Genomic DNA, 72,089 nt, shown 5'->3' on the forward strand with positions numbered 1-72,089 from the left:
TACCAATATGTCATAGTATGATTGGTTGTTTTTATTTAAAATATATTATCTTATATATAAGACTACATCTATTATGGTTTTATGAGGCATTTGAGTCTGAATGGAAATTGAATCAAGTAAGAATTATTTCTCTTTGTTATTGTTTGTTTCAAACAAATTGCAAGGAAAGGATAGAAGTTGGAGAATCGTAATGATTTTCGTGAAGTTTTAGGTATTCCTTTCTTATCCTTAGCCTTTTCATTACAACTTCTTTTATGATATGAACTCACAATCTCAATTGATGAAGTTTGTCCAGTGAACTATGAAAGCTCGAATTAACAAAAGGAAACGATATAGTGCTTTTTCTGATAAGCAACTAAGGTGATTATTAAAATGCCCAACCACAATTTAATTCAAATTCAAATTTGAATATATATCTGATCTAAGGATATAGCTTGAACTTTGTTAAAATGCCCAACCACCATCATCACCACACCTTTCTTCCACTGCTTCGCTTGCTATGTCATCTCCATGTCATTGAACTTTTATTTTATTTTGTCATTTTTTATAATTTTGAAAAATGACACTTTTACTTCTTTGTAAACGGAAAATTAAGCACTGTTGTAACTTCAACTTCTAATTCTCTATGTGTTCTCATTGTTAGCTGTTTATGATTTTTACGTTCTGTATTATAATAAGAATTTGAAATATGTTTATGAGCTAATAATATCACCTAGACATGTATGTGGTTAATCAAGATGAGACTCTATTGTTGGACAGTTCTTTATGTGTGTTTATTTGCATATATGATATGATATGGGTTGCAACTTACAACACCCATAAGTTTAGTGAAAGAGTATGTGCAAGGATGAAAATTAAAAAAACTTAAGAGAGGGAGGGAGGGATATCACATCAGACTAACTATTCCTATTGTTGGTAGGAGCACACATTGAGATAGATATAAGGTGAACTGGTTGATTTGCTATTCATCCTAGGATAGAGATTGCTTTTCTTGATTTACTATTCATTAATGATGTGAGCTAAGGTATAACTTTTATTTCGACTTTGCTTCACTTATATTTAATTTTTGTTTGATTTTTTTGTGGAATTGTATGAAAAATATGCATGAATATTCTTATAACACAGTTGTTATGATAATAGGTTAGGAACAACCGATGACAACAAAAGAACTATACATAATCTTATTCAATATGCAGAGGTATAAATCTCCTAAATGACTATTAAATCTTTTGTTTTTATTGCTTAAAACAGACAACTAGAACTAATATTTTCTATTTCTTACGATGAAAGGGAAAAACAAATTTATGCTTTTATGTATTGGGAAAAAAAGTTTTTTTTTTAAATGTTAAAAAAAGCATTCAAAGAAAAAGGGTTAAGTGGCTAAACTGGTAATAGAGAACATCTATTGTGCTTTTTCTATATTTTCCCCTTTTTATAACCGAATAACAATAAAATTTGTTTTATTAAACCATTATAAAAGGGTAACATTTTTATATAATATCGACTCTTAATTTTATTTCTATGAACTTTTTTTTTCCTTATTTAAGCATTGTACTCTGAAAGTACAATGCTATAATTATATACGTGTGTGTATGGTTATGTGTTAGTGTGGATGTGTGGGAATGATACAATAAATAGACCAACATATATTGCCTACTTTACTGAGTTATAATCGTGTATGTAGCATAATAGAATTCGAGCAATTTTGTAATTTGAGATATATGAAATAGTGGTACCATTGCAAGAGAGTTGATTGGACAATAGCTCAGGTATAACATTGTAACAAGATCAGGTTCAAATTTGTCAAATATGTGTAACGACCATAAAATTTGAGTCAAATTAAAACATTTTATCTCATTCAAAAACCATTAAGTTCATACATCTTGTTTTCAAAATAGTTTAAACATCAGAGTATCCCCCCCCCCCCCCCCCCCAAAACCGTATCACATAAATAATAAAACATGAGGAGCGGTACGATCATGCCTTCGCCTTGCCACGATCTCCAGAAGTACCTGAAAATAATAAACTGAACTGTAAGCCCGAAAGCTTAGTGAGTTACCCCCAAAATACCAACCACACATAAACATACTCATAACATATCACAAATAGAACATCCATGCACATCGGGTCTACTGTGTGACTGGTCCGCCCGCACCGAGCCTTCATTCCACCTGGTCCACCCTCCGAATCTAGCCATGTACATCGAGTGTACAGTGTGATTTGGTACACCCGCACCGGGCCTTCAATCCACCTGGTCCACTCTCTGAGTCTACAGTATGACTGGTCCGCCCACACCGGACCTTCAGTCGGCCTGTTCCACTCTCCGAGCCTCGGCATGTCTGGTCCGCCCTCTTGGGGCCTTCAGCCTATCCGAACCGCTCGCTGGGCCTTCGGAATATCCGGTCCGCCCTGGGTATGTTGACCTATAGCATAAAGTAGGACCTGCCTCAACCCAAACCTCGTCAAACAACCATGTGCACATAAAAAAATTAATCACATAACAAATCCTTAACTAGAAAAACAGTCTAACAGATCACATAGCATATCAACATCCTAACCAGGATTCCGATCTAACTGGTCACTAGCATCACATCACCTTATATACCGGGTATCGACCTTAACCAGGTCAACAACATAACACCATCCTAAATACCAGGATGCAGATCTAGCAAAGTAATAGCATAACAAACAATACCCGGATTTCCATCCGATAAAAGGCTGGCCTTGGTGTCGTAGACCCTGTCAATATAGTGAGGATAACTCACCTGCAATAGCCGACTGAAGAGATAAGACGAAGCTGCTTCGACCACTGACACGAACTTCACCACAGAACACTACCAAAGAATCAATTCCATGAATACCAGAATTACCAAAATACCCTTGGAAGTCAAACTGGTCAACTCTTGGTCAAAGTCAAAGTCCTCAGTCAAAGTCAACCTTCCTGGTTGACTCTACTCGCCGAGTCAACCCGTCAGGTTCCTATACTCAGAAACTCCCATAACACAACTCAACTCGCTGAGTCTCCCTAAGACTCGTCGAGTCCAAAGATCTCTGAGTCCCATCCTGCCCAACTCACTGAGTCGACAACCGACTCACTTAATCCAAGCCTTTAACCAAAAGAGGTTGGGGTTCTGCGTCCAGACTCACCGAGTCCAAGGTAATCTTCAACAGACTCGCCGAGTTGTTCTTCCAACTCGCCGAGTCCATGTACATGTTCATACAACTCGTCGAGTACACCCATGTGACTCGCCGAGTCTCTTCAGTTCTCAATCCATACAGAGGCTTTTCGAGCCATGCAGGGGCTCCAATCCATAGATCCACTCTTCTACAGCCTAACCCTCACATAAAGTTGCAAACTTTATGTGAAACCAAGGAGATATAAGCCCAAAACACTCTAGGGCTAGGGTTTATCACAAAGGGGCTTCACCAATAACTCTTAGACAGAAGCTTTATGATATTATGGACCATCACAAGCCAAGATCTAAAGTAGCAACCTCAGATCTAAGCCTCTAACTCGAAATAGCTCTTAATCATACCAAAAATGCCCCAAATCTCACATGATAATAGATCTAAATGTAAAAGAGCCCAAGCAACAGATTATTACCTCCAATATAAGCTCCAAATGAAGTAGATCCCAGATCTACACCCCTCCTTTGTAGCAAACCTCTTGATCTTCAAGCCCCTTTCCACCAAAATCACTTATCTAGGCTCCAAATTGCTTCCAAGGGCTCTCACTCATGATTTAGGGTTTCTGGATCTCAAAAGGGTAGCAAAGAGGCTGAGGGTGGGTTATAATGTGCTTTATATAGGGCACAACCCCCAAGATTAGGGTTTTCTTTCTTCAGCACCAACTCGTCGAGTCCAAGCCGCCGACTCGGCGAGTTGGCCACTTAAACAGCGACAGAATCCCGCTCCGACTCGGCGAGTAAGCGGACCTACTCGTCGAGTCCCTTTCCTAAATTTACACTTTTGGCCCTTCATTGAACATTATAAATTTGGGGTGTTACAATATGTCATGGGGCAGTGGCATCATGGACAAATATGTCAAAGTTGAGACCAGATTTGAAGCAATAGTTCCTTGAAAGCAACAAATATTAGTAGACCCTTGGTTTTGACATTTGATGGTCAAATTGATTTATTTTGGTTCCCATCAAATTGTTAGTTTTTGGTTCTATTTATTTATTTTCAGATGTATTTTTTCATTTTTTTTGTCTCATCTGTTGAAGATTTTACCTACGACTATTAGTTGCATTTTTTTTTCGTGAATTGATTATCTTTTGTTTTAGCTATGTTCTCATTTGTAAAATTATTAGTTGCATTCTTTATTATTTATTGTTTTTTTTGTTTTAGCCATGATACTTGTATTTTTTAACTATAATGTTAGTAAACTTGGTGGCAATCTGACTTTTGTCATCATACTTTTCATGTGAGCCATAATTCAAGATCGTTTTACTATAAGTCTGCAGCTCATCCATAAAATAGAAATAAGTTTTAGTTTTAGTTTTAGTTTTAGTTTTAGTTTTTTTTTAATTTTTTTTTTTTTACAATTATCTCTAAATGTATATGTGATCTGACCTTTATATATTTGATTAGAAAGGTTTTTTTTATACAGTTGTGTCATTTGAACCATAATGATACAATATCCTCTGAGGAAATGGAGATCTGACTTTTTTAAGCGTACAAAATCCTATTCAAATGTCATATGTTCTTTTTTTTAAGTGTACAAAATCCTATTCAAATGCCATATGTTTTTTTATGCTGACTTCATTCACACACCAATGTGGGACATGGTGCTATAAACATCACATTGTATTTGACTTGAAAGCCATGCAAATATGTTTATGTGGCTTTATTTTGCTGGAAAATGTCAAACTTTGAAACCTTTAACCAAAACCCAACATAAGAATAACACTAATGTCACATTTCACCAAAATGGTCAATTTTGCCCTTTATGTTGATGTTATAGTCTTTTTTATGGGTTTGTTGAAATATGAGCAATTTTTGCCCTTGCCTTCATATAGGATGTTCATTTTTCTATTGGGTTGCTATTTATTACACTTAAGTGTAGACTGATGATTTTTAATTTTAATTTTTACAGCTTGTGGTGATGATTGTTGTGTTGGGGAAATGAGAGAGCGACGTCTGTCATTTTAACACAAAATACAGGTAATGACTGTTATGCATAAGTTACTGGGTAAGTCTCTAAGGAGGTGGAAACAAGATAATTACTTCATTCCAAAGGTTCAATTTAGCTCTTCTTTTTTCCATTATTTTCCTAAAGTAAATTTAATATGATTATTAAATATTAATCACTATGTGACAAGGATAATCTCTTCAATCTCTGGTAAAATAATTATGTTTTCTAGCATACTTGATTATTAATTATTTTATACCTAATGGATCTTATATATGGTCTCTGATTCAATTTGTTGACTTATATATTCTCCATGTCCATGCAACCTCTAGAATTCTACCAAAGATAGTATATGCAACATCAAAAGATAGGCTCAAATAAGAATTAGATAGTGTCAAATACAAGATACAAGATACAAGATACAAGCTACAAAGCTATATTGGTAAATAGAGGATTATTCCTTTCTATGTGTGTATAAACTAATCATGAATGGATAATGATGTTAATTACTTTCAATGTTTTTAGTGCTTAAAAATTTTACAAGTTTTTTTTATGTGTAGCAGGTGGAATCAACAAAACCTTCGTCACAGAGTGCCATCATCAAATGCTCTTGGAGCAGAAAGTTTTTAATCCTGTTAAACTAGACAAATGGTTCTCGAAATGCCTTTAGTCAAAGAAATTGAACAAAATTATTCTATTGAAAGTTTAAATGAATTATTTACAAGATGTCTTTATAGATGTTTTCTATGGTACTTATTAGTAACTAGATGAGTCGAATAGCATATGATGTTTATGTTCATGCTATAGGTTACACATGATGATAAATGGATATTTGGTTGGGGACTAGGGGCACATCGAAGATGTCATGAGAATTAGTTAAGCCATACATAATGATTGGCACCAGAAGAATCAATGTCCAAGGACCAATTAAGGGTATAAAACTATCAATCACATTTACTAGAAAACATCAAAGTATCAAAAAATTTCTATTTGGAGTACTAAAAGAAGCTACAGTATATTTTTTTTGTTTTAATTTTATCCTCTCCATTTTATGAGAGAACTTTTTTTTTTTCTCATCGTAATGTTAAACAATAAGTATTGTTTTTGATAAAAAATAAATTAAAATGATTAAATAATAGTATATATTATCTTAATTAGCTCTAATAACATTTATGGATTTCATAACAATCATTAGCTTAAATATCTTTTAGTATTTAAAATTATTATTTGTCGTTAATGCTTTTGTCAAGAAATACGAATGTTCTGGAGTATTGTATGTAGTATTGTTTTTTTAATCGGTCATATTAAATCATTTTTTGTATATTTCATTTGGATTTAGTTAAATTTTCATAAATATTTTAACAAGTCATATTTTGTGGTTTTTATCGACAATTTTAATAACTAATTAAACAACATAAGTAGTTAGTGGTGAGCAAAAACAGAATCGCAAACTAAAAAACCTAAAAAAACCGAAAAACCAAGGTCGAAAATCCAAAACCAAAGGTAAAACCGATGGTGCGGTTTTTAAATTTTCAAAAAAACTGCAATTTTGTGGTGCGGTGTGGTTTTATACTGTGTAACCGCACCAAATAACCGAAACCGCATAACAATATATAATAACTTCTTATATTTTAAATATATGTTTATATAATAATTTAAAGAGGATAGATGTAACAAACAAGAAAAAAAAATGAACAAAGCTTTCTGTGTGTGGTACTGTGATGCTAAGTATCAACCAAACTCAATCTTCAAGTCCCACATGGCCAGATGGGAAAAAAAAACAAAGAACGATAAAAGCCTATATAACAAAGGCAATACATCGTTAATGAAATATGTGTGATTCTTTCTGCAAAGTCTTACAATTAATTCCTTTTCTTTTATGAATGAATGGAGCTAGGAAAACTATTTTAGTCGTGTATAATCTTTTTTGTGCTCTAAGGCTTAGTAAGTTCATTTGATAAAAAAAAATTGGTTTAATGCTTAAAACAAAACAGTTTTATCCTTTTTTTTTTTTTTTTTTTTTCCAAAAGCCCTCAGTTTTCAAAACATGGCTTGGTAACAAAAATGTGAAAATTAAAAGAAAAAGCCAATAAAATTCTAAAAATAAAGGAAAGTCAACTAGAAAATGTTTTTGGACATGAAAAAACCTCACCACCATTTTATTTTGGTTAAGAACTGAAACCGTACCGATATAAACTGAAACCCCATGAAAAACTGCAAAATCGAACCGAGATAAAAGCCGCACATATCGGTTTTATGTATATAGAAACCGCACCTATCGGTTTGTGGTTCGGTTTGTTCAAAAACCGCACCAAACTATACCATGTTCAACCCTATAAGTAGTGATCATTAATTTTGTTAAAACAATGGCTACAAACCGGTAGATAACAAATAGCCAAATATAATAAGGTAATATAAAGACCAATAAAAATTTACAGTTTATTTGTTCAAAAACATTAAAACAATTTTTTTCGTTTACTTAAATTATTAACCACAAATAAAAACTCATAATAACCATTTACACTGGAATTATTAACCCAAGTTTTCATATATTGAGTTTTCCACAAGCATCTTATGCAATCATATATATACTTGAAAACATAAGTCCCGTCCCTAATTTAAGAAAACCTTACTATTTTTCATTTTGTATTTATAAAATCCACATAACAAATTAGACTAGGAGCAATTATATTTTATCTTACTAAACATATGAACATTATTAATATCATTGACTTTAATTGAAAATATGTTTTTCTATTATACGAATGAATATTACGTTTAAAACTCTACCTGCATACAAACCGATAAAACATGCATATATTCAAATGTACTATAAATAATGTGTACCTCTTCGTAGATATCATTTTTTCTTTAAAACCGAAACCGCACCAAATCACTCGGTTGCAATTTTTTTATTTCATTCTTAACCAACGCGGTTCGGGTTTTTTAAACCTAAATCGAAACTATAAAACTTTATACTAAAAAAAAGTTTTAGTCTCTAGACTTTATATGATATCATCCAGAGGGATATCACGTATCAATATAAAAGTATTATTAAAGCCTGACAAACAATTTAAAAGCAGTGAAATCTATACACCAAATACGGTATATAAAGAAGTATTGCTCAATTAATAATGTACAATCAATTATGTGTTCATGTATATTTGTAAAGAAATACTAATTTTTTCATCTTTAATTCTTATTGATTTCGTTTATGCTAAAATGACTGTTATTGATAATTGTTAATGTAGTAAACTTTTTGCACAAAAGAATTAATCGTCTTTAAAAACTAATATCTATAAAAACTATTCGTAACCGTCGCTTGGCATGGGTAAACCTTAGTATATATATACACACACCAATATGACCAATATTGACCAATCACATAAGTTAGCTTTGTGAAAGAGGACAAGAGGTTGTGTATGTAGTTGCCCGAGTTAGATTCCCTTTTTCTTCACTTACTTTTCTTTTTTATTGTAAGCTTCTGTTGCAACCCAAGTGTGTTTCCAAGCAATAAAAAACTACCACATTAGCAATCGTAGTTAGCAAAAAATGACGTAAATGGTTACCAACAATAGCAAGAAATTGTATAAAATAAGTAGAATCAAAAGGTTAATGAAAAATATATACAAGGTTGAAACATTATAAAAATACAGCTAAACTAAAAATCAATATAAAATCAAAGTACTTTGTTGGAGGTTACCCTTATTTTCAATCATGATTGCTACATATCATGTAATATATATATATATATATATATATATATATATATATATATATATATATATATATATATATATATATATATATATGAAAGTGAGGTTTTCAGGCTAATTTTCGCGCATCGACTAAACCTCTCCGTTGTAAACATGAAGTTATGCTCATAACTTGGAATCACTGCATGCGAACATCCATGACTATAAAAGGTTGAGTAGTGTCATGATTTAAACATAAGTCAATATGTTATCATTAATATATTTCATGTATTTTATCAAGTCATCACAATCAAAATGATTTTATATTAATTAAATATATTTCACATACTTTACCAAGTCACCACAGTCCAAATGATTTTATATTAATTAAATGTAGTTGTTTTCCATGATTATGTCATTTTCTTGCCCTTATTATCAAACTAAAAATCTTTTCCATGCGGCTTATCATGAATACAATTTCATCAACAAACTCCTTTAAAAGTTGTTGTAAAGTACTTTTTGTGTTGAAATGACCATGTCCAAGTGCTTAGTCTAAAGTTGATGTTAAGTATTATAGAAGATATGTGGCTTTAAAGTTGTAAAAGTTTAGAAGAAATATTAGAATTCGTATCGGTTAGACAGAAACGATCCCTCGTGGTGTATATTAGACGGAAAACATAGGTCACTAATTCTTAAAGTGATATAACTTTTGTTAATTCATCTTTTAAATGATAATGTACATAATCATCTTTTGGGTAGCTGAGTGAAAGAAGTGAAATAAAGCAGTCTTATATATGGAGTTGCTCAAGCTCCATTCCTATTAGTTACAACTACTTAATGGTCACATGTGTCGTTATTTGACATTGTTTATCAGATCCAGGTGGTTTGGAGGGTATTATCTCACCATGTTTTCAACATTTTTCATAAAACGACCACTTCATATGCAAATCAAGAATGAAATGCATTAAAATTGAGAAGCATATTTATATCAAGTCACCTGATCAATAGCCATCTTTATGATTTTGCGAATTGCTCCCGAATTTTGTTTATATCACGGAATCTCAAATTATAAATTGAATCTTCAACTTAAAAAATTATAACATGATCTACTACTATTATATTTTCATTATATTAAACGGAGTATTTCACTAGATTAGTATGTCTCTATGATAACATTCTCTACATCACTACTTTGATCTTCACATGTGTTTTTTAAATTTTGAGTTCTTGATTATATTAGACTATTTGTTGCAAACTTTAATTATGGTGGTAACTTTTAATTCTAGAATACGATTTTTTTTTCTAGCGAAATGATACTGCAACTATTTTTTTTTAAACGGCAAATGATATATAAAAGGCCAAGATTAGCAAGAAGCTACCCATCAAAGAATTACAACATTATTATGAGCAGTAGCGGTTTTGCTTGGTGTCCCACAGTGACACCGGAAACGCTTGACTTCCGTATATGCAGTGCAAAAAATTCTGGATTTTTTTATCTACTATTGTGCCAGTACTATTTTTTCCATGACACATCTACTATGAGATCCTGCTTCGACTTCTGATTACGAGTGAGGAAACCTTAGACTTACTGTATTTTCTTGTTGAGCTGGATAGAATATTGTGCTCAAATTTATGTGGAGATGATGGAAAATTGAAAGATTTTGCAATTCATTCGAACTAAACTTGTTTAATTTGGCCATATAATACATAGCAGAAACTAGGAGCACTTGATAAGGAGATACACGTAATAATAAAATGAAGAATTTTAGGTTCATATTTCAATTAATGTTGTTATATATGATGAATCTTTCAATTATGTTGTTCATTGAATTTTATGATTCTAAGTAGTTTAAACTAATATAAGAAAATAAATATTTAAAAGAATTTCAATGCAATTTGTTAAGTAACAACAAGCACGATTGTGTGTTAAATAAATTTTATGCAAGAGAAACGTGCCTTGTTTAAAGTCGCCTTTAATTCTACTTCATTCATGCTATATAGTTTAAAGAGAACTAGGGACTTTTAAGAGCATCGTTATGCTTATAACCAAAAGGCTAGCGAACTGCAAAACCGGATTAATTTGCCAACGGTCGCGTGAGCTGCATATTTAAAGGAAAATGTTGATTTGGTCACATATTATCCTTAGCATCTGAGAAATGGAATGGGTCATCATCCTTCGTAAGAGGTTAGTTTGAGATATTCCTTAAAATTGGAAACGAGTCAAACGTATTAACGTATTATGGTGATCGTTGTTTATATAACCTAATTTGAATAATTTTTTACTTCGTTTACTTTGTATGCATTGTTCTATTGATAGTTGTATGTCATGTATGTCTTTCAGCTTTAAAAGAGATATTTTACATCCATTTTTTTGTTAAAACAAATTGGAATAACATTGTTTTATGGGCATTCATACGTGCCAAGATTCGGTCAAAATTCAATTTTTAAGTAAACATTTTGACTTCGAGGTTTCCTAGCGATACATGAGTCCGGTATTTTACCTACTTTTTTTTAGATGCAATATGTTTGTATATGCAATTAAGGTGTGTATGATATTTCTACATGCATCTTATATGTGCATTGACATTTTATTATCCATATATGACACATGTGCATAATAAAATGCCCATGCACATAACATATGCATATATAAATCATCATGCATACCATATATTATGTGGTATGCATGAGGATTTTTATTCATGCATAAGTCGTGCGATGTGAAGATTTTATATCATCAGATCCGAATACGAAATATTCATGCAAGTTGTATGTGGTAATGTGGCTTGTCTTCATTAATATGGTTGGCTACGATTCATAAATTAATGATGGTATTAGGGTTTAGGGTTTCTTTATGTTTTTTTAGGTCATACTAGCTATTAGGTTATTTAGAAACCCCCATTGTTCTAGAGCCCAAGATAATGGTGTTGATGTTATTCTGACATGATTCATGCATTATTTCATTTGAGACGGTGAATGACACCTTAGGTGTTGTTTGATTTGTTGATGCTTGAATTTCTTTTTAATTTTCGAAACTGCTTAACTTTATATCTAAAACAAGTTGTAGGTTGTGTTTGACGTGCAACCTAAAAAGCTAGCTTTTAGCTTCTAAACTAGGTTATTAATAAACTGTTTATAATCAATCCATCCGACCTTTAATCTCTTTTTGAAAAAGGAAAAAAAATCAACATATGATTAATTCCTATAGTCATAACTATTAAGGTGGTCTGATTGTGATCATTTAGGATTTAAACATTCCAAAGGAGCATGTCTCAAATTTGAATCCCAATTGCTTCAATCTTGGGACACTTGGCATTAGAAAAACCTATTAATAATTTCATAACCCCATTATAACCCCATATCTAAAAACTTTGATACAAAAAAAACATTCATTTATGCACCCTATTCATGACCCTATTCATGTAACACCGTACCTATGGCCATCTATTTGTATGTGTGTACTTTTTCTCCTAATTCAAACATCATTTAATAGAATAAATTACAACCTTGCTCATTTATTTGTGTCTTTCTTGGATGTCCCTCCAATAATATGGGGTATTAGTGACTTCACCTTAATACAATAAAGGTTCACATCTCTTGATATATTACTTTTGATAAGTCTATATTCCTGTTTTCTTAACCTACTAATCCCAACCACTTGAATACTCATTCCTAGAAATATTCCCCTCTGATTCATTACTGCATCTACACGACCACCTCCATACCCACCAACCCCAAACAAACAATTAGTATCACCTCTACTGATGCCATTTCTCAGAAAAATCAAATATCCAACTATTTTTTGTTCCTACTTATATTTCTACTCACTAGATTAATAAAAGTATTAAATAATCAAGAGAGGGGATTTAAAGAGATAAATAATGGATTGCACATGCCATTTTTTTCCATTTCTCCACATCTAGTCATTCCCACAAACATGTGTCCCTGCCACAACACCGCCACCTATACATACCTAAGCCTAACACAAAACTTATCCACTTTAATTACAATATCACTACCTACAACTCCCTTCCTCCATCGACATTAAACCATCCCATGACCACCTACTCCAAACATGGTACTTTCAATCACATCAACCCCTTAGTTTACAAAACTACCTCTAAACTCATATATCTCATATTCTTAAATCCATTATGGCATCTTGTAATAAACAATAATAGAATACTACCGAGGCCAATAATCATAAAGCATTACAAAACATTAGACTTGGGATTTGGTTCCTAGGGCCATCAACCCATATATTATACAAGAGTAATGAAATATATTCCTATCTTTTATTCTTGTCCATGTCAAATGGTGAAAAGTGTCATATTTAATAGAATTAATATATTTTAAAGCATATATCACCATTGAACATAGGTAGGAGGATGAGTAGGACGAAAAATTATGAGGATATTTAAATTTTCATTATATAATTCCTTAGGATATATAGAAACAAGACTCAATTTGATGGTAAACTTGAGTGATATAAAGCATGATTGGTGGTTAATACTAAAAATCAAAATGCTAGGTTCGTCTATGATGATACATTTATCCCGTTTATTCAATCAACCACATTCACGCAATTATGAGCCTTGTAGTCTCATGTTTATAGTTGATTCTATCGGATATGAAAATGCATTCTTACATAGCGAACTTCAAGAGACAATGTGCATGCATCAATCATCTGATTTCATAGATCCTATATGCCTATCACATGTGTGTAACCTAGGTAAAATCTTTTTATAGAATTTTAAAAGAAAACATTCGACACATGTTTATTCATTCATCGACCAGGGACTCATACCATGTTTATATTACCATATGTCAATGACATTATTGTTATCTCATTCTCCAAAACACTTTTACAATATATTATCTCCTTTTTGCCTTTGGAGTTTGTAATGACTAATCTTTTTTTATTAAATCATTTTCTTTGGATATAAGAGACATGATAACCTAAATGTATATTTATTTCCATGTACCAATATGCTAAAGATATTTTGTTCTAAGATAACACCACTACACTCCCTTGATAACTCGGGTCAACACAAGCAACAAACGTATTCCCAGTGATTGATTCTTTTTCTTTGATCTTATAGTCTATCAAAGCCTTATTGATGATATAAAATATTTAAAATTGGCCCAAGATTACATACGTTGTTCAAAAAATATGATTGTTTATGCATGGCTTACCGAAATCTCATGTTTGTTTCTCAAACAAAATCTCCATCACATCAAATAAATGATGATCACCCATCACATGTAATTCTCTTCATCCTTGTCTCTTTCCACCACCATATATTTCAATGTCGACTTGAGGTGTTTGAGTCACAATGATGAATATATAGGTACTATACGATTCTTGGTGACAACTTGGTCTCTTGGTCATCTAAACAACAATAAACAGTCTCCAGAGTAATTATTAAAGTTGTGCATTGCAGTATCATTGGTGTGGTAGCTAAATCTAGTTAGCTATGCAATTGACTATTTGACCTTCACATACCAATTAATTAAACAACTGCTATGTATTGTGATAATATATTTATTGTCTACCTCTCTGAAATCTTATTCAACATTAACATACCAAACATGTTGACATTGATACTTACTTTGTATGCAATAAAACCCACCTAAGTACTAGTAGATGTATACTTTTGCTAAAGGACTTCTTTACCATTTGTGTACAGTATATCAAGCTAGATTAAATGTCCCACTTCCTCCTACTCAAGTTGCATGGGCATATTAGTGAAGTTTGAGCATCAAACTTGTTCCTTCTCAAACAACAATATATGGGTATATTAGTGATAGTGATGGTAGAATTATTCAAAATAATAATAGATAGATGTTGTAAATTTGATATGATTTTGGTATGTACCTATATGTACAATTGTTACATCTTGTATAATTCCCACAATAACATTCATATCGTATAAATTAATACTGACAACTTTTTATATTAGAAATTAGATATACAATGTAACCTAGAGCCAATATAAACATGTTCTTTGTATTAATATTAAACCACTATCATGACGTGGGAACACAATCAATTTTTTTTAATGTTTCTACAATTTATATTTCCTTTTTTCCATGATTTTTTTTCCAGCAAAGACTATTAATTGTGGAACTTGTATACAACCAAAGTCAATGTACAGTAGAGGTGGATCTATGCAATAGTGAATAGTGGCTTCAGATTTATTTAAGTATCAAACGATTCAAGGATTCCACCGAGATCATACATGGAATTCATCATCACCAATTATGAAAATTTGATTCCAAAATTGAAGATAGCAATTCTTGTTGTTGGAACAAGAGGAGATGTTCAACCTTTTCTTGCTATGTCAAAGAAACTACAGGCATGTCTAAGCTAACAATGAGTTATTATTAAACATTTTAACCTTAATATAAAATTTGATATTCTTAGGTTATTCTTTTACAAATTAACTAAAGAATTATGATGTTAATACTTGTCTAATAATGTGCCAAACTATCCAAAATATATTTAGATTCCTTTTAGACTTTAAAGTAGACTCATTTTAAAATTTGATATTCATAGGTTATGCCTTTGCTTTGACCATGTCTATCATAATAAAGAGGGTTAAATACAAGAAATAACAATGTTCTTTCATATATTTGTGTATTTTACCAACATAAATTTATTTCTTTCAATTACAACATGCATTTGCAATTTTTCTTATTAACACACTATACTTTACCAGTTGTATCTAATTATAGCATTGTACTTTCTGTTTATTTCTCTTTTTGTAGTAATGATTTTTTTTTTGTATTTTTTATGCTTGAATAGATTTTCTAAATACAATATTTTTTTAATCGGAGAAAGTAAACATTAATGCTATAATAAAAGTATCAATAATATTCATTGGTGTTTCAAGCACTTAACCCTAATAGGACAAACCGAAACACCCTATCACCGCTCTTGTCGCCCATCACCCCCACAAAAATAATTACCAAAATCAACTTGTGACTTGTACCCCTCCTTTGTACACTTTTAGTCTTCCTACCGACCAAAGTGGTTATATATTTTTTTTTGCAGGAGTTTGGTCATCATGTTAGGTTGGCAACACATGCAAACTTCCAATCTTTTGTAGAATCGGCTGGTGTAGACTTTTATCCTTTGGGTGGTGATGCTCGTATCTTGGCAGCATGTAAGAGGTTTATATTAATAAACAAATTCTCCTTATATTTATTTTATCATATTGCAACTATATTAAGCTCTATATGGATGATATGACATGAGATAGCTCTTGCATTTGCTATGCACCGCCTAATACTAAAAGATGCAATTTTTTCCCACTAAAAGGGTGGAACAATGTCTCGTTATCTATCTCTTGTATATGCAAAAACATGAATTTCCTCTTCTTCATCATCAAAAATAGCCTAAGAAAGTTTTTCTAGTCATATCTCATGTAACAAATGTAGCCCTTAACCCACATAGATATCATGTTTGAATTCATTTTCAAACATAATTAATTTGATTTTTTGAACTTCAGATATGGCAAGAAATAAAGGTCTTATTCCATCAACACTTAGTCAATTACTCACACAAAGTAAGCAAGTAAAGGAAATTATCGAATCTCTTCTTCCAGCATGCATAGAACCAGATCAAAAAACCAACCAACCTTTTCGAGCTCAGGCAATCATTGCAAATCCTCCAGCATGTGGTCAGTTCATATTGCCTAATATGTTTCCTTTACACCTTGATTTTCTGATATTATAATTGAAATATATTGAGACAAAGGCAAACTATTGATTTGGAGAAAAAATAAATATACATAAAGAAAATTAGTTATTGATTTGGGGTCAAAATACATAAAACCAAAACATATTTAATTTCACCATTTTGAGTCTAGTTCCAAGATTTATAGTTAGGTTTTTGGATATTCGAGTCGTCTAAAATATTGAGGATAATAACCATATACTATAACTTGGAAAAGGTTATCACATCTTAATGTGTTTCTTTGCTTGAATTTTGAAAGGACATGCACACATTGCTGAAGCTCTTGGTATACCTCTTCACATTTTCTTCACAATGCCTTGGACGTAAGTTTTGAATCAAGTTTCTTTTTTTATATTCTTACATTGTTGTTTTTCAGTGGAGTAGAAAGGGTATCATTTGTGTCAAAATAGGTCAATTTGGGTGATGTTTTATTGCTAATGGTTCCAAGTAGCTAGCAAACTACAAAACTTAGTGAAATATGGAACTCGGTCGAATGGATTAAATTACTTCATTTAGAAACTTGATCATCATTTCAATATAGTTTTTAATCCTTTCTAATAAACATGGAATCTTCTTAGTTCTTACTTCTCTTTCATATATACAGGCCAACATCTGAGTTCCCTTCCCCCTTGGCACCTGTTGCTCAAAGTGTTGGTAATTGGGTACGCGTTCAAACACCATTAATAAAATTTCTTAATTGTAACTTTCTCATTGTTGTTGTTGGATATCCAGCTATCGTATATAAATGTAGATATTTTTATTTGGTGGGGCATAAGAGGATATCTAAACGAAATCAAAAGGAAGTTGACACTTGTCCCTCAGACTACTGGTAACTGGGTACGTTTTCATTTCCCTGTAATAACAAAGATTCTTAATCGTAATTTTCTTATTGTTGTTATTTTGCATCCAGCTCTCATATATAGTTGTAGATCATATCATTTGGTGGGGCATAAGAGGATATATAAACGAGTTTAGAAAGAAGTCGAATCTTACTCCTATTTCTTACTTAAGCATGTATCGTGATTCAATATCTCATTTCCCGACCGGATACATGTGGAGTCCTGAGGTCGTACCAAAACCAAGTGGTACGAATTAATTTTCATGATTTAATTGTTGGATTAAATATAAAGGTATAAGAATTTCAGTAACATTTAAGAAATGTAAAGCAAGATTGCTTTATGCTATAACACAAAAACTTCATTTACTCCTCATGATTTACAAGATAAGGTTCAAATGTTTCTACTATCTGTTGTGTGTATATAGGATTGTTTCTGGACCAATCATTTTAGCTATTTTAAAAAAGTAATTAATGCATATTAAATTTTGAATCAATCATAAAATGATTCGTCCACAATCAATCCTACATGCACACAATAGATAGTTAGAACACAACACATAACAAACAAGTATACAAATATGAGCAGCCAGCCTGATGTGACCGCCTCACAGGGCCTACAACATATATGGACCGCTGTCTTGACTAGACCGACTCGTAGGGCCTACAACCTATATGGTCGTCCCCAAGTGTTTTGGCCTATAACACAAAGCAGTATCGCCTCAACCTAACCAAAATATGTCGACATATGTAACAGATAAACATAAACACAAAACCAAAAAATATAGATAAGCATATCAATCTACAAATCAGGCATCTACTAGCATAGTACTATCCCATAAGCCGAACACGTAATCTAGTGGGTCGACGTTGATGCATTTGACCCACATGTATAGTGAGGAAAACTCACCTTTCAGTCTAAATACGAGCTGAATAAGTCTCTGCTTCGAAACCGACTCTACTGGGCACTTATTATCCAAAATATTGCCCACCTAAATTAATACCAATTTACCCAAAATACCCCTAAGTCAAACTAAGTCAAAGGTCAAATTCAACAAACCAGCCGAGTTGACCTATCCGAGTATGTAGGGCGTACTCATCTGTACGCGCAACGTACCAAATGGTACACCCAACGTACGCAACTAGACCTCCAATTAACCCGTTAAGTGCTTAATACTTCACCCTTTACGTCCAAAATGCAGATCCAAGTCTCAAATATCATTCTTAACCATAAAGTTTCCAACTTTATGGTCTTGCATTGTCAATAAGTGCTTAATATCAAAACCCTTAACCACTTAGCCCATTAAGTCCTTGTAATTCACGCATGGAAGAGAAGAAATGATCAAGACTGCATTTTTATGCTTCTAAACACCTCAAAATGCTTGAAAGGACAACTTAACGGGACTAGAGTAGCTCATACTCAAAATACCCAACTAATGGGACCAAATGGACACAAACTTCATGGCTAACTTAGATCTTTGCATAGAATCATCAAGTTCATAACTTTACACCTCAAAATGAAGCTTGGAGGTAAGGTGTTCCTGGATCCATAAGGTCTTGATTTTCCAAGTTGGTGCTTCTTGCTTCACCTTGCTTCAAAGGCACCACAAACATACACTTTTGAGCTTAAAGGAACACACACAAGAGATTTAGGCTGCAATAGACAAAATTAGGGTTGGAGGCTGATGGGGGAAGGGGAAATGAAAAGTTAATGGTGTTTATAAAGGGTCCAAACCCTAAAAATTAGGGTTTATGGCTCACCCACGTATGCCCCACGTACGATAAGGGTACGACCAACGTACGTGAGTTTGCCCCAAAAATTACAAAAATGCCATCATTCGCCATTTTGCAATCTTTCTCATGCACAATGGCTAAAATGCAATATTTCTTCATACATCATCGGGATGTTACAAGTGGGGTACAAATATACCATTTTTTCAAAAAAAAAAAAAAAAACTCCATCACAATAGGAGGTGAGACCCATTTTTAAATGGGGTCTATCCACCCTACTAAATATGGTTGTATATGCAATTGGACATCAAAGATTATACAACATCATCCTAAATGTTGCACCCCCTGCATCCATGGTTAATAACTTCTCTCTAACTACCAACTTCTTCCATAATTATCTAACTAGTAAATAACTTATAACTAACAAAATAACTATATATTCTTCTAAGACAATACTTTCAACATTCACCCTTAATCTAGACCTGAACCACATCAACACAATATATTGTTGCACACCACCATTACTAGTTACTCCACTATATTGTTTTTACTAGTTGCCATCTTAGAACACACTCTAATGGTAACCCTCCTGGTTCATTTTTGATGATTTTCATTCATATCTGGTTGCTAGGAAATGTTTTCAATCTCATGTTTCTGGTTGTTGGTGTTTCCATGACCAGCATCCGATTAGTCAATACAGCTATCATCCACAGATTAATTCGTTTGGACATCAAAAGAATCTAATACAATTCTAGTCGAAACTTCATGTCATTCCTTTCATTTTGGGATTTTCTCCTTTTTCCCAAAGCTTTGGGTTTCACATCGAATTCATTATCTTTCTTCATGAACTTCTCCAATTTATTTTCTTCATCCAATTGCTTGTAGAATCTTATAACATAAAGATCACTATCTCATAGACCCTCGTGTTTATGTTTCTCATACCCCTTATTATCACTTCTTAAACTATGTTTCATCATAAAACTCACACACGTATCATTATCTTTATTTGATTTCTTCACAAATCCCTTCGAGTCATCATTATCGTTTTCCAAAATCCTTTCATCTGGATCACTCACCACACAAATCTTAACATAAGAAAGAAAATTTCATTTTACCAAGATCTTTTTATCCGGTTAATTAATCCAAACTGCATCCTTTGTTACAACCACAAAACAATCTAGAACCATGCTATATGCCTGGACCATGAATCATTTATCTAATACCATTTTGTTGGAGTACATACAAAGATATAAGAATTTCAGGAACATAACTGCATTGTAAAGGAAGATTGTGTTATGCTAGTTGAGAAAAAAAATCATTTGTTCCATAGAATTACAAGACACATACATATAAACATCAACAATCCCACCCTTCATCTTAATCATTAAAACCCTTAATGTTGGCGGCTAATAACTTCCATATAACTATCAACTTCTTCCAAAATTAACTACCTAGTAACTAACTTATGAATAACACAGTAACTACATTCAATAACTATAGTATTCTAAGATAAGTCTTGATTATACTTTCAACATTCTCCTTAAAGCTAAACTTAAACCACACCTACAACATCCTAATGTTGTGCACTACCATTAGCAATGACCCTACTTTTATTTTTTTTCACTAGTTTCCTTTTTAGAACACATTTTAGTAGTAACCATCCTAGTTCGTTTACTTTGGCAATCATTTTTATCAGGCTGGTGAGAATCTTTCAATGTATGTGTCTGGTTGCTGGTTTTCCATGATTATCATTCGTTTTTTTCAATGATGGCATCCTCCACATATTGATTCATATATACATCAAAAGAGTCTAAAAATACTTTAGCTGACACTTCATGTTCTTCCTTATATTTTGGGATTTTCTCATTCTCCTTTAAAGATTTTGAATTGATATCGGATTCCTTCTCTTTCTCCTTGATTTTCTTCATTTTTTTCTTCAACCAATCTATTATAGACCATTAGAAGACAACGACCATCATCATCATCATCATAATAATCATCATGATCTCATGAACCTCATTATCAATTTCCAAATTTAGTTTCATTATAGAACCCACACACACCGTTATCTTCATTAGATTTCTTCACAAATCCCTTAAAATCAGCATCCTCATTTTCCATAATCTTTTCATATGCATCAATCACCATACAAACACAAACATCACAAAAAAAAAAACTTTACCAAGATCTTTTCAACTCGCTCATGAATCCAAACCTCATCCATGGTTACAACCATCAAACAATCTAGGACCATGCTATAGCCCCTTTTTAACCATCAAACCCCTTCATCCTAACTATTACAACCTTTCACATTAGCGGTTTATAACTTCCATATAACTATCAACTTCTACCAAAATTAACTGCCTAGTAACTAACTTATAATTAACACAATAACTACCATTCAATTACTATTTTATTCTAAGACAAGTGTAGCTTATACTTTCAACATTAATGTGTGCCAATCATAACACAAGAAGACTTGCATGGTTTGTTAGGTATGAAAGTTCATCCTTTGATAAAAATAAATACTATTCTAGTGCATAACGAGTGAAAAAATTATAGTTCCACCACTAACGAATATGAATATGTCTAATATTAAATGCCTTATACTTGCATGGTTTGTTAGGTATGAAAGTCCAACTAGAGACTAAAATAAATTCCTTGACACGTTGCCATCCATATAATATACATGACTGATTTGTTAGTGTCTAATATACGGTATTCATGCCTAATTAATTAGTTTATTATAGTAAAATTCAGCCCTAAAATGTATAACTCCAAATCTAAACTGAGACATGTGTATTAGAGAATGGTTTTTAGTCCCCAATAAGTTTATCTTAAAATGGTATTTGTGACTGATTCACCAGTCTCATATACCTGAGTATGACTAATTAATCAACCTAGGATGCTAAAATTTAGCTCAAGATAATTTACCTTGCATATATAAAATTACATATGTGTAAAAAATGACTAAAGTATAGTATCTAATAAGTTTCTCCCCAAAGTATCAATACAATTTTATCACATACTGAAATTAAGTCCCTAATAATTTTCCCTCTAAAATTAAAACTAACACAAATTTATCAAACACAAGATAATAACTCCAATTATAAATCGGAACAACAAACTCATATACTCAATATAGTCTTAAATTGGATTTTTGTTGATTTTTAATGATTCATCTTCTCTACATGTGTTACCAGTAAGCTCAAATAGTGTTGGTAGTGATGTTAGTAATTTCTATCATAGGCAGATATTCTGAGAGTATGTATGAGGCATAATATTCATGATTTATACTATAACCTTTTGTTTGTATCAAATATATTGTGCATCACTATATGCCTAATATATATTTTATGTATAAAATATTTTGTGTATATATATGTATGTATGTATGTATTTTGGGCATCTTGATATATATGTACTTTGTGCATCTTGTGCTTGATACATATTTGTGTTAGCCATTTACTTTACTCATTATATCATATTTTTAATATGAAATGAAATGAAATGAAGATTTAATTGTTGGTTGCATAAACTTATACGTCGTTTTATACAGATTGGGGTCCGTTGGTTGATGTTGTTGGCTATTGTTTCTTGAATATTGGTTCCGAGTATCAACCACCCATAGAATTCACACGATGGATTGGAAGAGGAACAAGTCCGATATATATTGGGTTTGGAAGCATGGTAGGTGGACTTAATTTTATATGAAACTTAGTTTCATACTTACTAATTTAAGTTATATTATTATGGGAATCTTGGTCCAATGGATCACAGAAAATAAGTACACTTTAACTTTTGAAGTAATTGTAACCTTGAAAAATGATATTAATTAATTTTTGGCATTGAATAAATGTTTATTAAATCAATTGTTTGTTATATTATAACAAAATAAATCACATGTTTATTTTTAAGCCTATTGAGAATTCAAAAAGAACTACGAATATCATTTTGGAGGCTTTGAAAAAAACGGGGCAAAGGGGAATAATTGACCAAGGCTGGGGAAATCTTGGGACATGTAAGTTTCTTCCCAGATTGATCACTTTCGTTTTATACATCATGACAAAATACATCAAGCTAATTATTTCCTATAATTTCTTGACCATTTGATAAAAATGGGATTGCAGATTCGAAAATTTCAGATGATATTTTTCTTTTAGTGGATTACCCACATGATTGGTTGTTCCCTCAGTGTGCAGCTGTGGTGGGTTATATTTTAAGGCAACTTTCGATATTGTTATTATTATTGACAATTTTTATTACTAGTGCTATTGATACTAATACAATTTGTTTCATTCTTCGTTCTCTTATAACGAAGGAAAATTAGCATACACGACTCCATTTATATTAAATAAAAAATCTATTGATTTTCTAGGTTCATCATGGAGGCGCTGGGACGACTGCAACAGGATTGAGAGCTGGGGTATTATTTTCATCTTGTACTTTTATATAGCTTTTTAGGTAAAAATACTAATAAACATTATTTTCTGATAAAGCATATCACTCATTAATCACATATATATACAATATAATTTGGATACATAATAATACACATGGGTCGAGATTGATTGGCTACTATATAAAAAGTACACATACGAATATGTTAACATCCCCCGTACACGAAACATAGGTAGGTGGTCGGACATTGTGACCGGATATTATTCCTAAATAGAAGAGGGTGATAGACCATTAGTGAATACATCTACATACTCATATGTAGAGGAACATGTAGAACAAGCATGTAGCCTATAACAACTTTGGCCCAGACAAAGTGAATATCAATCTTAATGTGTTTTACATATTAGGGTTGAACTGGATTGGTAGAGAGATAGATAACACTTACATATTAAGAGTAAACAATTGTAACATCCATAAAATTCATGAAAAATTTAAACTTTAAAAAACAACCCAAAAATGTAATTCGTTTACAACATAGTTTTCAAAACATGTTCCATATCAGAGTTTTCCCAAAATCATAAGTCCAAAACAGGAGGATGTGTACGGTCACGCCTTCGCCTTCCTGCAATCCTTTGAAGTATCTGAAACATAACTCAAAACTATAAGCCAACTCTTTGTGAGCCTTCCCCCAAAGTACCAACACACAATATATATATATATATATATATATATATAACAATAACAAACAACATGCATACAGAGCCTTCAACATGACTGGATCGCCTTACAAGCCTTCAGCCTATCTGGACTGCTCATAGGACCTTCAACATGACTGGACCGCCTCACAGGGGCTATAGTCTATCCGGTTCGCCTTGGGTGTCCTGGCCTTTAGCACAAAGGATGATCGCCTAAGCCCAACCAACTGTAACATGTCGACATACACATAACTTATAAATATATAACCAAGCATCAGAAAAATAGGCAGATTTACCAATCACTACCGCATGTTAACATCCTATCTACCAGTATACATATCTAACAGATCACTACAACATAGAAACATTCTGTCTACCAGGATACAGATGTAACAGATCACAATAGCATAGCAACATCCCATCTACCAGGATACAGATCTAACAGATCACTACGACATAGCAACATCCTATCTACCAAGATCCAGATCAGACAGATCAAAATAGTACACAATCATACGATAAACCAGGATAACAATCCCAAGGGCTGAGCTTGGTGCCTTCAACTCGTAAGTACAGTGGGGAAAACTCACCTTGCACTATCGAATATTACAGAAAGAATCTCTAGTCGTTGCCTCGCTAAAATCCCTGCGCTACAAATCACCATAATAAACATCCATCAATACTCGGATCTGTTCCAAACTAATTGCCCAAAATGGGGTAAAAAGACATTTTTACCCTTTACTCAGCATGACCCAAACCTAGGCTCACAGAAAGAATCTCTGGCCGTTGCCTCGTTAAAATCCCTGCGCTACAAATCACCATAATAAACATCCATCAATAATCGGATCTGGTCCAAACTAATTGCCCAACATGGGGTAAAAGACATTTTTACCCTTTACTCAGCATGACCCAAACCTAGGCTCAAACCAACAATCCAAATGCCTAAAATCTAAATAAACACTCAAGGCCTATACATGACCTGATTTTCTAAATTGGGCCTAAACCCTTACATGAGCATTACCCTAAAGCTAACGAATTCTTTTCTACTCCAAACTCTTGCATTCAGGTGGCCCAATAAATCCCCAAGCCACTAAGCCCAAATAATAGCCCAAATATGAGGCCCAAACATGTGAAGTCCACCAGACTAAGTACATGGGGCGTACTCAGGCATATCTGACTTCCTTGAGCTGGATTATCACGTAAAGTTGCTAACTTTACATTCATGCATGGCTAAATGAAGCTCTTAAGATTCAAGAGGACTTAAAAAGTGAATTAATACATGCATGTGACCAAAAATCCCATAAAGATTGCACCTTCAAGCTCAAGGAGTCCACCACAAGCTCAGATCTAAAAGAACAAGCCCTTAAAACAACTTAATTCTTCAATCAACCCAAAATGGGACCAAAAGCATAAAAAAAACAAACTATGAGGAGATCTAAACATCTACAAGCCAAGGTATGAACTTGATACCTTAAAGATATTGCAAAAAGTGAGATGATTTTGGATCTATGACCTTCCTTCCAAGCAAGGCACCTTCAATCTTCAAAGTTTCCTTCACAATGAGCAAAACAACCATTAAAATCCTCTCAAGGGCTCTAGAACACCACCAAGAAAGTTTAAGGGATGATTTAGAGTTTTAGGAGGTTTGGGGGCTTGTAAAGAGGCCAATCCTAGGGTCTTAAGGTGTTTATATAGGGTACAACACACTTAAATTAGGGTTTCTTGAACTCCTCGTACGCCCAACATACTCTTTGTACGCCCGCGTACGAGGATGAAGCTTCGCGATCAAACTGCTGACTAAGCTCAGCATACGCCAAGGAACGCCTCACATAAGGGTCTTCGCAAGTGTACTTCCCATGTACGCCCAACGTACTTCCCATGTATGCCCCGCGTACTAGGGTTTGTCTCCAAAAACCTAATTCTTCCGAAGGCCAAAATGTCTTCATTATAAATTTGATTCCGACAATCCTTATATCCATCAAAAGGTAACGAGAAGCTCTATGCTTTTATCATCTCATAATCGCCTTAACATTTCTTGAATAAAAATCTAATTTCCATCAAAGACCGATCTAACATTTACCAAAATACCCCTTGGCTCCAAACTACAAACCGAACCCCAAATCATCTAGATTTACATCACCAATATCCAAATAGGTCTAAATCTCATTTTCTAAACGGTCCTAAGCCTGATAATTCCCGACCTTTGGTCACCACCCCGAATAGGAAACGATTCGGAATAGGGTGTTACAACAATCATGACTTTGAGGATCGAAAAGTACAAATATTATAGAAGGTTCATAACCAAGATGTTTTAGTGATCAAATTTTCCATTCCATGGTACTCGACCTCTATACATGATCTTGTGATGATATTCTTGTGTTTGGATGAACAAGATAGAAGGTCTCATACCATAAAGATGTAGTATTCAAATATAAATCGTCATGTAATGGGACATCCCCTAATCTATATCTGAGAATGAAGTAAGGCCCTAAGCGGGTGACACATAAATTTGAATGTTTTGATTAATGGTGTCTCGAAGATGTAGCAATATGCGCTTTAATGCCCCAAAATATTTTCCCTAGGGATCATGCATGCAAGGCTGAGTATCATGAATGTGAGATATTAAAGAGCTTCATACTGGCTACAAAAAGTATTTTATCAGCCACAGGTGGACCGAAAGTATATAGTTTGCTTGCATATCAACAAGGGTCTAACATGGTTTGTAGTTTTTGCATCTTACCATGGTCAATAATATCAATGACATATCTATGCTAAGTAACAAGCCATATTGATCTTGAGTGACTAAGATGCCAATTCAATAATTTATTGAAAGAGGATATGATGTGTTGATATATTGTGTGTGACGAAGCAGTAAACATGATGTCATCTATATAAACTAGATGGTATATCGTGTGTTGATGTATCGAAAATAAAGAGAGATGAGTTGCATCTTTTGCTGATGAAACTTAGAGTAATGGAAAATTATGTGAACCGATGGACCAAGTACGAGGAACCTATCTCATCCGATAGAAAGATCATTTAAGTAGGCGTACATGGCCTCGATGTTGTTGATCGTGAATACCTGGAGGCTGGAACATGTACATGATTTCTTGTAAGTGATTGTGAAGGAATATGTTCTTCACATGAAGTTGATAAACGAGTCAATGATGTGAGACGTATTAGCTAAGTACCATACGGATCGTGGTCGGTTTGACAACCAGACTGAACGTTTCATCATAGTCTATACGTGAGCACTAACTTTTGTCAGTTCCACTAATCTTTCTTCATAGCAAGATAATATTTTGGCATTATTTTTCCTTTTAAATAACCATATGTATTTGACCACGTTAACCCTCATAAGTTGTAGAACAAAATTCTAAGTGTCATTCGTGATTAAGGAAATGTATCCATCATCTATAGTTGTGGACCAGTTTCGATCCTTTAAAGCATATAAGTAAGATTGCGATATAGATGAGTCACTTAAGTAAGGTGATTAAGGTATATAACATGTTTTGAGATCTCATGCTTTTATTGAGTGGTTATTGTATGCTGAGTAATAGAAGGTGGGCTGGATTAGATGGTGACCAATGGGTTGTGGATGGGGTTTTCGTAGTGGTAAGGGGAATAGTTGTTATTTATGTGTTAACACTATGGTGGGTTTTCGGTGTTGAAGCAACTGACAATGAGGAGGGATAGTAGTGGTTGGATCTATTGGGAAGGATGTAAGGAAGGTGGTGAAGATGGGTAATGGTTCAATGGTGTCTTCTCGGAAGTGTTAAGGTGGTGACTTGTTTGATGTGGAAGATGTGTATGGGTAAAGGGATTTGTCAAACACAACATGTCTCCCTATTATTTTCATTGATTAATTTTATAGCATCAGAAGCCATGATGGCTGGATGGATACCCCAAAAAAATATTTAAGGTATAGTATGTGAACCTAGTTTATCGTTGTGGCAATGTGTGAGTAGCAAAAGCACCTGAGAGACATAGAGATGCGAATAAGTCAATTTTTTTTCCAAAAAACTTTTGGTAAGGGGAATAATTTTTTATGGTGGTGGATGGTGTGATGTTGAGAAAACGGAAAGCCATATGGAGGCTTCAACTCAAAATGTGGGTGGAAGGTTAGCCTGAAAAAGTAGTGAATGAATGGTGTCGTTCATGGTGTGTAACATCCATTATGATTTTTCGTACTATTGAGATATATGTGGACATGAAAAGTGGATGGACATTCCATTGGAATTACATAAGTTGTGTAAATTATGATTATCAAATTCACCATCATTATCATGTTGGAAAGATTTTATGTCCTAAAAGTGATTTTTGACATATATGCGAAAGTGTAAAAGTTTGGAAAACATCTTATTTGAGTTGAAGTGGATATACCTATACAAAGTGTGAAAAAATATATAAATATGACATAATATTTCAAATCATTGTGACTAAGCAATAGAGATATCCAAGCATCTGAATGAATTACATCAAAAATATATAAAAACATCTATTTGCATTGAAGTGGATATACCTAAACAAAGTGTGAAAAAAATATATAAAAGATGACATAATATTTCAAATCATTGTGAATAAGCAATAGAGATATTCAAGCATTTGAATGAATTACATCAAAAGGCTAACATTATTTGAACGACTAAATGGAAGACACACATGCTTACTTGATAGCAAGCCGAACAAGGAATGTAAGACTACACTTTATTGAAAAAAATAAGATGAATTGACACTAAATGTTGAAAACCACGTTTTCAATGATAGTCGAGACGTTGCTGACATATGGAAGCAGTCACGATGGTAAAACTTGATGTGACGCGCTAGTGGCGGGATAAAGGTTGCTCGTGCTGTCACGTCGAAATGTTGTTTAACAGGCCTAAATTCCTTCATGAAAATATTGGATTCGTCAAATTCAAGGGCACATTTATTATCATGAGTAAATTTATGGACATAAATCAGATTCTTAATAATCTGAGGGGTAATTTGGACACTATAAAGATGAAAGGGGAAATGGGGTTAAGGCTAGGAATTGAAGTGTGTCCGTTCTTAGTTACAATTATGGAAGATAAATCACCAACCAATAAAGTTAGCGAATTATATGGAGTAGTAGTTGATTTCAATGTACATGAATCGCCTTGTAGGTGTGAGTGCTCTAGAGTCCATAAACCAACACAATTCTTGAGATTCTTGATATTTGTTGTAGTAAAAACTAAGGCAAGGTAGTTTCATGATCTTCTATCTTGGTTAAAGTTATGTCTGAGCAACCTCACGACTACTTTGGACTAGAGGTGCTAGCCATATGGGCCTATTGATAAGATAGTTGATCTCCCGAAGGTTTGTTGGGCTACAACCAGTTGTTAAGGATGGTTTGGAAAAGAGTAGGCATCCATGAGAAGCGGGAAGAATGTCATTGTATTAATAGGGGAGGAAGGGTGGTGACCGCCACGGATGTCGTGGTGGTCTCCAAGTCGACTATTTTTGATGCCTCTGTTTTGACTATAATTTTTGCATATTTTTTTGTTAATGGAATTTAAGGTGACGAGGTATGTTCTGAGCACAACAACTGAGCAAGACATACCTAATTCATTATTTTCTCTTTCAACAAGATCATTATGTGTGTCACCAAAAAAGCGAAATTGGCAACTGGTGACAAATGAGACTAGCTATTTTGTCATCTTTCGGAAAGGGACCGTAAGGGAAAATGATTTGTAAGACCAATGAAGTTTTGAAACCGTTAAAAAAACTCAATCATGTTTTGTTTGTTTAAAAAACTCAACGAAATAGACCTTTTGTCTAAAAAAAAGCTAACAAACTTACACTTTTGTTCAAGTCTCATTAGTGACAACCATATTTATTAGGTATACAATTAGTTGATAAATGACATGGCAGTATATTTAATGACATGGAACAAACAATTTAAAATTGTGCTTTATACATCGATTTAGGGCTTGGAGAAGAGAAAAACAAACGATGTTTGTGTTCGATCTCTTGTAATGACTAATTCTTCTTCCTCTCAATCATTGATGTCCAACTCAAGATCTACAAAGAAGATATTGGATGATGCAAAACCTTGTGGATGTGGATGCCTATCTCGGATTTGGACATCTACTTCTTTGGTTCCTTCAAAAACAAGAACTTATTACGACAATCAACTAAATAGACAGAACATGGACATGATAAGTGTACATGATAAATGTTTCAATTACACTTACCCATTTGTTCGAACAAGCCCTGAACTTTTTCTCTGGATGATCCTCTATTCTAGATATCCCAATCGGAGAAAGGCGTCCACATCCACAAGGGTTTGCATCATCATATATCTTCTTTGTAGATCTTGAGTTGGAGATCAACGATTGAGAGGTAGAAGAAGAAGGGGTAGTTATTACAAGAGATCAAACAAAGACGTCGTTCGTTTTTCCCTTCTCCAAGCCCTAAATCGATATATAATAGGTAGTTTATATCTGTTTATTCAATGTCAGTAAATATAATGTTATGTCATTTGCCAACTAATTGTATACCTAATGCATCTGGTTGCTTATAATGAGAATTGAACAAAAGCATAAGTTTGTTGGGTTTTTTATTAGACAAACAGTTAAGTTCGTTGGGTTTTTTTTAACAACCAAAACATGATTGAGGTTTTTTTAACAGTTTCGAAACTTCTTTGGTATTACAAGTCATTTCCCCAATATCTAATTCCACGTCATAAGCCATGTCATTCGTTGACTTTAATTAGATGTTTGACCCTAATGAGAATTGAACAAAAGTGTAAGTTAAAATGTTAAGTTTGTTGGACTTTCTTGAACATACAAAATATAATTGTGGTTTTTTGAACGGTTTGAAAACTTTGTTGGGCTTATAAGTCATTTTTCCGAGACCTTAATTGTATACACTTCCAAATTCTTTTCAAGAACAATACCTTGAATGTTGTCAAGTATATCTATGATGGTTTTAATTCACATGCAATACTCCATGATGGAAGAATCGCCAATAGAGATTGTTCAAAAATTCATTATCGAGTTAGATGCATTTTGCTCCTTGTTGTTATGAAACAACTGCTCGAGATTGATGCAGGCTTAGGCCATGGCATTCTATTTCGGAATGATCTATAGCAGCGGTTGGGAGATAGTATCTTAAATCCATGATTTTAAAATGGAATCGAGACAAACCCTTCTTGTCTGTTCATTATAGCATGAGCTTTTCCCGAGGGATCTTCCAAGTGGTCGATAATGCCATACCCAACCCAGTCAGTGTAGAAAAGCTCACGACACATAGCCACACGGTGACCATAAAGTGAACTGTTATTTCGCTTTTTACTAAAGAAAAGCCCACACCATGCATGGTAGTTGAGACGATCAAGGTCGAGGATTAGAGGAGAAGGAGCTCAAATGTTGGTTATGCCATGCGTTTTTCTAAGGCAATGGTTGGAAAAGCACTGCTTGATCCCATCATCATCGGTGGTAAAGGAGAAGTCAACGACAATATGTAAAGTTACATGTGAGGTTTTCGGAAAATATAGGAGAGAGAAAGAGGTTGATAGAAAAGTAGTTCTAATACTTTCATAAACATCATTTGCTATGAAAACATATCTCACGTACATATAATCCGAATACACAATAATCCAATTACTTGTTCTTGTTATCATGGTAAAATACACAAAAAAGACACATAATTTACTTTTATCAATTCAGCTAATTAAATATTATTTTATTATTCATTATAAAAAACTAAGTGACTAAATCCTAAAATGTGTTTCAAGTACTTTGGTTTTTTTAAATAGGACGATCGAAAAATCGTTTTTTTCGGAGTCATCAAAAATAAATAATTAATTAATTACGTAAATCGATAATTTGTAAAATCAAAACTGGTTTCAAGAAAATTTCCCAATTCTATTATGTTTGTATTACTTGTTATAATCAGTACAATTTTCCTCGATAAAATACTGAATATAAAAATTTACATAATCTAACAACGCAGTGTCCTACAACCATCGTTCCTTTCTTTGGAGATCAATATTTTTGGGGGGATAGAATATATAATAAAGGACTGGGGCCCACGCCAATTCCAATATCTCAACTTACAGTTGAAGCACTTTCAGATGCGATAAATTTCATGCTACAACCCGAGGCAAGTAAACAATCATTCTTCTAATACAAATACAATTAGTTTCTTTTCAAGTTTAAAAGATTTTTTACGTAGAAATGTACATCGTGTTTTTATTTTTATATTGATTTTGTCATGTTGCTTAACTTTTTTATATTCTTATTATACTAATGTATAGTTTTGTGGCTATTGATTAGTTTAGAGGGTAAAACAATAAAATTGTTCATTACATTGTGTTTTTCATGCTTGTCTAAATATTAACACGAGTAAAAATGTTTTTTAACTGTAAAAATAATAATGAATTGACCCGTACATAAAATAGAAAATAGATAAATGGTTTAATCGTTTACAAATCAATGGTTTATTGTGACTTTCATAGGTTAAAGCTCGAGCAATGGATTTAGCGAAGCTAATAGAGAATGAAGATGGTGTTGCTAATGCCGTGAATGCATTCCACCGCCACTTGCCGCCAGATATGTTGTTGTCGCCACCTCCATCTTAAAAGTAAGACCATGATGATTATCCAAACCCTTTGTATGGTTGTTTACTTGGATCAGGACTACACAGATCACATAATAAAACTATATGTTGTACAAGAATTTTGTGATTCTTACTGGTATTTCAGTTGTATAAGTTTTATGCAAATCAACAACTAAGAAAATTCACAATTCAAATAACGCAAAATTATACATAGTTTAGTGCGGAAAATATATACAATCAGATTTAGACTAGTTTGTTTTGGATCTGGTACACAAAGACAAATATGGTAATAGTAGTATGGAAATCTGGATTACTGGTAGATTGTTTAATATCACTTTTTGAATAGATATTTCCACTATATGCATGTGTATTATGAAATTCAATCTAGGATAATCAGAAGAACACCTTGTTTGCCGAGGCTTTGGTCTCTTCCAAAAAAAAAAGAACACCTTCGAATCTAGACACCGAAACAAAAGTCAAACTGTTAGTGAAAATTATGAAGTTGAGAGAGACAAAGAGGGCCAAAACAAAGTAGAAAAAATATGTATCTTAATGCATGTAGAAGTCAATATATTTGACAAATTAGGTTGTTACAATTGAATTAGTTGTAGAACGTCCCATAATATAGAGTAAATTTTTAATTTTTAATTATAATAAAACCAACTCATCATCATTCAATAAAGGTAACCAAAGTATAAGTTTTAAATTCCAAAATCATATATCAGAATAAATAAAATAAAAGTCAGCAGTGTAGAAAATCTCCATTCAGGCCGTGGCCTTCCCTTTGCTACCAGAAATACCAGAAACATTTAAACTTAAAACCGTAAACATAAAAATTAGTGAGTTCCCCAAAACACCACATGATATACAATTAACCGGTCTAACCCAACATTTATGTTTCAATCATGCTGGCCCAGCCTCGAGGGTCTACCCCAGTAGGCCTAGCCAACAAGCGCATAAGCATTCAAGAAAAAGTCACAAAGACAACAGACATAACATGACACTTAGTGTCCTATAGTATGGTGAGAAGACTCAAATGAATCAAAAGCTAAAATGAAAATCCACACAGTCAATCAAGGCGGTATTCTTAACAACACCATGTCTCAAACCTGTAACTCTAACTTAGAACGACATCTTTCATCATAACTCTTGTGTCAGCTCTGCGTTGTCTGAAGTCTCTGCTTAATCTGCTGAATGAGCTCTATAGTCTTGAGCACCAACTCCATGCTCCCCATGACTCTCTGACCAACCTCTCCCCTATAGATTTGGGTTTAAAAATTCCTCCTATAAAGAAGCTCAAATGGAGGCACACCGATGCTAGAATGATAGTTGTTGTTGTAAAACAACTATGCCAAGGGGAGATAAAAATGTCAGCTTTTGCCAAAGTCAATAATACATGCCCTCAACATATCCTCAAGCGTCTGATGGTCCTCTCACTCCACCCGTCAGTCTGAGGGTGATATGTCATGTTGAAGTGAAGCCGAGTAAACCTCACGTCTCTATTAGAAACTATAGAAATTGACACGCCATGGCGAGAAATGATCTCTCAAACGTAAATGGCAACCAACTTCTCTGCTAAATAACACTCCTCAATGGCAAAGAAATGGCACTCTTGTTCAATCTATCCATGATGACCCAAATAGTGTCAAAACCGCAGGCAGTCTTGGGTATCTTGGTAATAAAATCCATGGTAATTTGTTCCCACTTCCATAGCGTGATATCCAAAGGCTGCAACTTGCCTTGAGGCTTTTGATGCTTAGACTTGAACTTCCTACAATCCAAACATCTCTCAACATATCAAGCTATGTCCTACTTCATGTGAAGATTCATCAAGCCACGACTATCAATATCAAAATGTAAAACCTGACTAACAACCTTCTCACTCTTCTGATTCTCTTCCTTAATTGCATTTACTTGTGCTCTTCTGATCATATCCAACATTGGGGTACCAATGTTCATCCTCAAACACAAGTACCTAATAGGAGAACTAGTCGCCCTACGACTTAAGGCATCAACCACCACATTGGCCTTACCTAGATGGTTTAAAATCTCGTAATCATAATCATTCACCACGTCGAGCCACCCACGTTGCCTTATATTTAGATTTGGCTGATCCATCAAGTATCTTAAGCTCTTGTGGTCTGTATAGATGTTATATTGAACCCTATACAAATAGTGACGCTAAATCTTGAGGGAAAAGGCCACTGCCCCAACTTCAAATCATGAGTAGAATAATTAGCCTCATGAGGCTTCAACTGTCTTGAAGCATACGCAATAAGTCATCCGCATTGCATGAGTACAACTCCCAATCGTGTGATCGAATAATCACAATAGACAACAAAATCCTCAACACCCTAACGAAGGGTCAATACCAATGCCTCACACAACTTCTTCCTCAAGGTCTAAAACATTGCCTGCTACTCAGGCCCCCATTGAAAAGCAATAGTCTTCTTCGTCAAATGAGTAAGAGGTACCACTATCTTCGAGAAATCATAGACGAACCTCTGATAATACCCAACCAAAACCAAGGAAGCTATGAATCTCATATGAAGACCTCGAAACTTCCCACCGCATCACTGCCTCAATCATAACCAGATCAACTAAGATATCATTTTGGTTGGTGGGGTTCCCCTAGAACTGGACCTTTTGCAACCAAAACCCACACTTGGAGAATTTGGCATAAAGCCACTACCTTCTCATAGTATCAACAACCTTTCGCAGGTGCACCTTATGTTGCTCCTTGGTCTTATAATATGTAACACCATGATTTTTACTCCATTTTTTTCTTTATTTAAAATACTTTTTAATAGAATATGTTAGCGGAAGACTTAGTTACGTATTTTTTTTAAAAATAAAAACAACCACAATGTTACTTTTAAAAACAAAACAAACATCAAACCATTTTATTATTTTGGAAAAGAAATATTCCATAAAAACCAAACGTTTTGAAATGGCATCATTATTAAAAACTAACTACCAAGTAAGAGACCCAATCTCACAGAGTCGTACTCTTAAGATACCTACAGCAATAAATAGGCATACAACAAAGAAACAAGTGTCAACAAATGCTTCGTGAGCCGAGAAGTTGTGTACAACCAAAGGAAAAACATACAATCCCCTAATGGGTCATCCATGAAAATTATGCTAATATAACAACCAAATAGAAAACAACATTCAACCGCATATCATAATTCATTTCAACCATTTACAATACCATGTTTCACCATATTATTTTCACCTCAATTCAAATGATTATAATTATAAAATTAATTCAATTGATTATTACATATAATTCAGTTCAACCGTTTATTATAGTTAATTCCTTTCAACCGATTATTATATACAATTTTAATTCAACTATTTATTGTATATAATCAGCTTTCAATTGATTTTGTACTTTGGGGTTTCTTAGTGACATCCTACCTAATATATTATCCCATTAACTACTCGCATACTCAACCAATGAAGTGCTCTAAGTGACTCATGACTTCCACACGAAACACCAACCCCAAGACTTCCACTTTCGCTACTCTGACCTGTAAAGTACAAGTACATCATGGTGTCATTTAGGATTAGAATAAATGGTGCAAATTGTACCAATATACCTCCTAATTCCCACGTGATTCTTAATCCGACCACACCACAAAGCCAGGCCACTCGAATTTATTATACATCGAGGTGCATGCGAACCACGTGTCACACGACTATCTAGAAAGACCTTGAAACTCACAACCATTATGGATTAAGCTCTTTCAACGGATTAGACTTGCAAGGTTCTACCCATACCACCACTATACCTAGAAAAAACAACCATACATCAACATAGAGATGATACTCATACAACGTTAACAAGCAATAAAGAATGTAAACAAATTCATCATATTATCAATATATTGGAGCATATGGCTACCAATTCTTTACACATCATAAACGAATGCAATTACAACTAGAACCTAATATACATAACACTATATCAACCGATTCCATGGAATAACTATACACAAGATATAAACACTATATTTTCAAACAACTATCTCAAGCATTAAAAACTCTAGTATAATCCTAATTTGCATTAGCAATCCACTTATGAGATGTAGTTTTTTGGTTATGCCCTAAATTTAAGAAAAATATCGACTCACCTTTTTTTCTTGATGCAATTCTCCTTTTACTTCGAGTCTTCAACCTACTTGAAGTTGTCAAGGTTTCACCTAATAACTACACATACCAAACAATTATTGAATGAGGTCCAAGTTTCAATAACAAACGTCAATTTTTAATAGGTTATATATATATATATATATATATATATATATATATATATATATATATATATATATATATATATAAAGTTTCACAGCCCGACCCTTGTCCAATATGTTAAGTATAAAACAGAATACATAAGTCCAAATGAGCTGATATAAGACTTTCTAGAAACTAGACTCGGTTTCCTACAACTTTGTTCTTGAGGAGATTTTCTCTAATTAGGACCAGAATGGCCTCTACAACTCCCTTTCAAGACAGATCAACGAATTTTTCAAACTATCTAACTTTTGACAAACATCACCAAGTACTTCAAGAATTGAGAGAAGGACTTAAAGCCAATAAATATTGCATACAGTTAGTCTTGAATGAAGGTTTCAAGACATCAATTGAGTACTTAATGGAAAGACTAAAGAGATGACCAAAACATGATTGAAAGTAGGAATCCTTAAAACACCAAAATACAATCCTACACCCACCATTCAAGAGGTCGTTAAGCTATACATTAAGACACACTTGGGATGTCTCTTATGTGGAATTTTAGAAAAATATATCATGGGAAATAACTTTATTAATTCAGCCCTTACAATGGTGTTTTACGGTAGAAAATGTAAGATATAACAATCAAGAATTGCAAGATCTTTCAAGCTAGTTATTGACATATTTTAGCAAGCATAACGACCATACAATAGACCCTGAAAAAAGACACATAGGGGTAATTTTGAGAACCTTTTGAATGGTTCAAAACATGGTCTTTATGAATAAAAATATCACACGTGAAATCACTAGAATTAGAGGTAAAAGAAACAAGAACTATGACACTGATATGTAATTTATATACTAGTTTTAACCAACTAATTTAATTTACTATTATGCCTAAGGCAGTGTGCCAAATTGAAAATAGAATAGCACAAATAGACGGGTATCGAACATAAGGAACGGAATTACTAGCTAGTTTTTTCTATTAAAGTTAACTAAACTACTATTTATTTAAAAATGGGGGTTTTTCTCTAGTTTTTCAAGACTAGAAACTTAAACACCTAATTAAAAAGAACACAACAAAACACACAAGAAAAATTGGGAAAACAAAGGACGGTTTTTTTACCAAGATAATTAAGAGACTTTCGTTTAGATTCGTTATACTTGATTTATTGGTTGATTTAATGGAAGTGCAATGGATTAATGCTTTGTTGATTACCGATTCCTAAGGTGACTAGATTAATGTTCACTAACCTAATCCTTTAGGAAATAAGTTCATTCATACGGTGATCAGACAGATAAACTAACAATTTTACTATTGTTTGGTTCGAGTTATGTGATACTTATAATCAATTGATCTTATTATGTTATTAAATCAACTTAATATATGATTGGTCTTAATATATTAGCTCCTACATTCCCTTATCCAATTTTTTATTTAACCCTAGGTTTTTAGTCAAAACACTAGTCGTACAATATTGCAAATCACAAGATCATAAGATTCAAGTCAATTAAGAATGCTAGGTCATGCAAACTTAATTAAACCCAGAAATAAACAGAAAAGTAGTTATCATAAACATAGAGAGGTTCTTCAATAAGCTAACATAACAAATAATCAACTTAGCATAATCTAATCCATAAATCAGCTCATAAATAAGTAAGTAATCTAGTCTAAATGAAAGTTAGGGTGTTTAGCCCATAACTTCAGCAAACAAACATGTAAAAACAAGGTTCACTTTGGAAGACATGATCAAATCAAAGTAAAACAAGTGAAAAGGAGTAATGTTGCCTTAGATCTCTCAAAAATCAAGCTAACAATCAAATTCTGAACTTCAAAGCCTTCAAGGTTCGTATCTGATTTCTAGTAGTCGATAATAGCCTCCAACATCCATCCATTTTGAGAGAAAAATTGATCTATTTATCATTTTCCGAAAATCAGTGCACCACGACGCGATTAATGGCCACCACGTTGTCATTTGGTTAAAAAATTGGATATCCAACAAGTTATAGAATTATCGGGAATCTTCACTTCACCACAACATAGAGATGTTAACACGCCGTGGTTCTTCTATATTTCTTCTTCTTTTTATCTTAGTCCAAATTCCTAGCTTCCAGCTTCTAATTTGCTTCCTTTTTTATCCAAGCATATCTTTTCCTACTAATTCACAAAACGTAGCAAATTAAGTATCTTTTGTCCTAAAAATGAGCATAATTAAGGCTAAAGTATTAACATATGATATATATATATATATATATATATATATATATATATATATATATATATATATATATATATATATAACATATTAAAATTTTCTTGAAATTTAAGAGGTACAAAACTCAATATATGATATACAAACATATTATGCTTATTACTTACTTGACATATATATATATATATATATATATATATATATATATATATATCATTTTAATTACTAACTTGACATATATTAGTTGATATATATGTAGCATGTGTTGCATCATTAAGTTAAGGTGCATATTTGAATAGTTAACACCATGGGCCAAGTTGTCGTGGTACCTATACATTGCCACATTGTAAGGATACATTGACATTTCGTCCTTGGTGGGAATAATTGCAGGTTACTCTTGCATATCATTGGGCCTTTTACTTACGCGACACCCCAGTTCTGCTTGTTCAACCGCCTTATCATCGGGAATGGAGAAATGACTACCACCATTGTTGTGACATCCCCATTTTCACGGACAGAAAAGACCGATTTTGTTTACGCTTTATAAAAATCAAAGTACCTCTTTTAGTGAAAATGTTGCGGAATTTGTTCCTAGTGAAACATGATAAATAGATTATCAAAACATTTCCAAAGAAATGCATTTTTATTCATTTTAAAACATTTAGGATGTCATTGTCAATACAGAAACATAAGCATAAACAGAACTTACATTCATTTTCACTAGTGATCTACATCTCTTTAATCTCTCAGTGTAATGTAATTTTTTATCAACACCTGTGATACAAATAAGCTTGAGTGGGTCAGGTTGGGAAACCTGGTGAGTACATAGGGATTTCAATCCCACGATGTTATATCATATATATCATTTAGAACTCACAAAATATACAATTTCACCATATATATATATATATATATATATATATATACGCTTACCCCACCCTGCTAATCCTTACAACGAGACTATCCATACTCTCAGACCTTAAATTTTACATCTTACTTAACCCATACTCTCGAATCTAATTAATGCTCTCAGATCAATAATTGTGCCCATTCCATACTCGCGGATTAGGGACAAGTGTCTATATGTAAATCCATTCTCCCAGATTAACGACGAATGACTATGTCCTATCCATACTCTCGGACTGAGGACGACTGCCTATGTCTTAATACATACTCCCAGAATAAGGACAACTGACTATGTCTTAATCCATACTCTCGGATTAATGACAGTTGACTATGTCCAATCCATACTCTCAGACTAGGGATAATGACCTTGTCTAAACCATGCTCCCGGATCAATGACATATACTAAAGTTCTATTCTCTGAGTATAACTCACTCATACTCGTAAGAAAATACTACCCAATATTCCTCATAATTAACTTAGGTTTACTCTTTATCCTAAATCATCATATATAATCAGGTATGTTCTTTAACACGTATTTCAGGAAACATGAATTAACTCGCACATAAACATATAATTAACACTTCAATCAATACTTGTATTAAAATCATGTTAATGAAAGGGACTATGCACTCAACTGATAAGGTGGTGACTCGGTACTCGGACAACGCTTCGTTTACTTTAAAATAATTTCTTTCAACGAAACATAATATTATTACCACTAGATTTTAGTCTAATATTTACCGTGACTAATTATTAGTCTTATTATTATTATTATATAAGCGTTTAAACAATACTTTCCAACCACTATGTACAGACATAAAACACTGGAGGGCAGGACCCTTTTGGCATATAGCACTTCTGAAATCCAACAACCCTATGCGGCCTTTTAAACCAAATTCTACGTACCGGGAGTAGTTAAAAAGATATCATAACGACACTTATATAAGTCATAATAATAGCTCAAATATTTATTATAAGTTCATAATAACAATACTAATTTTAAATATAAGTTAAGATAGGGTAAGCATAACTTACTTACAAGGGGGTTTTAGCTAGGAGTCGGACTATGTAGGGGCAGAACTTCGTCGCTGAATCTTTCTAAGAAAGATTCGTCCAGCGCGTCAGCGCTCACCTTGCTATACTAAAACTACAGAAAGAGAATTCGAATCATGAGGGACCGAAATGCTCGGGGGATAAGAAGAGAAAGACTCTTGAATCAAGAGAATGGTGCAAGAAATATGAGAGTTCAATCCTCTTATTTATAGTAATTGAATTTACAAAAACTACCCTCTATATTTACTTAATGACCTTATAGTTATATAAACGACTAAACACCCCTTCATAATACTATTTTAAATAGATTTAACGATATTTGTACTAAACTAATATCGAAAGTACTCAACACTAGTCTTATATTAACCGCATCGTCGATACCTTTCTAATGATATATGCATTTGTGTATATATATATATATATATATATATATATATATATATATATATATATATATATATATATATATATATATATATGTATGTATGTATATATATATATGTGTGTGTGTGTGTGTACGTATATATGATTTATACTTTATTTTAATACGTAAATATGCTATTATAATTTGTAAGTCATTCATACGATCTCCATTTTTAACGTTATTTATATCCACACATTGGTATTTACGAGTACTACAATTTTCATTTAGACATCGTCAGCTAATTCTCATTCTATCTCAGATTTACAAAACTGTATCGAATTTATCGCGCTCGAAAAGTAGGGAACAAGTTTCATCCATATCTTTAACATACGAGCTCTACTCTCGACATTATTTATATCCACGCCTAGGTAAAAACAAGATCTAAAACTTTCATTTAGACTCTGTTGGCTAATTCTCGACCGGTCTTAAATTTAACAGTAGGAGGAGATTATACTGTTAAATGTCCGCGTAAAATTCATAACTTCTACATACTGATTCGGTTTTATTTCTCTTTTTACGGTTGATTTCCTATTAACGATATCTCCAACTCTCATTTAGGTCACGTAGGCAAAAAAACCACTCGAACTGAAATTCGAGTTTCGGGTCGTGCACTACTATGTCAAATCTTAGAAATTCATAACTTCCTCATACGAAGTCAGATTTGGGCGTTCTTTTTTTGTATGTTCTCGGTTTAATGTATACTAAAAATTTTGTTTAGATCACTAAGCCTAAAAATTCTTCTACCGTAAATTCATTATTTACATCTCCCGGTGTCGTGCCGGTTTTGCCGTAAAACTTCGACGGGCCATAACTTCTTCGTTATAACTCGGATTTCGGCGCTCTTTATATGTACGAAACCCTTGTAACATATACTACAACTTGGTTAAGATTAATCCTTCTAAATAATCTTCCATTGAAAACTCATTTTTGATGGTCATCGTCTCTAAATTGACTAGCCCAGATCTGCGGGCGTTACAATTGTCTTGTACAATGCGTGCCCTTCTAAATAAAAGGTTGTTAAATACACCAACCGACTCGAAAGTAAGAAAAATAGTCTCCCTTCTCTTAAGTATTCCATAAGAGAGGGATAATCTAGTAATCAAAACTCCTCCACAAATCAGTGTCCTCTTCCTATCCTTCACCGCTCTTTCGGCTAAAACTTCGCCTCACAATGAGGTATGTTGCAAAAAACCACCGGGGTGATGATGCTCCAAAGAAAGAAAACATATAGACTTGGGACCTTATGCCCCTCCTTCTTTTAATTAATAGTATATGTAATTAAACGATGAAGGAGGCGATGAATAGATAACCTAATGTGACCTTCTTGTGTGGTCCCGGGAACATAAACCCTATTTACTATTGTACTCCACCTAGTAGTATCATGGATGCCATCCGGAAGAGTTTTATGGCACTAGTCAATAAAAACAGAAAATCCCTCAATCATCACTACAGACTGGACATATAAATCCAATCTCCATGCGAGTTCCTCTAAGCTACATTCCCTTCTTACGCCATCCGAACAAAAAGTTAAATTTTCCAAATCATATATGTCGGTACGCTTAATAAATCGAAAAATGGCCAAGAACTCCAAACATAACTCCTTAAACACAGGTTCTTAAATTCTAAAAAGTCTCCTCCAAGTGGTGCATGTAACACTTCATCCTTAACAAACAACTTGGTTAAGTATGGTTCAAGAGCTTCCTCCAATCCAACTTCCTGTAACTAATCCCAATCCACTTCATTGGATACATAAAAATCTCGATTTTTCAAATTGGCTAACCGGTTTCTCTCTTCCACCACAACCAGTGGGGCAACTACTTCGGGAAAGTTAAACCAAGGGAATGTGGGGCGCTCCCTAGGGTCTTGTTGTTGAGTTCGTCGCCTTATGTGCATTTTTGTAAAAATTAAACAAAAAATTAAATAAACAATCCAAAAGCAAAACATGAATTAGAATAAAAAAAACATGTAGGCTCTTTGTAAGGCCAACACAGTGTGTTTGCTAACCAACATGCCTCGGTTGAAGAAACAGTGTGAGGAATCGAGTTTCAAATCGCATGAACACCATCAATATTAAATCAAAATAATTGCAGGGATTTGTTTGGGTTACCAAGATACACCATAAGTCATGATTTTCATGGACAAAAATACCCCAAAACCAACCCATATTTGAAACCCTAAATCCAATAAAAATCCTCTAAATGTGTCTAGATAACCAATTAGTGCAAAACAAAACTCTAAATCATACTAAAGGAACAATTCTTAGCTAAAAGTTCTTACCTTTTTGAAGAAAATTGTGGAGATTTGAAGGAATTTTGAAGAGGGATATCCTGGTGAGGGCAAACTCGGCATGTAGGAGTGGAGTAAAGTGAAATGTGAAAAGTTTTTGATCTTTAGGTATTAAAAACTTAAGTTACATCGTAAAACGGCACCACAACATGTTGAAGGTGAACACGCCGTGTTGTTTGAAAAATACTCATTAATCGATTAAATCCAGCTGATCACGACATGTTTATTAGAGAACACGTCGTGTTGATAAATTGTTTCGTTTTCATTTTTTTCAATTTTAACAACCACACTTAACACTTGTTACCATGCTTGCCCTCACAACCTGAATTAGTAACAGAAAGAAAAGAGTGAAAAATCCTTTTTCAACAAAATAGAACAAAAAGCAAATGAAATGAAAAGGGAAAGAAAAATAGAAACTCAAAATCATGGGTTGCCTCCCGGAAGCACTTCTTTTTGAGGAGTCGTGAGCCAGACTCCTTCCCGCCTTACGTTATGATGGCTACCCCTAGTGCACATTTTCTCCTTCTTTCTCCTTTCTTGGAATTCATTCTTAATAATGTTTCACCCGATGTCTATTAATTATGAAAGTAGTTACATCTTCTTCGATTAGTTCAATAGCACCATGCGGAAATACTTGCTTCACAATAAACGGACCGTACCATCGTGTCTTTAATTTTCCGGGAAAAAACTTCATTCCTGAATTGAAAAGGAGGACCTTTTGACCCGTTTCAAACTCTTTGTTTCCTTTTAACCAAGCATTATGCCATCTTTTCGTTTTATCTTTGTAGATTAAAGATTTTGTGTATGATTCATTTCTTAACTCATCCAAGGCGTTCAATTGCATTAGGCGATTGGTGTGTAATTTGGTCAATTCAAAGTTGCATGTCTTCAAAGCCAAGTATGTCTTGTGTTCAATTTCCACCAGTAAATGACAATTTTTACCAAATACTAACCTATAAGGTGTAGTACCAATTGGTGTTTTGAAGGCGATTCAAAATGTCAATAATGCATCGTCAATTTTTTCCGACCACGCCTTCTTGTTGCTCCCGACCGATCATTCTAGAATCCTTTTTAATGTTGATTTGTGACTTTGGTTTGTCCATTTGTTTGAGGATGGTATGGTGTTGCAAATCTATGATGTACACCATATTTTTGTAATACTTTTCCATGTTATTCATTTGCAAAGTGGTCCCCCGATCACTAATTAGTGCCTTTGGTACACCAAAATGAGAAAACAATCTTTTTAAGAACTTCACTACCATACGGTCATCGTTTGTTGGTAAGGCTTGTGCTTCCACCCATTCTGACATGTAATCGACTGCCACTAAAATGTATTTATTCCCTCGAGAAGACGGGAATGGTCCCATAAAATCGATACCCTAAAGATCGAATACTTCATAAACTTGGATGCTATTTTGGGACATCTCGTTTCGGGAAGAAATGTTGCCTGATCGTTTGCATGAATCACATTCTTTGACAAATTCTATATCATCCTTGAAAATCTTCGGCCAATAAAATCCCGAACCGAATAGTTTTTCGTTGTGTATTGCACTCTATGATGTCCTCCGGTGGGTCCACTATGACAATGCATCAAAATATGTACACTTTCCCTCCTGAATATGCATCTTCTTATTATTCTATCTACACATCTCCTATAAAGATAAGGTTCATCCCAAAAAAAAGTACTTGACTTCCAAATACAATTTCCTCCTTTGTTGATGGGTTAAACCTTTTGTGAGGTAGCTACTAGCTAAGTAATTGGCATTATATGCATACTAGGCTCTTCCCCAGGGATCACCATTATATATTCTTTAGGAAAGTTGTCTCCAAATTTTTTTTCTTCCAATCCTTCCATTTCAGGTTTTTCCAATCTCGAGAGGTGACTGGCCGTCACATTTTCCATACCCTTTTTGTCCCAAATCTAGATGTCAAATTCTTGAAAGAGGATTACCCATCAGATCAATCTTGGTTTAGCATCATGCTTAGAAAATAAATATTTAAGAGCAGAATGGTCAATAAAAACAATACTTTTGGACGACACAAAATAAGGGAAGAATTTATAAAATGTGTAAACAACGACCAAAAGTTCTTTTTTTGTGGTGGTGTAGTTTTCTTGGGTCGGGTTTACTTTTTTGCTTGTATAATATATGGGTTGAAAGTGCTTATCAACCCTTTACCCAAGGACTATAACTATAGAAAAGTCACTAGTATCACACATGAGCTCAAATGGGAGGTTCCAATTCAGGGCAATCATGATCAGGGTATTTGTTAATTTTTCTTTTAATATTTCAAAAGCTTCAAGCCATTTCAAAGAAAAATCGAATGTAGCATATTTTAAAAGAAGTTAAGTTAATGGCCTAGTTATTTTTTAAAAAATCCTTTATGAACTGGCGGTAAAATCCTGCATGGCCGAGAAAACTCCTAACCCCCTTCACGTTTGTTGGAGGTGGTAATTTAGTTATGGTGTCGATCTTTGCACGATCCACCTCTATCCATGATTTGGAAACTTTATGGCCCAATACAATTCATTCTTTTACCATAAAATGACACTTCTCCCAATTTAAGACCAAGTTGGTCTTTTCACACCTAGATAGCATCAAGTCATGGTTAGATAAACAATCATCAAAAGAAGACCCGAAAACAGAAAAATCTTCCATGAAAACTTCCATGAACTTTTCAAACATATCATGGAAAATGGCCATCATGCATCTTTGGAAGGTGGCTAGTGCGTTGCATAATCCAAATGGCATCATGTGATAAGAAAAGGTCCCGCAAAGGCAAGTGAATGTGGTTTTTTCTTTGTCTTGATGATCAAGAGGATTCTAAAAATATCCTGAAAACCATCTAGAAAATAGTAATAAAGGTGACCAGATAATCTTTCGAGCATTTGATCAACAAAGGGAGAAGGAAAATGGTATTTGCAAGTGGTATCGTTTAACTTGCGATAATTGATTCACACTCTTCAACTGGTTACCATTCTTGTAAGAATAAGCTCGTTCTTTTTGTTTGTTACCACTGCAATGCCTCCTTTCCTAGGTACCACGTGCACCGGACTCACCCATTGTTTATCCGAGATCGAGTAAATAATTTTGGCATCCAAAAGTTTGACGACCACCTTCTTGATGACATCTGGCATGTTCTGGTTCAATCTTCTTTGATGCTACACACTCCTTTATCCAAATTAATCTTATATGAAAAATATGAGGATGTAATTTCCTTGATATTTGTGATCTTCAAAGAAATGGCATTTTTGCGTTTCTTGAGTATTCCAACTAAGCTTTCCTTCTCCTTTGGTGTGAGATCAGCTGCTATGATGACTGGTTTTTGCTTATTTTCTTCCAAAAATGCGTACTCCAGATGTTTGGGTAGAGCTTTCAATTCGATTTTGGCCTTGTGTTGAGTGACCACGGCGTGGTCATCTACTCAACATGTCGTGGTGTGTTCATTTTTAGTGATATATCATGTGTTTTCTGAATTCCATAGTGTGGTATCTTGACCACATCACATTGAGGATTCAAAATTCTTCATTAATTCTTTTTACTTGCTTTCCTCTAGTAGTTCTTCGAGTTCTTTTAAATCGTGTTCAGCATCAAAGTCTCTTTCCTTCATAATCATGTATCCTTCATCTTCGTTCTCTTTCCAACCATCTAGTTCTTTTTTCCAAAATTTCATCGAAAACATCTACCGAAAAAGCCATGTCATCAATTTTCTTGAATGTTTTATCTCTCCAATTATCCCAAAAGTTACGGCTTCTTCTCCAACTCGAAGAGTGAGTTTGGACTCTCTTATGTCAACCAAATCTCGAGCGATGCTCAAAAAGGGTCTTCCAAGAATAATTAGCACTTGGTCATCTTCCTCTATATCCATAACAATGAAATTTGTGGTAAAAACAAACTTGTTAATTTGAACTAATAAATCTTCAAAAAACCTGTTGAAAAGTTCACCATTTTCTTTGCTAAGTGAATAGCCATGCGAATTGGTTTTGCTTCTGGGAGATCAAGCTTCTTGAAAAATGAATATGGCATTAAGTTAACACTTTCTCCCGAGTCGGTTAGAGCATAGCATGTGGCTAAATTTCCAAATTGGCATGGAAGTGTTAAACTCCCCAAATCACCCGTCTTCTTTAGCAACATGTTCAACATGGCCTCCGAGCAGGTTTCGTGTAATATAACTTTATACACCTCCCCCATATTCTTTCAGTTTGTTAGAATATCCTTTAGAAACTTTGCGTATTTTGGCATTTGAGCTAAGGCTTCAATTAATGGGATATTGATTTGAAGGGATTTAATGTTCTCTAGGAACATCTAGTTATCTTTGGCCTATCTATCTTGCTTTGCTCGACATGGAAACGGTATTAGTGGTTGATACTGTTTAATGGGTTCACTCTTTTTGTTTTCAGCAGAAGACCACGTCGTGGTCTCGTCAACACACCGTGGTGATTGTTCAACAAGTTTTTCCTAACTAGTTTCTTATTTTTCAAATGGGTAACAATTTTTCCACTTCTAGTCGTTATGGCATGTATGTGGGATCCTATTGTGTTTTGTTCGGTGTTACCTGGTAGTGTGCCTAGTAATCTTTTGTTAAATTGCTTCGAGAGATACTCAATCTTTTGCTAGATATTATTGATTGTGGCTTGCTGATTTCAGAGTACTGCTTCAGTATCGTCATATCCCTTTTCTGGTGCGGCATAAACATGAGAAAGCATTGCTTTGAAATCGGGTTTCTTCTCGGGAGCCGGTTCCTCTTTTTGATAGAAGCCTCTTCCTTTGTGTTCATATTTGTCTTCTTTGGCTTTCTTGTATTCATCATAAGGTAACCACTTCTTTTTGGGATTTCTCCAGTCTTTGTCATAACGATCATCGCTTGAATAGCATGCTTGGGCCTTTTCGGTTTCCATTTTCATCTAGATCAGAATCTTTGGTTAAATGTGGCCCGTTAAAATTTTCACACCCTACTCGTATTTCATGGATGGTTTGATCTATTTTTGTCATTATTTAATCCATATTATGCAACATTGTTAAGACTGCTCCCATGTCATTTGAAGCTACATTCACTATTCTTCTTGTTACGTCTTGTTGAGGGTTATAGTATTCTCTTGAATGTTTGGAGAATTCTTCAATTAGCTCCTTGATTACAGTCGATGCTTTCTTTGTGAGTGGCCCTTGAGAATCAATGAGTTGCCTAGTTGTCATGTTTACCCTATCATAGAAGATCAATACTTCTTGTTGCACATTTAGATCGTTTTGGAGACAATTTTTAAGTAATCCCTTATAGCACTCCCATGCCTTGTACAATGATTCTCCCACGTTTTATTCAGAATTTGCGATAGCCTTTTTTAGTTTTGAAACCTTCTATGGTGGGCAAAATTGTTGTATGAATTCTTCAATCATTTTTTCCCAAGTTGTTATTGCTCCCAGTGGAAGTACTTTTAGCCAATTCTTTTCCACACCCTTAAAAGTAATAGGGAGCATTCATAGTAACACTGTCTCGTGTGGTACGTTGGGGATGTTGATATAGTCAGCAATATCATTGACTTCATCACTGTGCTTGTAAGCGTCCTCGTGATCCTTCCCATAAAATGGTATGTCTTTCAATTGAGAGAGTATGTGCCATTTCAATTTAAAATTGGTTGTTACAGGAATTGCGGGTTGCATAAGTCCCGGTATGTTATCATCATGCATTCGTCTCTTGTACTCCTCCATGGTCATGTCGACAATGTCCATCGTGTTGTTTTTGGACTCACTTTTCGGTTTGCTTCCTTTTTTGATTCTATTTCGGGCTCGTAACCAACTTCATTTTTGTTAGGAGTCTTCTCAAAGCTTTCAAACATGGGTTGGTGTACCAGTTTGTTGCTTGATTCCCCTACGTTTTAGCCCTTCTTTTTATGGAACGCTGACTCCGGATCTTCAAATGGTGGTGTCAAAGGAGAATTTGATCCACGGGTCATATAGCAGCTGCAATAAAAGAACGTAAAAAGAACAAAAATGAAAAACTAATTGAATGACCACCATGTCGTGGTCTAGCAAAACCATGGTGTGGTGAACTATATTAATCAGAAAAATTGAAAGACAAGAAACTTTGAATGCAATTAATTCCAAACGAAGGGTTGATAACAATAATATAAAATAAACTAACTAATTATTAGAACCGCCCCCTAGCAACGGTGCCAAAAACTTTGATACACAATTTATATACTAGTTTTAACCAACTAATATAACTAACTATTACGCCTAAGGTAGTGCACCTAATCGAAAATAGAATATTACAAATAGCCGAGTATAGAACATGGAGAACAGAATTACTAGCTAATTTTATCTAATAAAGTTACCTAAACTACAATTTAATTAAAAAGAGGGTTTTTTCTCTAGTTTTGCAAGAATAGAAACTTAAACACTTAATTAATAAGAACACAAGTAGAGAACACAAGAAAAACTGGGAAAACAAATGATGATTTTTTTACCAAGATAATTAAGAGACATTCGTTTAGATTCGATATGCTTGCTCTATTGGTTGATTTGATGGAAGTGAATGGATTAATGCTTCATTGAATACCGATTCCTAAGGTGACTAGATTAATGTTCACTAACCTAATCCTTTAGCAAATAAGTTCATTCATATGGTGATCAAGCAGATAAACTAACAAATATACTAGTGTTTGGTTCGAGTTAAGTGAGACTTATAATCGATTGATCTTATTAGCTTAATTAAATCAATTCAATATATGATTGGTCTTCATATATTAGCTCCTACATTCACTTACCCACTTTTCTATTTAACCTTAGGTTTTTGGTCAAAACACTAGTCCGAAAATTTTGCAAATCACAAGATCATAAGATTCAAGTCAATTAAGAATGATAGGGCATGCAAACTTAATTAAACTCAACGATAAATAGAAAAGTAGTTATCATAAACGTAGAGAGGTTCTTTAATAATCTAACATAACAAATAATAAACTTATCATAAACCAATCCACAAATCAAATCATAAATAATCAAGTAATCTACTCTAAACGAAAGTTAGGGTGTTTAGCCCATAACTTCAGCAAACAAACATGTAAAAACAAGGTTCACTTTGGAAGACATGATGAAATAAAAGTAAAACAAGTAAAAAAGAGTAATGTTGCCTTAGATCTCTCAAAAATCAATCTAGCAATCGAATTCTGAACTTCAAAGCCTTCAAGGTTTGTCAACGATCTCTAGAAATCGATAATAGCCTGCAGCATCCGTTCGTTTTGATAGAAAAATTGATATATTTATAATTTCCCAAAAATTGGTTCACCACATTGTGGTTAATGGCCACCACACCGTGGTTTGATGTAAAAATCGCATATCTGGCAAGTCATAGAATTATCGGGAATCTCACTTCACCACGGCGCGGAGATGTTCAACACGTCGTGGTTTTTCAATTTTTCATCTTATTTTTGTCTTAATCCAAATTCCTAGCTTCCAGCTTCCAATTTTCTTCCTTTTTTTGTCCAAGCATGTCTTTTCCTGCTAATACACAAAACATAGCAAATTAAGTATCTTTTGTCCTAATAATGAGCATAATTAAGGCTAAAGTATTAAGATATGATATAACACACATACACACACACACACACACACATATATATATATATATATATGCGCGTATCAGACACCAAAGGGAAGCAATTGACTTCACAATTCCAACCAATTTTCTAGCAATTGCAACACCAACATATGGGAAGGGAGACTCAAGAAATTACCAAGATTTATTGATCAATTTCCAACCATAATTAAACCCACAATAAAGCAAAAGAATTAAAGATGGAATGAAGATGATTAATTGAACAAGGCACACAACCAATGCTTCATATTTTCGGTCTAATCTCTAGCAATTGATGTAGAATCATGAGGAAACAAGACAAGAACTTACCAGGTTTGTAGATGGCCGATTTCACTTGGCTAGAATCGCATCCCACAAATATCGATCGATCTTGTCTATCTTTTCCTCTCATGCCTCACAATTTATTTTCCTGCGCCCCTCAATTCTCAACATTATGATCCTTCCACCCTAACCCTAAATATCATGACATTTGAAGTTTGTTTTAATATCACCTTAGTTCATTTCCATTTATACCCTTTTAATTGTTTTTATTTACCCTATAATCCCTATAATCCTTCTAATTAAATTATTTACCTTTTAAATATCATTTACTTATTTTTTATATTAACTAATATCCTTATTTTTAAATTTATTTCCATTTATACGTTTAGAATCAAAATAACTTTACAACCAGTAATATTCAAGTAAAGGAAATCTAACATTGTTAACATAAATTTTTTTGGGTCGTTACATAATAGACCAACATATCATCTATAAATACCATCACCGACTAGTCCAACATCGGCATGCACAACCAGTTCATGAGATTCATGAACACCGTCGGTGTATTGGTGAGCCCAAATGGAATCACCACGGACTCGTAATGCCCATAATGAGTCCTGAAGGTCATCTTCTAAATATACTCATTATTGGGTTTTATTCAAAATCATTTTCCCAAAATTGCTAATAACGGCACCGAAAGATTTAAAATTATAATAAACTTAAAACTCTTTTTAGCCCATTATGGATAATTTTGAAAATCATGGAAAGATTAACAACAACCATTGAAAGAAAAGTATCACAAACTTTGAAGACGTTGATTCTCATGGGAGATGGAAGTTGATGAAGTGATGCATGAAGCTCCAAATGAGAAGCTCTCTTCAAGTATCCACCAAGCAAGAATAAACCACCAAAGATGCTAGTATTCACTTGTACATAAGTTGTTCTTAAGCCTTAATATTTATACCAATAAAACTTAAAGAGAAGCAACTTATAAGCACTTAGTTCATGCACCAAATTGTAATAGAGAAGAGAGGGAAAGATAATTTGAAAGCCATAAAATTGACAATGATTTTGAGAGGAAATATGAGTTAAAAACTAGGTAGTTTTGGACTCTTACTATCTTTTAAATACCAAGAGATATGTACTAAATCACCTTACCTTCTTACAAGTCAAAGCATGGCCGTTAAGGACAATAATGGATGTAAGAATCATGTCTACACACAACCTTTAACTCCTTAAAGGAGCTTATGGTTTTTACTATAAAGTCTCGATCAAAGAGTGTGTTTTACATTACCTCTTTAACTAGTAGTTATAGTGAAACTAAATGGTTACTATAAGTACCTAAAAAGTTGTACAAAACATTTTTGGGGTGAGGTCAGACAACGAGTTATGGGGAGTACTGTGGTAGTACTCAGTGCTAATGAATTGATACAGCAAGTTCACGGTCGACTGTAGACCTCAAAGAGTCGCCAGAAGAGTTATGCAGATCGGCAACATTCCAACCTCGAGTTTCAGGTCGGGGATTTTATTCTCATGAAGGTGTCACCAAAGGAAGGTGTCATCTAGTTTCAGGAAGCGAGGCAAGTTGGGCCCCATGTATGCTGGTCCTTTCAAGGTCATTCCCAGGTGGGAAAAGTAGCATATCGATTAGATCTTCCTGATGAACTTAGTCAGATCCACAACACTTTTCATGTCTCTCAGTTGCGGAAGTGTTTAGTTGATGATTATCCAATGGTTTCGTTAGATGACATTTAGGTTGATGAGCACCTGAACTATGTGGAGAGACTAGTTGCGATCCTTGACAGGAAGATGAAGACCTTACACAACAAGGTAGTAGAATTGGTGAAGGTGTAATGGCAGCACTGAAAGGGCTCCGAATGGAAATAGGAACCTGAGGAGGAGATGATGGAGAATTACTCCGAGTAATTTGCAGCGACAGACATCGAGGATGAAGTTTGATTTAAGTGGGGGAGAGTTGTAACATCTGAATCTTATAAGTATTTTATTTAATTGAAAAATTCAAGATTTTGGGTTGCCACGATGTGGTGGAGGCACCACAACGTGGCTTAGCTGGAAGGATCACAAACTTCATTTTGATCCCCACGATGTGGCAATATATTGGCAACGATGTGGTGACCACCTGATGGCAAAAACCCTAATTTTAGAGAATTTAAGGAATGAGAGGGCTAGGGTTTTCTCACCCTCAGCCTCCATCATTCTCAAACCTATGAAACCTTAACCTTAATCTCTCTTGGTGATTCTTGGCTCATTTCTATGCTCTTGATAGCTTAAAGAAGAAGATGGTGTCCTAATGTGTTGGTTCAGCAAGCAAACATCCTTATCATCCTCATGTGCATTCTCTAGACCCTTTTAAGTGTCCAAGATTCAAGCTTTTTGGTTGTACGCTTATAGAACTAGCTTTCTTGTCCCTTTTCTTCTTGATTGTGGAAGCTTGATTGAAGGGATTACATAAAGTTGAATGAAGGGAATTTGGAGAAAACAGCTTAACTCGTTAAGTTGTTCAGACCAAGTTCCCACGGTATGGCCTTTAGGCCGCCACAACATGGCGACTAGGGATCAGCCCGCTTGTTTTGTCTTTTCGCAACGACGACGTGGCCAAAGGGAGGCCATGACGTGGAGGTTTGATGATGATTAATTATTGAGTTTGACTTGGACGTTGACTGTTGACTTTTACCTAGGTTGACATTTGGGTCAAATTGCTATTTTAGAATGTGAATTAAGGTTTCATGTTGTGTGATTGATTAGGTGGCGTTTAGCACCCGTTCCTCAACTGTGTGTGTGAGCTATTAGCTTTTGACTATCTTTGCAAGGTGAGTTTTCTCACTGTACTATAGGATCGTAATTGTCTTTTTGACTCTTGCATGTTTACGTACGTTTGATGGGCTGGGACCAATCATATGGGCTAGTCCTTATTATATGGGTTGGGCATGGATATATGGGTAGGGCCCGATTATATGGGTTGGGCCAGAATGTGTGGGCTGGACCGAAAAGCATGTATGTTGGGTTGGGCTTGTTCTTATATGGTATATGGTATTTTGGGGAACCCATTAAGCTTTTTGCTTAAGGTTTTGTGTTTACATGCTATAAGTACTTCCATTTCGAAAGGGAAAAGCTTGGCATGATCGCATTGCATACCCTATACTTTATTCATCATTATCTTACTGATTTGTCATTGATGTTTTGAGGATACATTATAATACTCTGATTATAATTTTATTCGAACGAATGGATGTTGGTTTCGGTTAATTGAAAATGAAATTTTACTTAGTATTTTTGGGATGTTACAATTTGCGTTGACTAAATAACCCAAAGACCATGGTAACTCGAGACATATACATAGAAAACAACACTACGTAAGGAAGCGTGTCAAGGATGGAGACATTGTCATGGATAGCATATCATCAAAGGAGAATCCAACTGATTCATTCATTAAGCTATTATCAAGGACCAAACATGATATTCATACTAGCTCTACATGGATTAGATGATGATATGGTGCAATTGTTTTGTGGATAGTTTAATAAAGTTTTGAAACATTTAGCAGTATAAATTGTAATTGATTTGGTATTTATTTTGTGGTTACTTAATAAAGTGTTAGTGATGCTATCATTTATGTCAACTTATTATTGTGTTTCACTTTGCATGTTTAGAACCCATTTCCTAAGTATTAATTTACTCAAACCTCCATAGTTGGTCATACTATTAGAAGTAAGTAAGTGATTGAAGGTTGTCATGAGTATTGGTGGATGGTCCAATTGTCGGCAAGCATAAGCAATAACTTTATGGCAAACACACCCGAGACCTTTCGCCAAATTATTGTTATAGATATAAAAATATTTCGTCCCCTCTAGAAATGCTAGGACCGATGCTTCACATAATTTCTTCTTCAATACCATAAATGTCTCTTCTTGTTTTTACCCCCCCCCCCTCCCAAAAAAAAAACTTCACTGTTTTACTCGTTAACTTGGTAAGGAAACTAGCAATACATCAGAAATCTTTGATAAAATGACGGTAATATCCAATTATATCGAGAAACTACACACTTCCATAGGAGTCTTTGGAGCTTCCCACTCATGAACACTGAAATCTTAATGGCTTCTACCATAATTTTGACACGGGATACCATGTGGCTAAGAAATTGAACCTCCCACAATCAAAATTCACACTTTGAAAACGTAGCATACAACTTCTCATCTCTCAAAACTTGTAATACTTCATGAAGATGTTTCTCATGCTCTTTTTTTTGTCTTCGAATAAATAAGAATATCGTCAATGGAAATGATGATCGATCTATCAAGGAAGAGTCTACAAACTCTATTCATGAGATCCATGAATCATGTAGGGCCATTTGTAAGACCAAAAGACATCACTAAAAATTCATAATGACAATATCGAATTCTAAACGTCGTCTTTGCAACATCACTCTCGTTCACACAAACTTGATGCTATTCGGAACAGAGATTGGTCTTCGAAAAATTATATTCCCCTTGCAATTGATCAAATAAATCATCAATCCTCGACAAGGTATAACGATTCTTGATTGTAAGTTTATTGAGATGTAACGTCCAAAAACTCGGAACCAAAAATTTTGTTTTTATATTAAATAAAACATCAACCAGATGCGTTTATCAAAACCATAAGGAAATCATAGAGTATCCATAATCATCCAAAATACATCATATTCAATAAAGCAAAAAACCAGGGTGTGTGCGATGTGATCATCTCGAGCCCTTCCCCTTCGATCCAAAAGTACCTGAAACATAAACTAAAAACCGTAAGCACAAAACTTAGTGAGTTCCCCAAAATACCCCATATCATACATACAATGGACCTTGCCCGACAACCTTCGGGCCCCACCTAGAACAGATCTGTCAATAACATGCGATGGGCCCCGCCCAACACACTTATCGGGCCCCGCTTGACATTAGGCCCCACTGACTTACATACAACATGTACTACACATGTAAGAGTGATACATATAACTAACATGCAAATAACAATAATCCATGGGTCCGCATTAGTGCCTTCGACCCACCAAACACTGGGAGGAGACTCACCACAAACTGCTAAAAAATCAGATAAATGCTCGGACTACTGATACGGGAAATCTCTGGACTAAATATGATCAAATAATACTCTAAGTAATAATTAGGTCATAATCCACAACTTAGATCCCAAATCCATAATCACGACTCTTAGGGTAAAAGACTATTTTACTCCTTAAAGCTAAACACATTTAATCAAAGCCTAAACCCTCAAAATGGCCCAAAAAGTGACCTAGGGCCACAACAGGTAGTACACCCCGCGTGCCTGACCTGTACGCCCCGCGTACTCCAAATACTTCCATCGGGTCTCATACCAAGTACGCATGGCGTACTAAGAGGTACGCCCGACGCACTGTCCAGAGCCCGACGCATGGCGTATTAAGACCTTAACGCCCAAACCTCAGATCTAGGTCTAAATAAAGTCTTAATACATAAAGTTGGCAACTTTACCCCTTTGCATGTCTTAATGTGACCGAAAACCTGATTTTATACATCTAGATCCATAATATGAGCACCAACTCTAACATGCTTCATCAACACCCATCAAGATGACATTTTTATGCATTAACAACATTAGAAAATGCTAAGATCTAACATTCTAAGCTCCTTGAGTAGCTCATACTCACAAGGATGACTCAAGGGACCAAAATATTCTCAAAACAAGCCCTAGACTAGATCTAACACATAGATTTATCAAGACAGAAACTTTATACCTCCAAATGCTAGCAACACTGATGAAGACTCTGGATCTAAGAGCTCTTCTCCAACCAAGTCTAGAACACCAAGCTCCTTCTTCTTCAAAGTGAGCAAAAACACTAAAAGTTAACCACCAAATTTCAAAAACAATTAAAAACAAACTATGGTTTCGTGGGGTATATTTAGAGGGAAGGAAGTTGATGAGGGAAAGTGTCTTGAGTCCATAATGATGCTTAAATAGGGTCCAACCCTAAAAAATTAGGGTTTTTCCCCTGACCACGTACGCCTCGTGTACTAGGAGTACACCCAACGTATGCGCCCTTCCCTTAAAGTTTCACTTTTCACCCCTTGAGGCCAAATTATAAACATTTTTCATACTAAGGGTCAAAAAGAGAAATACCCTGAATAGGGTGTTACAATTCTCTCCCACTTGACTTGCACTTTGTCCTTGAAGTCTGCCACCAAAAATAATTTCGGGTAGTGCTCCATTATCTCGTCTTTAGGATCCCATGTCCACTCTAAACCCTTTTGATGCTACCTATGCACCTTCACGAGATCCACACCCTTGTTTCGTAGAGTCTTCTTCCTCCTATCAAGAATCACCATTGGTCTCTCTATATAATTAAGGCGATCATCCACATGAACTTCCTCTAGTGGACCACTACGGAATCATCAACCAACCATTACTGCAGTTGAGAGACATGAAAAGTACTATGGATCTGACTGAGCTCCTCTGGCAGATGCAATCGATATGCAACCCTGCCCACCTGGGCAATCACCCTAAAAGGACCAATATACCTGGGGCCTAGCTTACCCCGCTTCTTGAATCGGATGGCACCTTTCCAAGGTGACACCTTCAGGAGTACCATGTCCCCAACCTGGAAATCCAAGTCTGACCGGCGTCTATCTGCGTAACGCTTATGTCCGTTTTGTGTTGTCTGAAGTCTGCTGTGAACCTGTTGAATCAACTCCGTCATCTTGTGTACCATCTCTGTACTTCCCATAAACCGTTTTCCGACCTCACCCCAACATATCGGGGTCCTACTCTTCCTCTTATATAGAATCTCAAAAGGAGGTCGATCAATGTTGGCGTGATAACTGTTGTTATACGTAAACCCCGTTAAAGGAAGTTATGTATCCCAACTTCATCCAAAATCCAGTACACATGCCCGCAACATGTCCTCCAATGTCTAGATAGTCCCCTCACTTTGACCATCAGTCTATGGGTGGAAAGTCATGTTGAAGTGCAGACGAGTAACCAACTCCTCGTGGAATATCTTCTAGAACTTGGAAGTAAACCGAATATCCATATCATATACCATATTACCAGCACATCATGTCGCGCCAACACTTTCCGAATGTAGATATTGGCCAACTTCTCCGCCAAAATACTCTCCTGGATCAGAATAAAATGCACGCTCTTGGTCAATCGATCCACAATGACCTATATCGAATCCATTTCGCACGTCGTTTGAGGTAATTTGGTGATAAAATCCAACATGGTCTCTTCCCATTTCCAAACAGGGACTTCCAACAACTCCATTTTTTGTGGGTTCGTTGATGCTCGACCTTGACTTTCCTGTAAGTCAAGCACCTCTCCACATACCAGGCCACGTCTTGCTTCATACATAGCCATCAATAGTCAAGCAGGAGATCTATATACATCTTTGTCACTATGGGATGAATAAAGAATCTTGACTTATGCGCCTCCTCCATCAAAACCTGACATGCACCAACCCAATAGGTAACCTACACCCTCCATTGAAGGTTCAATAATCCCTGGCTATCATAATTAAAGGAAGCCACCTGAACCACTATACACTCACTCTTCTGGTGCTCTTCCTTCATAGCCTCAACCAGAGCCTCTCGAATCTACTCTAAGATTGGGGTAATCACTGTCATCCTCAAACACATACCCCTAATCCGGGCGACAACCGCCTTGTGGCTAAGAGCATTGTCCACCACGTTGGCCTTCCCTGGGTGATAAAGGATCTCACAATCATAATCCTTCACCACATCCAACCATCTATGTCGCCTCATGTTTAGATTCGGTTGACCCATCAAAAACCTCAGACTTTTGTGATCTATGAAAATAGTATAATAGACCCCATAAAGGTAATGTCGCCAAATCTTGAGGGCGAAAACCACCGCTCCAAGATCCAAATCATGTGTGAGATAATTCGCTTCATGAGGCTTTAACTGCCTTGAAGCGTAAGCGATCACATGACCCCGTTGTATCAGTACTGCACTGAAACCTATGATTGATGCATCATAGTACACCACAAAATTATCAACACCCTCCGGCAGGGTCATAATCACCGCCTCACACAACCTCTGCCTCAAATTCTTAAAAGATGCCTGCTGCTCAGACTCGCAATGGAACATGACAGTCTTCTTTGTCAACCGGCTCAAAGGAACAACTATCTTGGAGAAATCATGAATGAATCTCTGATAGCAACCTACTAATCCAAAGAAAATTCAAATCTCAGATGGAGACCTTGGAACTTCCGACCTCATTACCACCTCAACCTTGGTCGGATCGACCAGAATGCCGTTCTAGTTAACAAGGTTCCTCAGAAACTGCACCTCGTGCAACCAAAACTAACACTTGGAGAACTTCGCATATAACCTCTCCATCCTCAGAGTTTCCAATACCTCTCTTAGGTGCTCCTCTTGTTGCTCCTGGGTCTTGGAATAGACCAGGATGTCATCGATAAATACAATCACAGACCGATCCAAAATAGGCTTGCACACGCGATTCATGAGATCCATGAATACGGATGGAGCATTGGTGAGCCCTAAGGGCATCACCATGAACTCGTAATGACCATAATGATTCTGGAAAGTCGTCTTCTGCATATCCTCCTCTATGACCCTCATCTGATGATAACTTGAATGTAGATCAATCTTGGAGTACCAAGATGCACCCTGAAACTGATCAAATAAACCGTCAATCATCGAAAATGGATAACGGTTCTTCATCGTCATCATATTCAGCTCCCGGTAGTCGATACAAATTCGATGTGACCCATCCTTCTTCTTGAAAAAAATATTGGTGCTCCCCAAGGTGAACTACTCAGCCGAATAAACCCCTTTCTAATATCCCCGCAACTATGTAAACAAATCTTGCATCTGTGGGGGTGCTAACTGGTAATGTGCTTTGGCTTTCGGAGACACGCCGGGAACCAAGTCAATTTGAAACTCCACCTGCCTCTCCGTAGGAACACCAGTAAAATCCTCAAGAAACACATACGGGTGCTCCTGAAAAATTGGTACATCATCCATAGTCACCTTAGCCTTCTCCTAGGTGTCCATAACATAAGAAACAAATCCATAACAACCATGATGAAGTTAGCACCTGGCCTGAGCTGCTGAAGAGAGAGTTGGTCCACGTTGAACACCCTCTCTCTGAATCACTGACTCTCCCTAACTTGGGGTCTAAATATCCACTAACTGATGCTCGCAACTAATAATTACCCCCATTAGGGCTCAACCAAACCATCCCCACAAAGGACCTTTCCCTCGCGCAAGGGAATGGGGACCAAATCATTCGGGTACTGCTCACTATAAAAACTCCAATATACATCCCTGATGAACCCTCAATACTCGCACAGGACGATCATCAGCAATCTCAAATTATAATGGGTATTCCAGCTCCCCAAAGCATCGGCAAATCTATCGCCGAGCTTGAAAGTTACAAAGGATCGGGTAGCCCCCAAATCAAATAAAACCAAAGCAAAGATATCGTTCACGAGGAACGACCCTAAAAACAAAACACATATATAAGCAGAAAATCAACATAAATAAAAAGATAAGGATAAGATACATACACGTTAGCACATTGGTGTGACATGTGCCTCCTCAGTTGTCAGCTGAAATGCCCTACTCCTCATAACAGGCACCTCTGCCTTGACCTGAAGACCATCAATAATCTGTAGTGTTGCAGGAGCAGATGCTACAACTGGTCCTCCTGCTGCTAAACTTGAACAGTTGGCCTTCTTATGGACCATATGATTGTAATGGAAGCAAATCAGATCAAATACCTGGGTGGTGGTGGTGGTAGTCCCTGCTGAAGGACCCGTCCTACCACACTTGAAGTATCCAGAACCACCCACCCTGCACGCCCCGTCGTGCGTTTTGTCACAATTGCCGCAGTGACCTCGGCCCCGTTGGCCCTTCAATCTCGAATCAAAAACCTTGGGCCTCTTGCTCGAACCCTTAGAACCCCGAACCCGATCTGGATGCCACTTCTTCTCCATCTCTAAGTCAATTTCCCTATCTCTGGCTCTCGCCACCATATCATCCAATGTCCTTCAACTGCATATACTCACAAACTGTCTAATATCACTCTTTAGCATCTCGTGATATCTCTCCTTCTTTATCTCCTTGTCCACCGTATACTACGGAACCAACAACGCCCTCTTTTAGAACATAGCAGTGATCTTTACCACCGTCTCAGTAGTTTTGAGAAGGTCATGAAACTCCCTCGCCAACTGCTGGACCACAATCACTGGTGCAAACTAAGCCCGAAATCTAGTCACGAAATCCTCCCAAGTCCTCTTCTCGGTGGCCTCGTCTCCCAAGGCATGCCCAACCTCCTCCCACCAATCTCGAGCTCTATCTTTTAGAAGCTAGGATGCAAGTCTGATCATTGCCCCCTCGAGGAAACAACTAGTACAAAAGGTGTTCTTGACATCCACTAACCAACACCTGATTGCAATCGGGTCCTTCTTCCTAAAGAACTTCAGATCCCCACATGCCAGGAACTCACAGAAAGTCAAAGTGCGAGCTCCCATCATCACCACCCTCTCATAATGAAAAGCGCCCAGGCGCTCATCCAACATCTTCATGATACCCTCCTTGATCGTACTGAAGGTTACGGGAATCTTCTCAAGAATGTTGTGGGTAATCTATGATGAAATAAACTCTCACATGTGATCATCCATAATCCCGACCCAAAGCCCGAACCCAAACCATCACTGATACCAAAATAGGCACCATCACCCGTATCTCCACCAGAACTTCATCGAGTGACCACCATACTGAAAATAAACCATACAAACCATCAGAATATACTCAAAAAATCCCACACCCAACAAGCTTCTTGGTTTCATCGTGACTTTCCTTAACTCAAATATGAATCCTCTGCTTCCAATAGTACAGTCCCATACTACTTTCCACATCTATCTGTACTTTCCTCAAGGATCGCCCCAAATCCCCCAAGTTATTTCTCTATCAAAAAAACAATCTCTAGTAAAGCAAAGCTCTCAGTCCAAAATCACCTCCTAGGTTTTCCTATGGATACCACCACACCACTCTCCGCTATCATTTGTAGAAGGAACTCCCCCCAACACCCTCTAACTAGCTCACGATCATAATTACACATCACCGACACCAGATAATTCTTTGAATGAAAGGTCTCACACTATAACAGTTAGACTCAGACAAGAGTTGCACAATAGGGTTAAACTTGACCTTCTAACATTATCCAATCTCAATAATATGTAAGTTAGCGTGTTCACTTACTAGTTAGCTGATGTTAATGGGAACTCCTTAAAAGCGGAAAAAAAGAAGCATTCGAGCACCGAGTAATCAGAATGAAAGCATAACCTAGAAAGGCCATCCACTCCTTGACTAATCTAGAACTAGCTTGCAAGTGTATGAGCTCATACAGTAGGCATACAAAGGCATCTCTCTTAGCATTATATCATGCAATCCTGAGAAGATCCTCAACCCTAATCTTCCATGTGGTTCATAATTCAAAGCAAATCACATAGAACATGTATGGGTATTTTGCAAAAACTTACTTGAGCTCGGTCGATTGTATGCCCCGTCCAACACACTCATCAGGAACCCCCCGGCATTGGGCCTCGTTGGGTATGTACTACACATGCAAGAGTCACACAAACAACGAACATACAAATAACAATATTCCATGGGCCAACATTGGTTCCTTCGACCGGCCAAATATTGGGAGGAGACTCACCTCAAATTCTGCAATATCAGATAAATGTGCGGACTGTTGATCTGGGAAATCTCCACACTAAATATGATCAAATAACACCCTAATTAATAGTTAGATCATAAGCCATAACCGAAAGCCAAATCCATAATCCCAGCTCTTAAGGTAAAAGATTGTTTTACTCCTCAAAGCTAAACCCATTCAATGAAAAGCCCAAACCATCAAAATGGACCAAAAACTGACCTAGGCCCACATCAGGTAGTACGCCCTATGTACCTGAATTGTACGCCCCATGTATATCAAAGACTTCCATCGGGCCTCATACCGAGTACGCCCGGTGTACTGGCTAGAGCCCTAATGCTTAAGAAAAGGTCTTAATTCCGTAAGAACTTAACGTCCAAACATCATATTTATGTCTAAATAAAGTCTTAATCGATTTAGTTGGCAACTTTACCCCTTTGCATGTCTTAATGGGAGAAAAACCCGATTTTTTTCATCTAGATCCATAATATGAGCACCAACTCTAACATGCTTCATCAACACCCATCAAGATGACATTTTGATGCATTATTAAAAACATGATAAATGCTAAGATCTAACATTCTAAGCTCCTGGAGTAGATGATACCCACAAGGATGATTCAAGGGAACAAAATATGCTCAAAACAAGCCCTAGACTAGATACAACTCATAGAGTCATCAAGATATAAGATTTATACCTCTAAATTCTAGCAAGACTGATGAAGACTCTGAATCTAAGATCTCTACTCCAACCAGGGATTGAACACCAATCTCCTTCTTCTTCAAAGTGAGCAAAAACACCAAAAGCTTATGACCAAGGCTTAAAAACACTAAAGAACAAACTAGGGTTTCGTGGGGTATGTTTAGATGGAAGGAGATTGATGAGGGAATGGGTATTGAGTCCATAATGATGCTTAAATAGGGTAAAAACCCTAAAAGGATTATTTGGGCGGATTTGGATGCTATATGCGGATGGTATGCAATAGATTTTGATGGACGGGACTCTCAAGTCCATGTTTTTTTATTCATCCAGGCATAACCAAGATGTATAGATACCTCTAAGAGGATTATTGGAGGCCTTGAATAAAGAGGGATGTGGCATGATACATTGAGGTGTGTTTAACTTGCTGGAAAGTTAAGGCTGGGCATCTGAGGCCTCATGGAAAGCTACAACCATAAGATATTTTGATGTGGAAGTGGGAGTGGGAGTATATCACGATGGATATTATCACTATGTTATCGACAACTCCTCGAGGTTTGGATATTATTTGGGTTATTGTAGATAGGGGACCAAGAATTCCAACTTTATTTCTAGACAAAACTTCAAAAATAGTCCCTGTGGTTTCCAGAAATATCAAGTTTAGTCCCTAAGTTCAAAAAACCTCACAGATGGTCCCTGTGGTTTCAAAACTTTTAACAAATGGTCCTTCCGGCTCACTCCGTTAGCATTTCACCGTTAACTCATTTTTTAATAAAATATTGCAGGGGTAATTTCGTCATTTCAGTTGTAACATCCTCTCTTTAATATGAAATGATTACTTGCTTGCACATCACTACCCGTCCCTCTCCCAATAAGATAACCAGTTACAGGTTTAGTCATCGGGTTCATTCCTATCGTAGAAGCAAGAACAGAAATTGGGATTTAGGGTTTTAAGCTGCAGAAATTGCAATGGTGCTATCAATATGGTGTTTTCGAGAAAAATTTGTAACCGTGGAGGACTTAGGAAAAACATACGGTACAATACTACAACAAAACTTGTTTTTTCTTGGTCTATTGTGTTGACGTAAGGAAATCATTGATTTTACTCTTTCTTTTTTTTGTGTTTACAGAAGGTTATGAGAACTATTTCACGTTGAAGATACACTACAGTGGTGTCTTCACCAAAGCACCTGGAAGGAAATACGTTGATGGTGTTGTAGCATATGTAGATTATGTTGACACTGATTTATTTTCAGTTCATGAGCTTGACGACATGGTTCGAGAACTAGGGTACAAAACTGAGCAAACCCTTTACTACCATTTCTGTATCCCTGAATACCCTTTGGACTATGGCTTAATGCCTTTAGGTAATGATCAAGATGTACTTAAAATGGTATCATATGTCCCTAAACACAGACTTATTAGGGTGTATATTGAAACTGGTCAGACAAGGGTAGCTAGTTATTACAAGTCTCCTTCTAAAGTTGTTATTGAAGAGTTGGAGCCTGATAGTGTGTCACCTGAAATGAATAGAAAGAAACCTTGTAGGAGAGAAGCAGGCTCATGTAGTAGAAAGCTTGATCTAAACAAGTCTATGAACCCTGATTATGAGCAGTCACAAGTGTTAGATGTTGATGAAGGCCATGATTACTCAAAGAGTATTCTACCATTTATAAGGTCACAAGGTAAACAAAGTCATGTCATTCAAAAGGAAGTGGTGAATCATGAAATTGAAACTCAAGAAGAAGTGATCACTAGTGCAGTTGAAACTGAAGAACAATTGGGAACTTACCATGTACAGGAACCAAGCTGCCAAGCTGATGATGGAGCTAATACTACAACAGTTGATGACTATGAACCATTTGTAGAGGATTACTCACTTTATGCTGATTATGATGCTGAGTTTAATGTTCAAACTTCATTTGAAAAACAACCATAAGTGGATTATCTAGAGGGTATGGTGAGTGATGATAGTGGAGATGCTTTCTACTCTGAGAGTGGCCATGGTTCTGAGGATAGTGGAGATGATTCTGATGACAGTGAATACAATGTGGATGAGTCTAACATACAATTTGATGTAGATGTAGACATGAGTGAATTCCATAATGTTGTTGATGTGGATGAACATCATTCAAAAGATGATGGGATTGGAGTGGTTGACTTTGATAATGAGTTGGAAGTTATTGCCACTGATGATTATCAATTTGCAGGATTTCATGAAGATGATAGGAAGAGACTGCTAAAAGAGTTGAGTAAGTCAAGTACATGCTCACATGGAGAGGTTCATGTTAAACCATTTCAGATTGGTCAGGTCTTCAAAACCAAGGTTGATGTTAAAAACTACATGAACTCACATGCTGTAGCAACAAGGAGGTCTTTATACCTAGCCAAAAATGACAAAATCCGGATTAGGGTGAAATGTAAAGGTGTTGTAAGTAAGCCTTCTACAGGAGTTGATAGTGGTGGGCCCTCAACCAGAAGTAGGGCAAAGTGCAAGGGTAAAGATGTAATTGCCAATAAAGGTACATGTCCATGGGCAGTCCAAATATCGAGGGCTAATGAAAATCAGGATTGGTTGGTGAAAACAGTACAGGATGAGCATAAATGTTTGCAAACAAGGGCGGTTAAAGCTTGCACTTCCAGATACGTAGCAAACTTAATTGTTCAACAAATACAGAGTAACCCTAAAATTCCAGTGAAAGCTTTACACGAAGAGTTGTGCAAGAAACTGGAGGTAGGAATGTCATTGCAAAAGGTTGCTAGGGCAAAGTCAATGGCTGAGCGTATCATTAGTGGGGACTACCAAGTACAGTATGGATTTTTGAGGGATTATGTGTCGGAGCTACTCAACACTAATCCTGGTACAACAGTTCGGATTGATGTGTATCCAGAAACCTCCCTGTCTGTTACCACAAGAACTTTTAGAAGAATATATGTCTGTTTAGGTGCATTGAAGTTAGGATTCAAATCTGGATTAAGAGATTTTCTAGGTCTGGATGGTACTTTCATGAAGGGCCCTTACCCTGGGCAAGTGTTAACTGCTGTAGGGTTGGACTCAAACAATGGCATATACCCTGTAGCATATGCAGTGGTAGAGACAGAATCAACAAGTAGCTGGACCTGGTTCTTGGAACTGTTAGGAGAAGATCTGGATCTGGGACCAAATTCAAACTTTACCTTCATTTCAGATAGACAAAAGGTGTGTACCACCTAACTTTTTTATTACCTTTACTAAATACATTTGGTTAACTAATGTTGATTACATTGACTTTTGTTTAGGGAATAATACCAGCAATGGAGAAAGTATTCCCTAGTGCAGAACACAGGTTCTGTTTGAGGCATATCCAGGAAAACATGAAGAAGCAATGGAAAGGAAAAGACTTAAGTGACCAGCTTTGGGAGTGTGGTAGAGCAACAACAGTCAATCATTTTAACAGAGCAATGGATGAGTTGAAGAAGATCAATGCAGAGGCTCATGCTTGGGTGTCTAAGATCCCAGCAAACACTTGGGCTAAATCTCACTTTAGTGGTAAGTTTCTAGAAATTTATTGAGAAATGTTAATCTTCCCTTTTGTGTGTTTACTATATGTGTAATTGTCTTCTGTTAATATCTATTATTCAGGAAGGGCACATACTGATTGTTTGTTGAATAACCTTTGTGAGGTATTCAATTCAAAGCTAGATGAAGGTAGGGATAAACCTATTATCACTTGCTTAGAGTATATTAGAGAGTATCTCATGAAAAGGTTATGTGTGGTGCAAAAGGAAATAGATAAGTGTGAAGGACTTCTAACCCCTACTGCAACTACACTGTTTGAAAAGATTAAGGCTGATGCATCAAAGTATGTGGCTAAATACAATGGGGCAGGGAAGTACCAAGTGGCAAGCACATGGCAAGACCAATATGTGGTAAATTTGAATGATCAAAGTTGCAGTTGTAGGTTTTGGGAGATTACAGGTTTCCCATGTAGACATGTTGTTTGTGCTATATGGGACAAAATTGAAAATGGTGAAAATGCCCCACATGTTGATGAATGGGTCCATCCTTGCTATAGGTTATCAACATGGAAAGCCATGTATTTCAACAAAATTGATCCATTGAATGGACGTACAATGTGGCCTAAAAGTGACTGCCCATTCACTTTACTTCCACCAAAACATAAGACACAGGTTTGTATTTAAAGTACACCAAATATATAGTATACATGTGAACATGGAATGAATTCAATTTTAACTATAGTATATCAACATGTGTAGGTTGGGAGGCCTAAGAAGAAGAGAAGAAGGGGTGTTGATGAGCCAAACAGCCAAGCTGGTAGATTGAGCAGGAAATATTTGGCAGTCACTTGTTCAAAGTGTCATAACAAAGGGCACAATTCCAGAACATGTAAAGGGCAGGGAGGCAGTGGTGAAGTTGGAGGAGGCTGAAAATTGACTTTTTAGTGGTTATTAGGATGTTGGTGTTGTAGGTATTTAGAAACTTATGTAATGTGTACTTGTTTGAAGATGTGTTAAGAACTTGAAAACTTTGCATGTAATGCTTGTGTTGTAGGTCTTTTTAAAAATTTGCATCATGGTTGTGTTAAGCACTTTATAACTTTGAATGTAATGGTGTGTATGCACTTTTTGGTGATGAATTAATATGTTTTGTGTACTACCCTTCACTTCATAGATCAATTAATAACAATGTACATTTCAATTGCAAATGAAAACCATCTTCAAGATGCAATTACAATACACTTAACAATTACATTTCAAAAACATTCAAGAAATTGAACAATGAACTATAACAAACTACATTCCATTACCATTACCATTACCACTGCATTACACATTAATCTGATACATAAACCAAATACAACAACACCAATTCCAAAACCACCTACATAAAGTGAAAGCAAAAAAACCCCTATTCGATTAAAATAAAAAAAAAACCCTGCAATGGTTACAAACCAAAAACCAAAACTCCATTACCATCCTAACCTTCAGAAGATACTTAGAGATTAAAATAATACCAAAAAAAAACACCCATGAACAAAACAACATCAGCTGGTAGTTCCACAATTCTGCAGTTACAATGGCGACCCTCTCCTCCAATCGATTCATTGATCTTATCAAACCTGGAATCACCACCAATGCCCTAGCACACATAGGGGGATCAGACCATCGAATGAAACCACATCTTCTACAGTTCCAAAATTGCCTTCCAGGGTTACGATCCGTCCATGAAGTGATCTTCGTTGCTTCATTCCCACATCTGCAAGTCACCATCTTTGAATCAGAAGCGATTGGATGTCGTGAAGGGTGCAACGGTTAGCAACAGTGGAAAGGAGGAGAGATGATCGACTGATGAAGCTAAAGGATTTGCCCAAAAATCGGACATGCAATTTCTTTTAAAGAGAGGAGGTTACAACTGAAATGACGAAATTACCCCTGCAATATTTTATTAAAAAATGAGTTAACGGTGAAATGCTAACGGAGTGAGCCGGAAGGACCATTTGTTAAAAGTTTTGAAACCACAGGGACCATCTGTGAGGTTTTCTGAACTTAGGGACTAAACTTGATATTTCTGGAAACCACAGGGACCATTTTTGAAGTTTTGTCTTATTTCTATAAGGAGAGATCCTCGGCCAAGAAACTAGTAGATAATTATGTGAGGGGGTAGTTTCCTACCATTGTGTGTTGGTTTCAATGGTTTCGGATAAAGATATCATGTTTATTTCTAGGTTTTGGAAGAAATTTCAGGAGGATCTGGGCACTCAACTTCACTTCAGCACAACATATCATCCTCGGACCGATGGATAAAGAGAGAGGATGATTCAGACCTTAGAGTGTATGCTTAGGGCTTGTGTACTTGACTTCGGTGGGAGATGAGATTCATATTTTCAATTGAAAGAGTTCTTTTACAACAACATCTTCTACTCCAATATTGGTATGCCTCCATTTGAGATGATTTATGGGAGAAAATGTACGACTCCAATTTATTAAGGAGTGGTAGGGAAGAGAGTCATAGCGAGCACTAAGGTAGTGCTCAAGATTACCAAGCTTATTCAACAGGTACATGGGAGCATGCAGATTGTGCAAATTCGGCAGAATATCTATGTAGATTGGCGCCATTCTGATCTTGAGTCTGATTTTAGAAGTAGGGAAAGTTAGGAACTAGGTATATTGGACCCTTTAGGGTTACTACACGTGAGGGGAAGTTTGCTAACCATTATAGAATTTTCCATGTTTCACAGTTAAGGAAGTGTATAGCAGATAAGTCTACGGTAGTTCCTTTGGATGATATTCATGTGGATAAGCATTTGAATTATGTAGTGACACCAGTTGTGATCCTAGATAGTAAGACGAAAACCTTTCGCAACAAGGTGATCGAGCTGGTGAAGGTGTAATGGCGGCACCAGAAGGGTTCCGAGTCTACTTAGGAACCCGAGGAAGAGATACACAAGCATTAGCATGATTTGTTTCTTGCAACAGATTTTGAGGGTGAAATATAATTCAAGTACGGGAGATTTGTAACATTTGATTCTCGGTATGTATTTTACTTATTCAAGTTTGAATTTTAGGCTGGAGCGTGGTGTTACAATGGTTGGTCACGGCACGCTAGACACGTGCAAGGCACTGAGCACCTAAACTGGGGCATGATGCACCCTAACTGGCAAAGGAAACCCTAATTTTTTTGCATTAGACCCTACTTAATAGCACTTATCCCTAGGGTTACCTTTTTTGGCAGCCCCCATTTCCCAAAAAAACGTCCATGCTGCAAACCCTAGCCTCTGTACTTGTGGTCTTGAGTTTTATACCTTGTTTGTGAACTTTAAAGGTGAAGGAAATCCTTTTTGGTGAAAGGCGGACTTGTTCGAGTGTAGACCCAACTATTTCCTCACATTTCTGGACCATTGTGAGTTTAAAGTTTCTACCTTGGTGTTTATTTCATTATATTTAGATGGTATATGTCATTTTGGTCTCATTTGGTCTCTTTTCATGGTGTTCTTAGAGTTTACAGAACTCCAAAACCTTATGAATGATTTAGAATGACTCTTAGACTTTGTTAAAGGTGGGAAAATGGGTGTACATTCATTCCCTTTGAGCCATGCATGGGATTTTGGTCCTTTTGGTCACATTTTGAGTTTGGGTTAGAGTTTCGGGAAGATTAGGCCATGGATATGGATAAAGTTGGATACTTTATTCATTAAGACCCTTAGGAGATTCAGATCTAAATGATTCATCCCTTGGCTGAAAGGATTAAGTGTTAAATAAGAAGAGGTTGATAAACCACTAAGCGTGATGCGTCTCATTAAGGTTATAGTGCGCCTCTGGAAGGTTTCGCATCTATTTTTTCAGTTTATAGGCATGGAGCAACATTGTCTTGGTCACGGAACGCTTTGCGTTAACTTTAACCGTCGATTTTTTGACCAGTTTGACTCTTGTTGAAACTTGGATGGGTTGGGCGTTAGACTGGGGTTTGACACCGGATTGTTATTTAAGTGGTTCGTGAGACCGTTTATTACGATAACGCTTGTGTGCTTGCAATTCTTAAACTTTTCAATTACAGATAATGTATGTAATGATTGGATCTGATGTACGTATGATGCCTATATAACGTTATGGCATGTTTATATGCTTAACTAAACTAGTGGATTCTTGTATGTATGTTTGTATGTAAGGTTTGCATGCTTTATATGTGATGATGGAGATACAAATGATGTGTCGTGAGCCTACATGTCTGTTTGGATGATGGCAATATATATGTTGTGTCATGAGTCTATGTGTCTGAGGGATTACGGTTAAAGCCTGTATGCCTAGTGTATATATGCATTGTTGTTACAATGATATTAATGGTTTTTAAGGAACTCACTAA

The 72,089-nt window shown here is 35.5% G+C and overlaps 1 protein-coding gene across 1 annotated transcript; it reads left to right on the forward strand.

Moving 5' to 3' along the window:
• Positions 1-10,867: 10,867 nt before the first annotated feature.
• On the forward strand, positions 10,868-33,144 carry LOC145057351 (sterol 3-beta-glucosyltransferase UGT80B1-like). The gene is made up of 14 exons (XM_079005167.1): positions 10,868-11,014; positions 14,939-15,188; positions 15,887-15,998; positions 16,344-16,514; positions 16,830-16,893; positions 17,175-17,232; positions 17,303-17,407; positions 17,481-17,655; positions 22,696-22,826; positions 23,055-23,157; positions 23,267-23,343; positions 23,515-23,562; positions 32,210-32,359; positions 32,715-33,144. The coding sequence occupies exons 2-14, from the start codon at positions 15,072-15,074 to the stop codon at positions 32,835-32,837; spliced, it is 1,434 nt and encodes a 477-aa protein (XP_078861293.1). The 5' UTR covers positions 10,868-11,014; positions 14,939-15,071; the 3' UTR covers positions 32,838-33,144.
• The last annotated feature ends 38,945 nt before the right edge of the window (positions 33,145-72,089 follow it).

The sequence above is a fragment of the Lactuca serriola genome, chromosome 6, assembly GCF_051521515.1.
Source record: "Lactuca serriola cultivar US96UC23 chromosome 6, Lser_US96UC23_V15, whole genome shotgun sequence".
NCBI lineage: Eukaryota > Viridiplantae > Streptophyta > Magnoliopsida > Asterales > Asteraceae > Lactuca > Lactuca serriola.

Bases quoted from the DNA above. Each gene is read 5' to 3' on its own strand.
- LOC145057351 (XM_079005167.1), top strand. From the start codon at position 15,072: ATGGAATTCATCATCACCAATTATGAAAATTTGATTCCAAAATTGAAG. The intron at 17,408-17,480 runs GTACGTTTTCAT...TTTTGCATCCAG, and splicing joins CTCAGACTACTGGTAACTGG to CTCTCATATATAGTTGTAGA. The intron at 23,563-32,209 runs GTATTATTTTCA...CTAACAACGCAG, and splicing joins CAACAGGATTGAGAGCTGGG to TGTCCTACAACCATCGTTCC.